Source organism: Hemiscyllium ocellatum, chromosome 16 (genome assembly GCF_020745735.1).
Source record: "Hemiscyllium ocellatum isolate sHemOce1 chromosome 16, sHemOce1.pat.X.cur, whole genome shotgun sequence".
NCBI classification, from domain to species: Eukaryota; Metazoa; Chordata; class Chondrichthyes; order Orectolobiformes; family Hemiscylliidae; genus Hemiscyllium; species Hemiscyllium ocellatum.
The window spans coordinates 72439219-72511307 of record NC_083416.1 but is presented as its reverse complement, the minus strand read 5'-3'; the positions used below and the strand labels follow the sequence as shown (position 1 = coordinate 72511307).

At 43.3% G+C, this 72089-nt stretch overlaps 1 protein-coding gene and 1 long non-coding RNA gene across 2 annotated transcripts; one reads left to right on the top strand and one right to left on the bottom strand.

Annotated features, from left to right (window-relative positions):
* The first annotated feature begins 22609 nt into the window (after nucleotides 1–22609).
* LOC132823271 (heart- and neural crest derivatives-expressed protein 1-like) lies at nucleotides 22610–24913 on the top strand. Its single transcript, XM_060836919.1, has 2 exons — nucleotides 22610–23104; nucleotides 24739–24913. Exons 1-2 carry the CDS (start codon nucleotides 22610–22612, stop codon nucleotides 24835–24837), a joined length of 594 nt encoding a protein of 197 aa, XP_060692902.1. The 3' UTR covers nucleotides 24838–24913.
* A 15807-nt stretch (nucleotides 24914–40720) lies between these two features.
* LOC132823270 (uncharacterized) lies at nucleotides 40721–63731 on the bottom strand. The gene is made up of 3 exons (XR_009645523.1): nucleotides 63672–63731; nucleotides 50890–51050; nucleotides 40721–41181 (listed from the first exon to the last, which is right to left on the bottom strand). It is a non-coding gene; the product is annotated as an uncharacterized LOC132823270 (long non-coding RNA).
* Between the last annotated feature and the right edge of the window lie 8358 nt (nucleotides 63732–72089).

Sequence of the window (72089 nt, the reverse complement as noted above, 5' to 3'; positions counted from 1 at the left end):
TTAGGAAATAAGTTGAACATTTTTTGCTGGCTGTTTTAGGATTTTTCTAAGCTTTATTCTATATCTAGATAGCTTGACTTAAAACATATTTTTAATCATAAACCTTTTCCCTGCTGTTAAAGAAAATCTGCAGCTTCCTGTGACTATCTCTCAGTGACTGACCAGTATATTAATGAACTAATATTAACTAACTAAAAGTATGTTAACTAAATCATGCAGAGCATGGATAGGGTGAATAGCCAAAGTCTTTTTTCCCAGGGTAGAGGAGCCCAAAACTACGGGCTGTAAGTTTAGAGTAAGAGGGGAAAGATTTAAAAGGGATCTGAGGGACAATATTTTCATGCACAGGGTGGTGCTTGTATGGAGCAAGCTGCCAGTGGAGATGGTGGAGGCTAATACAATTACAATATTTAAAAGGCAATTGGATGGGTATATGAATATGAAGGGTTTAGAGGGATATGGGCCAAATGCTGACAAATGGGACTAGGTCAGTTTTGGATGTCTGGTTGGCATGGTCGAGTTGGATTGAAGGGTCTATTTCCTGGCTGTATAAATCTATGACTCTAGGACTCTACAACCAGACACAGCCAAGGAAAAAGATCAAGCTAGATTTCACACTATCTGACCTGTCCAATATTACTACCAGCTGGCATCATAGCATTGGCAAATGTTTGTGAGGCTAAACCAATCTCTTTGTCTCAATTTGTCCCATCTCAGCTCATCTGCTACTGAAAACTTCATTCATGCCTTTGTTACCTTTAGACTTGGTTACTTTGACAATTCTCACTTGGCACCAACTCTCTGTAACTTCTTCTGGCTAAGTCTTAACTTACACCATTAGTTACATTGGCTAATAGTCAATTTTAAAACGTTCATCCTTGTCTTCAGATTTATCCATGATTTTATCTCTCCCTGTAATCACCTGGAGTCCCACAATGCTTCAAACTACCTGTGCTCACTTAATTCTGACCACTTGGCATTCCTCACTTTAACTGCATCTCCACTTGGGGCTGTAATTTCATCTGCCTAGACCCTAGGGTCAGGACTTTCCTGCCTGTACCTCTGCATAGCTCTACCTTATATTCATCCTTTTCAGGTCCTGCTTAAAATCTCTCTCTTGGACCAAGCTTCTGTTTAAATTATTAATTCAAATAATATCTCCACACATGGTTCAGTATCATTTTTCATAAAGCTTTTGTGAAGTACAGCACCTTTAAATATTTTGTATTGATGAAGGTGTAGTACAAATATAAGTTGTCACTCCTGTTTTGGGTGCGTTTCGAGTTGGCTACATTGTTTTGATTCAGTGGGCTTTAATTTTACAATTTTGAGTTGCTTTGAATTTAGTTTGGCTTGAAAGATTGCACTGATTTATTTTCTGCTGGCTTTGGATAGAAATGGCTTGAGATAGATGTAGTTTGGGATTGGGGTCAAGTCAGCTTTCATTGACTGGGTGGTAATACTATACCTATGAGGAAAACTAGGCCATTCAGCCCATCAAGTCTGCTCTGTTATTCCATGAGTTCATGGCTGACCTCATCATCCTCAGTTCCACTTTCTGCCTTTTCTCTATCACCCTTCTTTTTTTATTGTTTACAAATATCTATATTTAAGCCTTGAATCTAGCTTACAACCAAGCCTCAGCAGCCCTATGTGAGACATTCCACAGTTACACTATACTCTAAGAGAAGAAATTCTTCCTCATCTCTGTATTAAATGGGTCAAGCTTTACTTTGAGATTATTCCCTTGGTCTTAGATTCTCCCACAAAAGAAATAAACTCTCAGTATCTATCTTTTCAAGCCCTCTAAGAATCTTATGTTTCAATAAGGTCACCTCTCATTCTTGTAGACACTAATGAGTCCAAGCCCAGCTTACTCAACCACTTCTCAGAATATCCCTCAGTGCCTAGAATCAATCCACTAAACCCTCTCTGAACTGTCCCCAATGACAATATATCTTTCCTTAGATAAAAAGATGAAAACTGCTCATAATATTCCAGCTGTGGTCTAATTACAGGTCGTTCTGCTACAATGCGTTTCATAAATGCAAACTTGCTGCAATGTGATTGACAAATTGGGGACACTGTTTCTGAAGTGCAAACTTTTAAAGCATATGTTGGCTGCAATACAATTACATCGTCAACACGTTAAGCACTGTTTCTAAAGTGCAATTCTTGTGCAAACATGAGGTTGCACAAGAATGCAACCATTGCATTATAGAAGAACTACTGTGGTGCCTTGTAGCCCAATTAGCATATTTTCTCTAATTTTGTGCACCAATGCCATTGAAGTAAAGACTAACTTTCCATTCACCTTCCTCATATCAATTGAAATTTTATGCCAGCTTTTTTGTGACTTGTTGTCTCTGCGCTATAGCTTGATGTGGTCTTTTTGCATAATTTTCAGCTCCTCTGTTCTTTCTATCTGAATGCATAATCTCACATTTTCCTGCACCATATTCCATCTGACAATTTTTGACCACTTACATAACCTGCTTGTATTCCTCTGTGGACTCTTTGTGCCATCTTCACCACATGCCATCCAACACACTTCTATATCATCCACAACTTGGCAATAGTAGCCATGATTTGGAGGTGCCAGTGTAGGACTGGGGTGGACAACGTTAAAAGTCACAAAACATCAGGATATAGTCCAACAGATTTATTTGGAAACACTAGCTGTCAGAGCGCCGCTGGTGTTGTGTGATTTTTAACTTTGGCAATAGTAGATTCACTTCCCTCATCCAAATCACCAATATATGTTGTAAATAATTGTAGCCTCAGCTCCGATCCCTGTGGTACTCCACCAAGTGCATATTGCCAACATGAAAATCCCTCTTTATCTCAAATCTCTGTCTTTGTTAATCAATTCTTTATGAATGCTAATATTCTAGCCATAACCCCATGGGCTCTTATTAAGTAGCCCTATGTGAGTTCATTTATTGAATGCCTTTTTGAAATCTCCTTCCCTTTATCCATCTTGCTTGTCAGCTCTCAAAAAAAATTCCATTAAATGTGTTGAGCACAATCTTTCTTTTATGAAGCCATGCTAACTCTGCTTGATCATACGTGCATGTCTAAATTCACTTCTGTTACATCCTTTATAATGACAGATGTCAAGCTGACTAGCCTATAGCTATCATTTTTTTCTGTCTGCCTCCTTTTTCGAATGAGAGTGTTACATTGGCAGTTGTCCAATCCTCTGTGACTTTTACAGGATTTAAGGAATCTTTGATGATTACTCCCAGTGCACTGACTGAATGTACTACAGTACTTCCTTTAGAATCCCACAATTCAACCCATCAGGTCCAGGAGATGTGTTGGTCTTTATTCTAATTATTTAACCCTATTGTTTATTCTCCAGCGATAGATATTGAACTTGTTTCATAGAATCTATGTGGAAGGAGGCCATTGAGCCCTTCATGTCCACTCTGACTCCTCATAATGCACCCCATCCAGATCTGCCCCTTTACCATATCCATATAACCCTACATTTCCCTTGGCTAATTCACTTAACCTACACATCACAGGACACTATGTGAAATTTAGTTTGGCAAATCTACATAATCTGCACATTGGTGGACTGTGGGAGGAAACTCACACAGACATGGGGAGATTGTGCAAATTCCACACAGTCACCCAAGGCTGGAATTGAGCCCAGGTCCCTGGTACTGTGAGGCAGCAATGTCAACCATTGAGTCACCATATTTCTTCAAGCCTCATATCCTTCTCTCTGCCCTTTGCCTTTTGTTCTTTGATTATTCAGTATTTTTGGATTGCTATTTGTGTCCTCTAGATTGATGCAAAGCTATTTCCCGGTTCCCCATTACCCTGTATTTATTTCTTAAATTCATTCTCTAACGGGCTTATATTCACATTCACCTCCCTTTTCCTTTTTCTATATCTTTATAGAAGCTGACTTTTTAAAAAATATTACTTGTTAGTTTACTCTCATGATTTATTTTCTTCTTTCTTCAGTTCCTTTCTGTTGGTTTTAAAACTTGCATAATCCAGTCTCTTACTCTTAATCATTAATATGTTGATTTTTTTTCCAATTTAGTAATACAAAACATAGAACAATAACAGCACAGCACAGGCCCTTCGGCCCTTGATGCTGTGACAACCTGTGCTAACCTACACTATTCCATTTTCATCCATATGTTTATCTAATGACCATTTAAATGCCTTTAAAATTGGTGAGTCTACTACTTTTGCAGGCAGGGGGTCCACGCCACTACTACTCTCTGAGTAATGAAACTGCCTCTGACATCTGTCCTATATCTATCACCCCTCAATATTAAGCTATGTCCCCTTGTCCTAGCCATCACCATCCAAGGAAAAAGACTCTCACTGTCCACCCTATCTGACCCTCGATTATCTTTTACGACTCAATTAAGTTATCTCTCAAACTTCTTCTCTTGAATGAAAACAGCCTCAAGTCCATCAGTCCTTCCCAATAAGACCTTCCTTCTATACCAGGCAACATCCCAGTAAATCTCCTCTGCACCCTTTCTAAAGCATCTACATACTTCTTATAATGTGGCAACCAGAATTGTTTGCAATGCTCCAAGTGTGGCCGCAACAGAGTTTTGTAGAGCTGCAGCATGACCTCATGGCTCCAAAACTCAGTCCCTCTACCAATAAAAACTAGCACATCATATGCCTTCTTAACCCTATCAGCTTGGGTGGCAGCTTTCTGGGATCTATGTACATGGACACCGAGATCTCTCTGTTCATCTACACTAGTGGCACGGTGGCTCAGTGGTTAGCACTGCTGCCTTACACCACTAGGGTCCCAGGTTCAATTCCAGCCTTGTCTGTGTGGAGTTTGTACAGTCTCCCTGTTTGGGTGTGCTCTGGTTTCCTCCCACAGTCACAAAGATGTACAGGCCAGGTGAGTTGGCCATGCTAAATTGCCCATAGTATTAGGTCAGTTAGTCGGAGGGAAATGGATCTGGGCAAGTTACTCTTTGTTGGGCTGAGGGGCCTGCTTCCACACTGTAAGTAATCTAATCTTACCATGAGCTCAGTATTCTTCATCCCTGCTGTTCCTTCCAAAGTGAATCCTTTTCCACATTAAATTCTATTTGCCACCTCCCAGCCCAGCTCTGCAGCTTATCCATGTCCCTCTGTAACCTACAACATCCTTCTGCACTATCTACAACGCCACTGACCTTAATGCCAAGCTCAAATTTACTAACCTATCCTTCTATGCCCTCATCTAGGTCATTTATAAAAATGACAAACAGAAGTGGCCCCAAAACAGATCTTTGGAGTTCACCATTAATAACTGAACTCTGAGATGAACATTTCCCATCAACCACCATCCTCTGTCTTCTTTCAACGAGTCAATTTCTGATCCAAACTGCTAAATCACCCTCAATCCCATGCCTCTGTATTTTGTGCAATAGCCTACCATGGGGAACCTTATCAAAGGCCTTACTGAAATCCATATACACCCTCATCCACCTGTTTGGTCACCTTCTCAAAGAACTCAATAAGGTTTGTGAGGCACAACCTATCCTTCACAAAACCATGTTGACTATCACTAATCAACATAACCCTTTCTCAATGACTATAAATCCTATCTCTTATCACCTTTTCCAACACTTTACGCACAACTGAAGTAAGGCTCACTAGTCTAAATAACATATTTTACTTCCTTTGTTAACTAGGGTGGTTTATCACCTTTTTGGAACCCTTCTTCCTCACTGGGATATATCTTTGTTGCGAGTCAAAAACTATTTTCTTAAATGTCAGCCTTTGTTCACCAACCAATTTTCTGCTAAACTCTTTTCCCAGTCCATTCCACCAGCACGCGAGTCTTGATAAGATTTGTAGCTCAGGTTGAGGTTCTGGATGTAGGTTTGCTCAATGAGCTGGAACGTTCGTTTGACCTTGCAGCTCAGCAAGCAACCTACACCCAGAACTCAGCACTCACTTGCAATTCCCCTTATTTCAGTTTCATCAAATTATCTCTGACTCAGGTTGATCACTCTCAAAGTGAAAGCTATGTATTACCATTTTATCTATACAGTACTGTTTCCTATTGGAACATGTATTCTGTAAGCATTTATTAGACCTGCCTCAGAATACATCACAGGTTGAAAATAGATTGATCCATGGTTGCATCCACAACATATTATTCTTGGAAATTGTTCTGAATATGGTCAACAAATTCTTCCTTGTGGCCATCTCTGCCAATTTGATTTTCCCAATGTACGCAAAGATTAATGTCACCCATGATTTATGCATTGCTTTTTTACATGACTCCATTATCTCATGATATATTTTTTGTCCTACAGAACAAAACTTTGTTAAAGGAGAGGGGCCATAGACTGCTCCCATTAGGATTTTCTTCCTTTTTTTAACCTTCAGCCATTTGTATTCTACATTTTCCAATCCATGATCATTTTTCACTATTGCACATATACCATCTCATAGGAGCAAAGCTACCCTAGCGCCATTTCCTTCCTCCCTGCATTTTGAAATGAGATATACCTGAATATTGAGTTCCCAGCTTTAACCCTTTGTAAATATGTCTCTACAACAGTTGTAAAATTATGCTCATTAACCTCCATTTATGTAATTAATTTATTTTGTTCCAATTACTATGCACATTTAACAACAACTATTTTTGCCCTTTTACCATTATTCCCACTTTAACCCTATTTGCTGTTTTTGTTTAATGTTTGTACACTCCTTCCCACTCTGGATATCATCTAAACAGCTGCACTGTGATGCTGCCAAATGCTTTTGCTCTGTAAGGGTGCCTATCCCCTCTGCAGACCCTTGCCCCTTTATTTTGGTTAAAGCTTCTTATTTGGCAATGATGTGGATTTAGGTTAGAACCACAGTTTGTTTGATTTGGATTGGATGTAATCTGTAGGGGGATGCATTGAAAGGATTTATTTTACATTCGCCTGGGATGTGTTATTATTCAAGACATATCTGGGCTTTCTATATCCAGCCTCCTGTTTTCATCCCACTCCAAGTGCTCTGTTTTTCTGAAGTTACCATGGAGATTCCAAGTCACAGCAGACAGTCAGCTTGATGAAATTACAACCTCAAATACATTTTGAACAGTGGCTTGTACAATTGCAACACTTAAAGGGCATCTGGATGGGTATATGAATAGGAAGGGTTTGATGGGATATGGGCTAGGTGGGACTAGATTGGGTTGGGATATCTGGTCGGCATGGACCAGTTGGACCGAAGGGTCTGTTTCCCTGATGTACATCTCTATGACTCTCTGACTGTAACTTGCCCTCATTCCTGGGTCCATGGGTTCCTTGGTTTTCATGAGATCCTGTGTTTTAAAAGTCTAAAATGTTTCTCTCTGCACTTATAAGAAAGTGTTTACTTTTAGATATTCCCAGACTCAGATTTTTGCTTCAAATTGTGTCACAATTTTTTTTTAACCATATGTCTACTAATCTTTTTAACTGCTCCAGTGACTATAGCACGTTAGACTGTGGAGCACAATCAGTTATATCGTTTGAGACTGAACGAACCGTTAATTTTTTGGTTGATTTGACTTGGGACTGATGCTCGCTTTCAACGAGTGAGATAGCGACCAACTCTACCGCATTGCTGTTCCTAAGGATTTTTCAGTAAGATTGAAAGTGGGCGCTAATATTCTCGACCCAGTTACGGCCAGCGGAATATTCCAATAGCATTCCAAGGTCAGGCACAGGAGTTTTTTTTCCCGCAAGTGTCGCCGTCGTATCTTATAGCACTTAAAATTCCGCACAAACGATTGCACGTGAAAAAGAAAATCCTGACTCACTGCAAGATGGTCGGTCTATCCCAGAGCGCCCATTGACCAAGATCTATCCGTGCCATCTGACCCTTGGGGCAGCTTCTGCCTACACAGGCGTGGGATGTAGAAGTCGAGAGAGTAGGGAGAGAGAAAGAGAGAGAGATCATCGTCAGCTTCAATTAGTGAGCTTCCCGGCTGCAGTGGGAGAAAGTTATATTCTGTCTCCGGATATTGCTGACTCTGGAAAAGTCCAGGCGCCTCTGAGTGCTCCAGTTCGTGGTAATTCATTCCCCACACCTCTGTTCCAGTCGAAAACTTTCCCAATCGGCAAACGGTCTGATTTCTAAAACTTCAGATGAGCGATTGGGAGCTTGTTTCCTGCAGGCATCTCTCCCAGCGCCGCATGAGGAGGAGCAGGGGACCCGGAGGAAAAGTTACTGACTCCCCGGGGGCTAATCCAGCTCAATCAGACATGACAACACTATCCCAACCCCTCAACTTCCCTCTTGGCCTTGGAGGTGATGCAGAGTAGATTTCCCAATAGGTGAGGGACTAGCCGGGATAACAGGGTTAAATATTGAGGACAGGGTGTATACTGTTAAAGATCACATAAGTTAAAAGTCACACAACATCAGGTTATAGTCCAACTGGTTTATTTGGAAGCAGTAGCTTTCGGAGCGCCGCTCCTACATCAGCTCCGAAAGCTCGTGTTTCCAAATAAACCTGTTGGACTATGACCTGGTGTTATGTGACATTAAACTTGCCCCACTCCAGTCCAACACTGGCTCCTCCAAGTCAGGATGTATACTGTATACCAAAGCATCTAATCCCTCCATGCCGCGCGAATTTCGTTTTTACTGCGCTCGCCTCTCGGACTGGGAATTGAACACAGGACCATGTATTTCTGAAGGGAAGGCCGATACTAAGTGAGCACTTACCCCCTGCATGTGTGTGCCAAAAGCCAGCAGTGCCAGTGTGCAGCGGGCTGTGCTCCTTTATATCCCCCACCGAGGTATGTAAAAGCAAGGTTCAAACCCATGGTGAAATCTGAAAGACAATCTGTTATCATAATTCAACAAATCCACGAGAAAACGTTAATCTGATTTATAATATACATTTTAAACTTTTACACGGTTCCCGTGACAATATCGAAATGCCTCCTCCCCATCAAAATACCTCACTCCCTCATCCAAATACCTACTGTTCCATTCGAAACCCCCACTGCCCTCCGAATTCTCCGCTTCCCCAACCAAATACCCCACTTAGTGATTCAGATAATCCACTATCTCATCCAAATATCGCATCCCATCAGAATACTCCACTCCCAATCAAATACACCCTCCATCTCCAGATATCACATCTCCCCATCCAAATACCTACCTCGTCCAACTAATCCACTTCCCCATTCAAAAAACTCCGTTCCCCATCCAAATACCCCACTCCCTCTCCTACTACTGCGCTGCCCCCCCCCGAAGTTTCCACTTCCCCATTCAAAAAACTCCATTCACCATACAAATATCCCATAACCCACCCCGAAAGGAATGCTCCTCTTCCTCCAAAATACCGCACACCCGTAACTGAATATCCCACTCCTCATCCAAGCATCCTACTTCATCCACCTCTCGGCACATCCCTCCCTCAGGGAAATTAAAACAACATTGTCCCCTAAATCCGGTATGGGGGTTATTGCTTCTGAAGAGAGGTCACTTGACTTGAAACATTAACTCTGATTTATCTCCACAGATGCTGCCAAACCTGCTGAGAATTCCTGGCAGATTTCAGGTTTCCAGCATCCGCAGATCTTTAGGGGTTTTTTTTTGTGTGTGGTGTTTTTGACTCTTGGACAATATTTTAGCACAAGAGTAAATGGTTAGCACAGGTTGGGTGGCAAGGTGGCTCAGTGGTTAGCCTTGCTGCCTTACAGCACCAGACACCCGGGTCGATTCCAGCCTCAGGTGACTGTGTGGGGGATTGCATATTCTCCCCGTGACTGCATGGGTTTGCTCCGGTTTCCTCCCACTGTCCAAAGACGTGCAGTGTAGGTGAATGGGCTATGCTAAATCGCCCATAGCGTTCAGGGGTGTGTAGGTTAGTTGCATATATATTCCCATGGAAAATGGGTCTGGGTGGGATACTCTTTGGAGGATTGGAGTGGCCTTGGGCCGAATGGCCTTTTTTCACCATGTAGGGATTATATTAAATAAAAACAAAGCCTACGGCAGATACTGGAAATCTGAATTTAAAGGAATTCACAGAAAGTGCTGAGGAAGGTCTGGCAGCGTCTGTGAAGAAGCAGAGACATAGTTATACAGCACGGAAACAAACCAAATGGTCCAACCAGTCCACGCAGACAATAATCCCAAACTCAACTAGCCCCATCTGCCTGCTCCTGGCCTACATCCCTCCAAACATTTCGTATTCACGTACTTATCCAAATACCTTTAAATGTTGTAACTGTAGCCAGAGTTCTTGAGGAGAGCCATCCAATTGTACGAAACTGCAGTTCCTCATATCTAGCACCATTCTCATACATCCCTTCCAATCCTTCTTTAAGACCTTGACATCCCAAAGTGTTATACTCAGTTCCATTTCTTCTGGAAGTTCATTCCACGCCAGAACCATCCTGTAGGAAATGCCCATATCTTTAGTAAATTATTCTCTTCTGACCTTAAAAAAATGCCCCCGACTCTTGAAATCCCCCATCCTATGGAAAATATACCTGTCATTCATCTTGTCTATACCCCTCATGATTTTATAAACCTGTATGAGGTCACCCTTCAACTTCCTGCTTCCAGTGAGAAAAGTCCCCAGTTTCCAGCCTCTCCTTATAATTCAAACCCTCCATTCATGGCATTATCCTGGTAAATCTCTTCAGAACCCTCTCCAGCGTTAACATTATCTTTCCCATAACAAGGAGACCAGAACTGGACATAAAACACCAGAAGAGGTCTCACCAACATCTTGTACATCTTCCCAACTCCTCCACTCAAAGGTGCGGTCTGAAATCTTGGGAAATGGAACATTAGTAGTTAATGGGCAGGGCTTCATCCGTGTGCTGAAGAATGGGATTTCCCCCTCTTCATTCAGTCACTGGCGAGTTTCTCACACAAGTGGTTCCATACCTCCCACCTACAACACTTGGGATGATAAAGTAACAGAGCCCTGTAGGAGGCCAGTGAGCCCACCTCCGCATAGTACTCTCCCGGCCTTTCCATAGTATATCACTGTTCGCATTTATAACCCTATAAAAAAAACCCACCCGCGCCTGAAATCGCCCAGGATCTCACAACTAATAAATCTGCAGGACACAAGTGAAATCAGGTACTGAATCGCATTTGCAAGCCCTAATGAATGAGGCGAAGAGATGAACTGTGGCCCCAACCAGTTTCCAGTTTTATAATTGGATCGGAAATCAATATGCAGGAATATTGGCCGCCGAATGCGTGCGTGTCTGACTTGTTTTCAACAAGGAGGGAAAGTCATTTCCTGCCGGCAGTTTGTAGCACGGAGACCTGGTGAGGGGAATGCTGAGGCGCAGACAATGACCAATCAATGTAGCAGCTGAACATTATTTATCTTTCCCTCATAACATTTCCCTTGACTGAAGTTGTTAAAAGGAACTCTGACAACTCTCAGCCCTTAAAGTGATGTCTGGTACGTAGAACCTTTCGATGTCACTGATAATGGCACAAACTGGGGGCCATTCTGCCCGCCACAGCCGTGTCGGCCCTTTGAAAGAACTTTCTATTTCCCGCCTTGCGCCAAGCTTTCTGCTAAGCCTTGCATTACTCCCCCTTTGAGTGTTATTCCAATTCTCTTTGCCAGTCGTTATTGGAGCTGCTTCCGCCGTCCTATCAGGCAGCTCACTCTAGATCGTCATAACTCAGTTACACAAAACATCTTCAATCTGTCACTCTCTATCCTCCTTCCACCACGGGAAACTTCTCCCCTTCCTCTCTCCTCTGTTAACTGGTGAAGAACATCTCGCCAAATCTCCCCTAACCTCTCTGCCCTGAGGAGAGCCATGCAATTGTATGAAACTGCAGTTCCTCATATCTAGTACCATTCTCATACATCCCTTCCAGTCCTTCTCTAAGACCTTGGCATCCCAAAGTGTTATGCTCAGAATTGAACACAATTTGACGTTTTGCAAATGTTGAACGCAAATGCCTTACATTTGTAATCCAGAGCTTTATTACTAAAGCGTAAAAATCACAATTTTAATCTTCTCCCTGACCTTCAAATTCCGTTTTATTCGTTCAGAGAGTGTGGGCGTGACTAACTGGGCCAGTATTTATTGCCCATCCTAATTGCCCTTGAGGTGGTGGTGGTGAGTTGCCTCATGAGCTACTGCAGACCATGTGATGTCAGGACCATCACAGTGAAGGATTAGCGACACGTTTCCCAGTCAGGACGGTGAGTGGCTTGAAGGGGAACTTGCAGGTAACGGTGTTCCCATGTATCTGCTGCCCTTGTCCTTCTAGATGGGAGTGGCCATGGATTTGGAAGGTTCTGTTGAATAGCCTTGTTGAGCTACTGCAGTCCATTTTGTAGGAGTACACATTATTTCCACTGTGTATTGGTGGTGGAGGTAGCGTGTGTTGGTGAATGTCGTCTAAATCTAGTGGTTACTTTGACCTGGATGGGAGCAAGCAGGTAGAGTTTTGTTGGAGGTGGATTGGTAAAAACGGAAAGAACTGAGGTAAATCAGAAACAAAAACAGAAATTGATGGAAAAGCTCAACAAGTCTGGCAGCATCTGTGGAGAGACGTCAGAGTTAACTTTTTGGATGGAGTGGCCACTGCTTTCTCTCCACAGATGATGCCAGACCTGCTGAGCTTTTCCAGCAATTTCTGTTTTTGTTTCTGAAATAGCTTTGTCAGGTCCACCAGACTGGGATGGCAGGACTGACATACCAAGAAAGACTGGATTGACTGGGCTTGTATTCGCTGGAATTTAGAAGAATTTGGGGGGAGGGAATCTCATCCAAACATATAAAATCCCATTGGGACTGAACAGGCTAGATGCAGAAGAATGTTCCCGATGTTGGGAAAGTCCAGAACTAAGGATCACAGTCTAAGCATAAGGGGGTAGCCATTCAGGACTGAGATGAGGAAGAATTTCTTCACTCAGAAAGTTGTGAACATGTGGAATTCTCTCGCACAGAAATCTGACGGGGTCCAGTTCATTACATAATTTCAAAAGGGAGCTGGACTCTTGCGGCTCAGGGGATCAAGGGCATGGGGAGAGGGCGGGAATGCGATACTGAGATTGCATGATTAGCCGTGATCATATTGAATGGTGGGGCAGGCTCAAAGAGCCGAATGGGCTACTCCAGCACCTATTTATGATTTCTACTTTTCTGAATGTAAACTCGAAAGTCACTCTGCTCTCGCTCCCAATAAATTGTATCATGTTTTTATTGTCTACTTATTTCTCTGAACAAAGTGCGTCACCTCACACTTGGTGTTAAACATCATCTGCCACGAGTCTTCTATTTCACCGGCCTTTCTCTATCTTTTGATCGTCTGCTATCTACACATTTTGATTACTTTCATGTCATTTGGAAATGATGCCCTGTGCACAGTAGTCCATGTCTTCAGGTAATATCAAAAGGGACAGGGCACCTAATGCCGTTCCCATGCAGGGTCAAGACTATACACCTGTCATCCAGTCTCACGCTCCGCCCTAATTCTGAAATCGCGCTGCTACCATCACTTAGCTTCCATGGACTTTCATTTTGTGAACATGTCTGTCAGCTTGGCAAGGACTGGCCACTTTCTCGATCGCTGTCTGTTGAATAAATGCAACCCCGCTCTCTCCGTAATGGGGGAATATTGTCGATTCATATGCATCCTGGAACCAATCTTATTCCAGGGGAGATCAGTTTTTCCAGTCTCCTTTTTCGCTATAACTTCTCCCGATCTTGGCTATACAGTATTTCTATATCAACATATTATTATCGATATCTGTATCATTCTTTTATGAAAAAGTAAATGCATCAAATTGACAATATAGAATAATTATGGACCAAATCTGCTCCAACACTAAATTGGTGGTTCATATCTTTAAGAAACTCGTCACTTTAAAATTAAATTCGAGATAAAATTATACGGTAATAAGATGGATTACATGCATAAAGTGATGTTTGGCGGACAGCTTATCTTTCGCAAATATTTATGAAAAAGATGTTTCCTTTCATACTTATAAAATTCCAAGAATAGCAGGGTTCTGCCTGGGTAGGGACTCGATAAGGGGTTCAAGTGTGCAGCAGAAACCTTCGAAGGGATTGTGGGGATTGAGTGACTTTACAAGCCTACCAGAATGAAATAAAACGCCAGCTCCGATCCTCTGGAAAGTCTGCTCTGATCCTCGGAACACATTAATTAAGCTTTGTGAGTTTAGATTCCAATTCCCCCTTTGTATTAGAAAGCAACAGGGTTTCAGTTAGAGATCACCCTTAATCATTCTTGCTCAGAGCAGTTATAACACATCTCTAAAGCAGATGGGACTTGAACCTGGGTCAGAGGTAGGTATACTACCATACTATCATAACACCACACAAGCCCCCAAGTGAACCACTTAGAATATGCCCAAATAGGTCGTGGTATCCCTAAGGATGTTGATCGCGGAGGATTCTGTGAATATCAAGGGGCCAGTCAGATTGTCCCTTACTGATGATGGTCATTGCCTGGAATTTGTTTGGTGTGTGTTACTTGCCACTCATCAGCCCAAACCTGGATACTGTCCTGAGCTTGTTGCATTTGAACATGGATGTTTCACTATCTGAGGAGTTGCAAATGGTGCTCAACATTATGCAATCATCAGTGAACACCCCCACTTCTGACCTGAGGATGGAAAGAAGGTCATTGATGAAGCAGCTGAAGAAGGTTCAGCTGCTACCCTGAGGAACACCTGCAGAGATGTCCTGGAGCTGAGATTACTGACCCCCAAAACAATGACCCCAACCAGAGGAGTGTTTACCCCCAATACCCAATGATTCCAGTTTTGCTAGGACACCTTGATGCCACATTTTGTTGAATGTAACTTTGATGTCAAGAGCTGTCACTCTCACCTCACCTCTGGAACTCAGCTCTTCTGCCCATGTTTGAACCAAAACTGTAATGAGATCAGGAGCTGAATGTCCCTGGTAGAGCCCAAAATGGACATTGCTTAGCAGGTTATTACTGAGTAGGTACTGTTTGATAGCACTGTTGATGACACCTTCCATCACTTTGTTGATGACCAAGAGTAGACTGACTGGGTCATAATTTGCTGAATTGGATTTGTCCTACTTTTTGTTTACAGGACACAGCTGGGCAATTGTCCACATAGCTGGAGAGATGGCGGTGTTTTAACTGTACTGGAAGACCTTGGTAGGGGAGCAGCAAATTCTGGATCATATGTTTTTTTGTAATATTGCCAGACTGTGGCTCAGTGGTTAGCACTGCTGCCTCACAACCCAAGGGTCCCAGGTTCGATTCCAGCCTCGGGTGACTGTCTGTGTGGAGTTTGCACATTCTCCCTGTGTTTGTGTGGGTTTCCTCCCACAGTTCAAAGATGTGCAGGTCAGGTGAATTGGCCATGGTAAATTGTCCATAGGGCAATTTCAGGGGGAAATGGGTCTGGGTGGGTTATTCTTCGGAGGGTCGGTATGAACTGATTGGGCCGAAGGGCCTGTTTCCACACTGTAGGGAATTTTATAAATTTAAAAAAAAATTGTCTGGGCCCATAGCCTTTACACTACCCAGCGCCTTGAACAGTTTCATTTTTGATATAGCTTGGAGTGAACCAAATTGGCTGAAGACTGATATCCATGATGCTGGAGACTACTGCAGTCAAATGCAGTCTTGATGGTTTCGACCTTTGTAAAGTCATCAAAGATGCTAGGAGGCAATACCAAACTAAGCTTGAGACCCAGACTAACCACACAGACACCCTTCATTTGAAGCAAGGCCTACATGACATAATGGGCTACAGAACAAAGTCAAACAGAATCACAGACAACAATATATCTGATAGGCTCAATGCATTCTATGATCACTTTGAACAGAAGGTCAGTGAAACGATGTCACTTAACCCAACAGCCTTGGATGCACCTATACCACTGGTCACTGCCATAGGCATTAGATCACTCTTCTTGAGAGTGTACCCATGGAAAGCAACTGGCCCTGATGGAGTCCCTGGCCACGCACTCAGATCCTGTGTAGACCAGCTGATGGGGATATTCACAAACATTCTTCAATCTCTCCTTACTGCTGTCTGAAGTCACCACCTGCTTTCAAAAGACCACCACCATCCTGTTACCAAAGAAAACTCATGCAGCGTGTTGCAATTACTACCACCTGATGGCTCTGACCATTATTATTATGAAGTACTTCAAGGGGTTAGTCATTGTTCACATCAACTCCAGCCTACCAAACTGCCTTGACCCTATGCAATTCATTTATATGTGCAACAGGTCCATGGCTGATGTAATTTCCCTGGCCCTACACTCATCCCTGGAACATTTGGATTACAAGGATACCTACATCAGGCTCCAACTTATTGACTACAACTCTTCCTTCAACACTACAGCTACCTGAAGGAGGAGCAGTGGTCCAAAAGCAAGTACTTCCAAATAAAGCTGTTGGCCTATAACCTGGTGTTGTGTAATTTTAACTTTGACGATAATTCTAAACAAGCCATCTCAAAACTCCAAGACCTAGGTTTCAGCACCCCCCTCGGTAACTGATACCCATAAACTACAATCAGTAAGAATAAGTGACAACACCTCCCCCACCATAATCATCAATAGTTGTGCCCCACAAAATGGTGTACTCAGCCCTGTATTATACTCCTTATGTACTCACAACTGTGTGGCCAAATCCCATGCCAACTCCATTCACAAGTTCTTTGACGGCACCACAATTGTAGGTCAGATCTTAAACAATGACGAGACAGAGAGACAGAATATAGGAAAGAGACTGAGTGCTTAGCAGCATGGCGTAAGGACATAATCTTTCCATCAAGGTCAGTAAAATGGAAGAGATTGTCATTGACTTTAGGAAGCAGATTGGCGGCCCTGTCTTCATCAATGGTGCTGAAGTGGAGATGGTTGACAACATTACGTTTTTGGGAGTGACAATCACCCACAATCTGTCCTGGTCCACCCACATCGATGTGACAGTCAAGAAAGGACAACAATGTTGCCACTTCCTCAGGAGGCTAAGGAAATGTAACATGTACACAAAGACTCTTAGCAATTTTTTTTATAGATTCACCATTAAAAGTATCTTATCTGAGTGTATCACAGCTGCTCTTCCCAAGACTATAAGAAACTACACAGTGAACACAGCCCAGTCCATCACGCAAACCATCCTTTCATCCATTGACTTGACCTATACTTCCTCCTGTCTTGGGAAAGCAACCAACATAATCAAAGACCCCTCCCATCCTGGTGATTCTCTTTCCTGCCCTCTCCTCACACGCAGAAGCTATAAACATTTGAATACACATACAAACAGATTAAATAAATCTTCCACCTGTTTCAGACTTTTGAACTGACCTCTCAAATGTTAGTGTTGATCTCTCTCTCTGCACCTTTTCTGCATAATACTGTATTCTGCACTTTGTTCAGTTACTCTGATGCTCTTTGTCTGGTGTGATCTGCCTGTATAGCATGCAAAGCAACACTTTTCACTATATCTTGGTGTGTGTGAAAACAATAAATCAATCTCAAATGCAAACTCAGTCACTCTAGCCTTGCCACTGGAGTTCAGCTGTTTTGGCTATGTTTGAACCAAGGTTGTAATGATGTCAGGGGCTGAGTGGCACTGGTTGAGCCCAAACTGAGCATCATTGAGCAAGGTATTGCAGAACAAGTGCAGCTTTGATAGCACTGTTGAATATGAGAAAGGAAGGATGCTGGAGAGTCAGCGTCGTAAAGTGTAGCACTGGAAAAATACAGCAGGCCAGACAGTATCTGAGGAGCAGGATAGTCAATGTTTCTGGCATAAGCCCTTTGCCATCACATTCCTAATGAAGGGCTTATGCCCGAAATGTTGTTCTCCTGCTCCTTGGATGCTGCCTGACCTGCTGTGCTTTTCCAGCAGCACACTTTTCAGCTCTGTTGAATACAGCCTCCATCATGTTACTGATAATCAAGATAGACTGATGGGGCAGTAATTGGTCAGGTGAATTTGATCTACATAATGTGTGTAGGATACACCTGGGCTCAATTGGCTGGATGACTGGCTTGTAATGCAAAGTCAAACATTAACAATTTGGGTTCAACTCCGATGGTGACTGAGCCATGAATGACTCGCCTTCTCAACCTCTTCCCCTTATCTGAGGTGTGGGAACCCTCAGGTTAAACATCCTCTAGTTGCTTCTTTCCAATCGGAAAACATCCCTACTGTCTATATGGTTCATCATGGACTAAGCTCCTCAAATACCAGGGTGATGAAGGTGACGCAGAACTTTTTTTCCCCTTTTTATATGTAGGTAAAACATTTTAATTAAACTTAGTTAACCAGATCAAAAATAAAGGTAAGCCAAATCAAAGTTGTCACAAACTCAAACAACTTTTTTTTGAGTTAACAACAATGGAGTACAATTACTATTAATACTATGGATTACTGTTTTTTGTAAAAAAAACACAATACACTTTCAAACCCGGGGAGCTAAGTTTACAAAATAGAAGAAGTCAGGTTTCTAATTTCGTCAGAAAGGCAAATGTAAATGCAGTTGTGAATGCAACGAGTTCAATAACTTCCATCCTTCCAGCACTACAGTAATAAAAGTTCTCATTTGGCACAACATCAGGGTCGAAGGGCCTGTACTGTGCTGTATGTTCGATATTACAGTTTTTAACACTCCATTGGGCTGTGAGAATGAAAAGTCCTGAGTCTTGTTTCAGCTCTCAGTGAATTGTTAAAAATTGCTTTACATTGGCCAGTTTCTGAGCTTGGGGGATATTAAGGGTTGGAGAGAAAGAGAAGCTGTAGCTTCAAGTGTAGCGCTGTTGCCTTTTACAAACTGAACTCTATTAGTAATCTTTAACTTCCAATATATCATTGTGCAGATATGAGTAAAATAAGCAATGCAAATGCTTTGACACCTCACTGAGTTTGATTCATTCTTGACTGAAATGGTAATTCTTATGCAGGTGATCCGAGCTTGTCAAATGATCACAGCAGCCATTTTAGGTCAGCAGTGTCCTTTGTTAAAGCACTTTAGTCCATGGAATTCTCAGATTTTAAAGTTAAATGCGTAAAGTCAAATACCGTTACTCTATTTTGCTACAACTGTAGTAAATTCATATTTGTTTTTGAGCGTAGCTTTTTATTTGTCATTTCTATCACATACAGCTGATACAGTAAAAACGAGACAGCGTTCCTTCAGGGCTGAGAGTGCTACATGGACAGCACAAGCTACACATTCATACATGGCATAAAGTGCATAAGAAGTGCAAAATATGTAAGCTACAGTGTAACAGAAGAATGATAAATAATAGACATTTTTCTAGCAGCAATTTGAAGTCATGAAAAGAATTCCAGATGGGAAAGAGTCCAATCATACTGTGTTAAGGAGCCTGACAGCTTGGGGGAACAAACTGTTGCAGTCTGCCCTTGAGAGGCTGAATGGTCCAGTATCTTCTGCCAGATGCCAGGAGGGAGAAGAGTTTGAGTGAGGAGTGTGTGCTGTTAGCCTTTTGGATGCAGTGTGTGGTGTAAATGTCTCTATTGGAGGGAAGAGAGACCCCGATGATCTTCTCAGCGATCTGTTGTAGGGACTTACGATCCGAGATGGGGCAATTCCCGAATCAGGCAGTAATGCAGCAGCTCAGGGTACTCTCATGTTCCAGAAAAGTAATATGGTACATTTGGGTACTATACAAATGTAAGTTCTTATTGCCACTTATCAACCCAAGCCTAAATGTTGTTGGGGTCTCAATTCACTATCTGAGGACAGAGATGAATACTGCATCACCACTTTTGATGGAGGGATAGTTATTGATGACATGGCTGGGGATGTATAAACCTCAGATACAGATTGTAGAAATTTCTACAGTTATGTTCTGAGGCTGAGATAATCACCTTCCAACAACTACATCCATCTTCCTTTCATTAGGTACGCCAGTGGAAATTTTCATCACAGGTTGCAGTGAACAGGCCAGTGCATATGTCGGCAGCAAGGAAGTCTCCAAAGGGCCGTAACCTTTATTCCCAAACCATAGCACCATTATGGCTGTGAGGTTAGGGCGACTCAATACTCAAACATCGAATATAGGAGCAGGAGTAGGCCATTTGGCCCTTTGAGCCTACTTTGCTATTCAACATGATCATGACTAATCATCTCAGTAATCTGTTCCCACTTTCTCCCCATATCCTTTGATCCTTTCCTTTTTCAATGTTTTGGCCTCAATAGGTTTTCTGGGGCAGAGAATTTTACAAGCTCACCACTGTGTCTGTGAAGAAATGTCTCCTGTATCTATCCTTAAAAGGCCTACCCCTTAGGTGACTGTGACCCCTAGTTGTGGACTTCCCCATCATCAAGAACAGCCTTTCTGAATTTAATCTTCTTAATTGGAATAAATGGGAGGAAAATATGCCAATGACCTCGGCTCTAGCACCTTGTTGTACTCCCATGCAATGGTCAGGGGAGAAAAGGGAGAGATAGTCATGGAGAGGTTGGCACAACCTCAATTCTGCCCCATCTAATGCAAGAGAATATCTGGCATAATTTCTAATCTTTTTTCTTTCTCCAGCACTGTTTTGGAATTTGCTGTCATCCAGTTAGTTCCTATTTTTAACAATTAGAGTGGAAAACCTGATGAAATGTTCATTCTCAAACTGCTTTTGTAACATAGACACCTGCCACCTGGCTCAGTGATCCTGCTGTGCTAAAGACCACTAACTTTTGAGAATTATATGCAATGTCAACTATTTTACATATCAAACATCATCTCATGGTACAACTCCCACATTCTCTTTAAAGGCCAAGGCTAATATAAGAACTGAGCATCTCTGCCATTTCTTTGTTAATTTGATTAAGAGGCCTTTGATCTTATTGCAATTTCCATCATTCTATGATACTAGAAATATACTGCACCAGATTAAATGCAATAATAGTAATGATAGGCTATAAAAGTGAAATGCTGTATTTAAATGTTTTCTTTATTAATCTGAATATCCCCATAAATATTTCTGCCTCTTTTCTTGTTCAATACATTTCTCAAAACTACTCAATGATCAAATATTTAGATACTTGAGACTCATCCTGTATCTAAGTCAGGGATATTGTGGTTTCAAGTCCCACTGCAGGGCCTGAGAACAAAATCCATGCTGATATTCCAGTGGGAATGCTGCACAATTGCTGAATAATTACTGAGGGAACTCTGCACTGTAGGAGGTCAGAACTGGAGGAGCAGACGTTCAGTATTGAGGTAGTGCAGCATTGTCAGGAGGTCAGCATTGAGGAAATACTGCCTCATTGCAGGAGGAATACCGAGGCAATGTGCAGCGCCAGACGGTAGATATTGAGTGAGTGCTGCTCTACCTTTTCAGATAAAACATTAAGTTGGACTCTTGTCCCTCCTGGTAGCAGGATGGAGAAGATCATATGATACTATGTTGAAAAACAAGACAGGTGTCTGGAGAGTTCTGGTCAATATTTACCCTCAATCAACATCATGCTTCTATGATGTGGCATAAAACATGTATTTTGTTCTGTAACAATCACTGAACCATTGCCAAAATGTAGTGAGCACCTTACTGCAATAATGGAACAGAACAGTGAAGTTGGTGTTTGAATTATAGAAGGAACATAACTATAGCATTAGAATATAGTATAGACACCATATTAACTACCTTACAATGATTAGATTGCTCAGGGCTGGGTCATTGAAAATATTCACAACAAAGTTAAATAGATTTTTGATGGAATGGGGGTGTGGTGGAGATAAGACAGTAGAGTTAAGACCACAATCAAATCTGCCAAGATCATACTGTATAGCAGACCAGTTTTGAGAGGCTGAAGGGCCTATTCCCGTTCCTATCCCTGTGTTCCTGCAGATAAGTGATCTTTATGCATGCGCATCAATAGCACCAGGAGTACAGAAGACACCATTCGGCCCATCAGGTCTGCATCAACAAAACTACTCTAGATCTATACCAGCCTCACTTTCCTGCCCTCGGCCCATATTATATTCTAACATCTCAAGTGCTCATCCAAATACTACTTTAAAGGTTGCCAGTGCACTCTAGACCCCTACCAGGCGGCGTGTGGAACCTTGCCGAGTTCTGCATTAATTTTGCATGTTCCTGTTGGGTTTATACATCTATTGGTAATCATTCACAATGGAAGGGGAGATGATTGAAGTTAGAATAAGATGATTTATTACTCAGAACTTCAATTCCTTTAGGTGTTGCTGTTTAATATAGCTGTCATTACCTGCTCTCTCTCGACCCGCGTGTGTCTGAACGATTTGAAACCCTATCCAACTGTCTAAAGGGAGAATTCGAGTCTCCTCCCCCGCTCGCCCGTGATCCTATTGGCTTCGTTCCGACAATACATTTTATAAAGCTGGGGCACTGACAGAATGAGAAGGGTTAAGTGCGTCGGCGGTTCTAAGGGGAGCAGGAGCAATAGGTTGTACTTTGGCCAATGTGAGATTCGAATGTCAGGCTGTCATCCCAGGGAAATTGGGAAGAGTTGGGGGAAAACGCTCCTGGAAAAGGAGGGAGGGGGATGTAAACTTCCCCTCGAGGAGATGAGGTTCCCTCGGGTCAGGTAAAAGCAGTTTGAAGAGCTGCAGTTTGGTTGAAAATTGCTCTTATCCCGAAGTGAATCGAGTTGAGGATCATGAGCCTGGTGGGGAGTTTCCAACATCCCGCTTTAATGCACGAAGCGTTTCCATTCGGCCCCAACAATCGCTGTCACCAGGATCATCCTTTCTTCCAGAGCTGGGTGCTCAACCAGGCGGAGATGTCTCCCGAATACTCCACACAGCCCTCCTACAGCACCGAGATTGGGATTAACGGGATGGGTGCGGAGCCGGGCCGCTTTGAAGGGGTCCCGGAGCGGGCGGCGGCGAGGCGCCGAGCGGTCTCGGTCCCGAAGAAGGAGAGACGCCGGACCGAGAGCATCAACAGCGCGTTCGCCGAGCTCCGCGAGTGCATTCCCAATGTACCGGCGGACACCAAACTGTCGAAAATCAAAACTCTGCGGCTGGCCACCAGTTATATCGCCTATCTGATGGACACCCTGTCCAAGGACAGTCAGGTCGGGGAGGCGGAGGCTTTCAAAGCAGACTTGAAGAAAACGGACAGCAAGGAAACGAAACGCAAAAGGGAAACGGTAAGAACACACTTTACAAAGTGGAGAGAGTGTGTAAACAATGAAAAATCCACCCAGAGTCTGGGATATTGACTCTTAAGCAGTGGACGCTTGAGATACTTTTGTCTTTGAAAAAAAAACGAACTTTTTTGCATCACATACGCACTTTTAAGCTAAAATCACAAATAAAAGGTGTCGATGTTGGAACCTTAAACCCAGTGTTTTGTTTGTACCCACTGTCTGTCTCGCTTCCCCAAGAAGGGAGCTACAGTCTGGGGTAAATTTAACATCTAAACGCAAACAGTAAAGATCCGAAATTGGGGTGCAGGAAGCAGGAATCAGTCCTGATCAAATACCTGGAATATTTGGCGGATAGCTCAATAATTGCTAAACAAAAGGAACACTTCGAATGAAATCGGGACTAATTTCTCTCCTGTTAACTAACACTCCCAATTGAACAAACCGTATTCACCAAAAACGTCCAGTCTGGCATTGTCCTGGTTCAAAACTCTATTCTAAACTGATTTGTTGATCTCCCACGAAAACAAAAGTACAACGTGTTGAATCTATTGGAGGTGTAGGCAACGTTACAGCTAAGCTAAATTTTAATTAACCTCCCCCCAGTCGAGACAAAACAACCGAATTGACTATGCACTGTTTGGTATCTTGATCTGAATATGTGCTCTTCATTTCGAAATTGAAATCAACAACCATTAGATTTGGGTCTCGAAATTGTGGATTATTTGGGGGGGGGGGGTTTCGAATTTTAATGTTTTCAGGTACAATCCCATCCGTTGTTCTATTTTCGTTGCAACTAACACAAACGGTCAGGAACGCCAGCAAACCGGGATTGAGTTCCTGAACAGGACTATTCATGCAATTCATTAAAAATGTAAAACTATAGAGCAATAGGAAACAGTAGGAAATGTCCAGGTAAAGAGTCCTGTATGTTTAATTCCAGGCTGGCTGATAAGATGATTGCAACTTTCCAAAACGAATTTTGTGATTAGATCTTCACGAGGTGTTCTATTTATTACATTTTCCGACCCGGTGTGATCTAATTTCAAACACAAGTAGACCAAGAATTCCGTTTGTATTTTTATCTGCTGCAGTTTTAAATTAACGCTGAACCGAACCTTGCTTTGTGGAGCGCCTCCACCCTCCGCCTCCTTACACGGAGACATGGCCTGTGAGGCAGTCGCAGAGAGAGAAGGTATTTTCGATGTAGTTAACGAGAGAGGTCAGGGATTTTACGACACCGAGAAGACCGTTCGGCCCAATACATCAATACTACAGCTCGCTTCATTTAACCCCATCATTACAGCGCAAAATTAACGGAAAGCGGATGCTGAACATTTGAAACAAAATGATAAATTGCTGGAGGAACTCAACAGGTCTAGCCAGCACCATCGGAAAGAAAGCAAAGTTAACATTTCGAGTCCATTGACTCTTCTTCAGAATTGCTTGCTCCAGGCCTAGGAGCTTCTCCAGCAATTTCTGTTTTTTTTGTTCTATCAATATAGCCTTCTGTTACTCCTCCTTCAAATGTGTGATTTTAGAGAACAGAATCGATTGCATATATCTGTGTGTGTGTGTTTCCACCTCCGGGGCTCCTGTGCCCATCGACATTAAACCTTATGCTCTATTTGAACCAGAATGAACCTGTAAACGGCTCGAGCAGAAGCAGCGACAAGAAGGTGAAAGGACGGACGGGTTGGCCGCAGCAAGTCTGGGCTCTCGAGCTGAACCAGTGACTGCAGTGAACTTGCAAATTTGCACAGTTTTTGTTCCAATTTGAAGGCGGCAAAGTGGTTCCAGGATTGACCCTCCAACTGAGCAGCAAACCAGCAGAGAAGCACAAGTGCAATTTTAAATCTGTTTAACTCCAGGACAATTCAAATGGGGGGGGGGGGTGGGGGAAATTATCTATATTTGCAGCTAATTTTTCAATCAGTGTAAATCCTTTAGTAAAAAAAAGGGCCAAATTGTGCCTGGACAGATGTGCCTAGACGGGTCAGGTATTCTGTCCAGTGCCAACAATTCTCGCTCCCCCTCGATTTGCCTAACCCACTATTAAACGCCTTAAATGTGCCAGGGTCTTATTTTACTCCGAGTGAATTTCGCTGAAACGTTTACAGAAGGTCACACCAGCGAAGCGCGATTCCAGATTCTGTGATTTCTTGTCCGCGGCCGTTTCACACTTCTGCCCTCGTTAATGTGCGATTGTAAATTGTATTTAAAAAAAATAAATAATTTTCTATTTACAATTTTATTCGGTTGCATTTGTGGATACGAACATTGCAAGAGCCGCCGTCCAGTGGCAAGGGCGCGGTGCCTTGTAGCCAGTCTCGGGTATGTCGAGGTGCATACACCGCGAGGAGCGCTCACCCCGTTTTGTAGGAGATCGGATATTTCCAGGAACCAAAGGGACACTCGGGTGAGTGAGTAGCAAAGGGCAAAGCAGTGACCCACAGCTACTGGAACCCAACTCCCCACGCCGACAAATTGCTGATGGGGAAACTTTGAGCTTAAAACATTCGGGTTCTTCCTATCGTTATAGCCAACACCAGTGTGGACTCACAGAATGGTTACTGTACAGAAGGAGATTCGGCCCGTCAGTAACAGGCAGTTAGTCTCATTCCATTTTATCATGGTTCATGTCAGATTTTGACAGATCCTGCTAACTAAAAAAAAGTCTTTCTTCCTTGCACTTTTCTCTGCCATTAGCACCTTTTTTTTAGTTTTCTGCCCGAAATCCTGAAGAATTATCAAATCCTTCAATGTTTGAAGGTAATGCTTACGGAGGGTCTAACGTTTACAGGTGTATTATGATCCCAATAATAGTTGCTGACTGAGATTGTAATGGTGATTGACAGTTATAATATACAACGTAATTACAACAATAATTATTACTTTGGATTATACTGTTTACTGAGCTGTAGAATGTATTAGGACTATAATAATTATTAGCTTGGTTTGTAATATTTACTGAGAGTTCTAATGTGCATTGTGTTTACAACAAAAAAATCCTGACGAATTAATAATTATTTGGAGAGTTATGCAACGCGATAACAACAATAATTATTGCCTTGGGTTGTAATATTTACTGTTGGAATATTTACTGAGTTGTAGTATCCATTGTGATTACAATAAGTTACTCCCTTGGGTTGTAATATTTACTGAGAGTTGCAATAGACGTTGTGTTTACAACAATAATTCTTGACAAATTGTAATATTTGTGATATGTTTTGTGCTTACAACAATAGCTACTAATTCGGGGTGTAATAGTGGCCGAGAGAGTTCCAAATTAGTATTGTGATTACAGCAATAGTTCTCATCTCTGGTTGAAGAAGTTATTCTGTATGGTGTGGGATGGAAATTTCTTTCACTGTCATCGGTACAGTAAACAAACACACAATGTTGTCAGAAATAATCTGAATGACCAAACTGTTGGGAGGTCCGAGTGGGGAAGCTCCGGGCGATGAAAGAAAGGATTATGAAAGCGCCTGGCTGCTCCCCCCCCTCCCACTCCAAAACCATCCTCGTCGGTTTCACGCTTCTGGCGTTGATAAACCAACAAGATAGGGACATGGACACGGACGGAGACCACTCGGCCCATTTATAAACATTCAAACACATGTTAGGGGAAGAGTCAGAAACACGAAAATAAACCACTTTTCAACAAAATTTCATCCACGGGATACAACTCCCATTGTAATACAAAACTTGGAAGTTTTCAGTGTCAACTGTTTACATGCGGTTGTTTTTATTTCAAATCCATCCCCCCACCGATTAGTGATAAATCAGCCCTTGTTAAATCCTCCTCCCCACTTTCTGTTGGTGGTAATTAATGCTGTCTCCAACCATCGCTGCAGTTTGATTTCAGAGTGAACACCGCAGTCTGGAAAGGCGGTCAGCTGAATCTTCCAATCCGTCCAGGCTCTGTCAATCGGGCAGTAGTAATTTCAAACTGCGAAAAAATACACGACTCTCAGTGCAGCCCTGGCCCAGGTCAAAATCAAATCGCCCGAGTGTCCTCTTGGTTTTCATAGCAAAAAAAAATCGGGGATTAAAATTTATTCAATGAGACCCTCCCCCATATCTCTCGCTTCAAATGAAAGCTTGGAGACTCAACCATTGGTGAATCAGATCCGTCAGAATCTGTTCAAAACCCGAAATCCGAGGAAGCTCTTCATTTCATAACTGTAGCTCGACGACTAATACGCCGAAAATTACAATGAAAAGAACGAACTTTTACAGTTGTCTTAGGTCCCTGTGCTGAGACCCTGCAACAAGGCGAGATGGAGGGTTCTGGCCTTCGACGTGGCGTTCGTTATTTCGGACAGAAATTCGTTCTCCTGAAATGGGGTTAAAATACGAAGGAGCTTTGTGGCTTTCAGAAGTTCTGCTGCAAGACTCGGGAAATTGGCGCACCGATCCCGGTGACTGACAGGACACGAATTAAGAGACAGAGGGAACCTTTCTGTTTTACAATAAACAGACGGCTGCATTTAAGAAACGTCTTCCGTGGAGTGAAAGCGTCCCGCCACTTCACAGGAACATTTGTTGAAGGAGATCATGCGGATTTGCGTTATGCAGATAACTTCACCTGGCGACACCAGCAGCTCCAGTCCATCACATGGGGACTCTATCCTGAAGCCCATTAAAATCACTACATTTCATCTTCACTGAAGGAGTACCCCACCACCCTTGAATAAATTCTTCATTTATCCAGGGGACAAGTTTCGACCAAGCATACCTTTAATGTGACCCCAGCCATCCCTCCATCCAATCATCACCCCTTTGAGAATTTCCACATTTTCACTGTCCTGGTTTTAAGATGTAGACAAGGAACATTTAAAGTCTGTGAGCAGTGCTCGCTAGGGCCAGGCTGACCCCTAATTCCCCTAGAGGGGGCGGTGGTGAGTTGCCTTGAGTCCACGTGCTGTGTGGATATACCCTCATGTTGTGTGGGTGCTTTGGTTTCAGCTGTTCTGTCAACCCAATGGAATGCTCTTATCATTTTAAACACCTCAATCTGATCACATCCCCTACCCCCTTTCAAACTCTAAAGAATATAAATTATGTAGCCTTCCTTCATAACTTAACCCTCTAAATCCAATCTCATTCCAGTGAATTTGTGTTCAAGCTCCTTACAAGGTTAGAATTCTTCCTGGCATGGTGGACAGGAAACAGTTGTTTTGGAACGTCTATACAACTCAAGCATGACTGTCTTCCCTTTAATATCACGCACTTCCATGAGAGCAAGTCCAACATTCCATTAACATTTTCATACCTGTGCACCAACTCTTAGTGATTGCTGCACTTGAACATTCAAACCATTGTTCCTCCTCAGTTCCTTGTTTCCCAGCAATAAGACTGAGATTCAATTTTATCTTCTGACGTACAATCACAGTCTTGAAAAGTTAACTCTGATTTTTTTTATCTCTCCATTGATGCAGACTTCCTTCAGAATGAGCAAAGCCATCCTCAGTGTTGCTGACTACAACTGTTGCTTTGCTAATCTTGTAAATATGTGGCCACTGTTTCTTTGATAGATGATATTACAGTGTCCCAACACTGAATCTGCTGCATAAAAAAAATTAAAAGAACTGTGGATGCTCAAAATCAGAAACAAAATCGAAATGTTTGGAAAAGCTCAGCAGGACTGGCAGCATCTATGGAGAGAAATCAGTTAATGTTTCAGGTTCTGAGGAAGAGTCACTTGACCTGAAAAATTAACTCTGATTTCTCTTACAGATGCTGCCGGACCTGCTGAACTTTTCCCGTGAGCCTGCTGCAGATCGGTCTGCATAGTTAGCCGATGTCCCTTTGTAACACACTGTTTCTACTTGTGCTCTTTGATATCATACATGTCTTCCTCCAAATCATTGATATAAATGCAAAAAGATCCTAGTACAAATCCCTGGGAAACAACGCTTCCCAGATCTCATCAGAATTTATTTGCTTTCCTCCAAATGACGTCACATACTTCTGAACTAATTACTAATTAGATTAGATTAGATTAGATTCCTACAGTGTGGAAACAGGCCCTTTGACCCAACCAGTCCACACCGACCCTCTGAAGAATAACCTACCCAGACCCATTTTCCCTCCGACTAATGCACCTAACACTATGGGCAATTTGGCATGGCCAATTCACCTGACCTGCACATCTTTGGACTCTCTATCACAAAATTACCACCAATTCCACACACCTTCACTTGTTCAAACAATGCCTTTTGCAGAACTCATTATAAAACAACATGTACTGTTGTTTTATAATGAGTTCCTTGTATGCCATGCCAATAATGTTCTCAAAATGTTCCACTCAGGCTAACTGGTTGTGATAAAAATCAATTGAGAAAGTTGCATTTAAAAGATTAGCAATAGAAAAGTTACCCAGTCTAGCTGGAATGTGTCCAAGGTCACTGACAAAACAAGGGTGGAAACATCAGAGGCTCTGGAAACAATCTTCCAATCCAATGTTACCCCCTTGTTGAAAAAAGGTGAGAGAGGTAAAACAGGCAAGTGAGCTGAATGTGATTGGTTGGGTTTGGGTGGTGGGTGCATTTTGTGGTCTCTAAGTTAATTGTCATTTGAAAAAGTATGGGTTCATAAATGAAAGCCAGCAGTGATTCCTTAAAAAAAGAAAAATTGTGTTTGACCAACTTGATTTAACAGCAAAAGTGAATGAGGATAATTTAGTGGTGTTCAGCATATGGACTTTGAAAAAGTCTGAGAAAACATTGCCAAATAGATTTGTTAGAAAAGTTCTAACTCATGGCATCAAAGGAACACTGGCAGCGTTATTTACAAGATTGGCAAATTGACAGTTGTAGACAGCAATGCTGAGGATGGTTTTGATCATACTGAAGCATGTGTGCATTGCTGCATGTCAGATGTTGGGACTGCTGCTCTAATGGATAAATACTAATAACCTGGATTTAAGTAAATAGGGTATAGTTTCAAAAATTGCAGATGATACAAAACTCAAATGTCGCAAGTGAATAGATAGATTAAAACAAACAGCAGAAAATAAAAAGGCTGGTGAAATGAATGGTCATATGGGAGATTAAATGAATGCAGAGAACTGTGGTTCATAAGAGTAAAGAAAAGAAGCAATGGAAACTAAATTGCATAATTGTAAATTATATGCAGGAACAGAAAGATCCTGGGTCTGTACACATTTTTTTTAAGCTGGCAGGTCAAATGGAGAAGGCTGTTATAAAAACTTAATTAGACCAAGGAATAAGAAATAGCAACTGAATTGACCAAGTGGCCCCTCAGACCTAGTCCACAATTTAATAAAATCATGGCTGCCCCTGTAAATCAGATACATCTTTATGCACATATTCTATTATTCCTGGAACATTCAAGAATTTGTCTGGTACTGACTTAAATGCATCAACATTTACTACTCTCTACAGTAGAAATTTCCAAATGTTTACATCCTTGTATGCTCACATCTTGAAAAAGACTCCAGGTGCAATGAACAAGAAAAGGCTGTCTACTTCATCCAGCTGGTTTCTTAGGGTATCTGTTACATTACTTTTGTTAATATTTAGTGAATACTGCTCTGCATAACCAATCACTTTTCTTACAAGCCCTAGAAAGAGAAGGTTATCAATCAATGGGTGAGGTAGATCTCCCACCAAGACATTGTTTAGTAAAGACAAGTTTGCAACTATCTTCCTGTGCATAATACCCAACCATTGGCATGAGGCAAACAATTAATAATGTTAAATCTGTAGTTGAAAGAGTGTTGTGAGATGCAGGGGTTTTGTTTCATGAGGCAAAGCCTCCAGTAATCGCGAAAATGGGAACTATTCTGCTCCACTTAAACTCCTGTTGAACTGAATACTAGTGCAATAGCTAAAGCTTGAAACAAGTTGAGTGGTGGAATGGGGAACATGTGGGAAAGTGCAGAAAGAGATAAATGATAAAGCAGTCAGAAAAATATTGTGTGTGTATAACAATAACAATTCTGCTGAAAATGTACAGAATGTGTTAGGAAAGGACACAGAACTTAATAAAGTTATTCAGCCATTCATAACAAAGGCAGAATCTGTTTTCTTAGGTTGCAAATAATAAGATGCATATTGGGAAACCAGTGCACGTAGTGTATTTGGGTTCTTCAGAAATAATTGATAAGGACTCACACAAGAGGTCATTACACAAAATGAAAGTTCTTGCAACAAGCTGCCATTGGGATCAGTTAGCTTAGCTGGATGGGTTTGTGATATGGAGGGACACCAATGACACAAGTTGAAGTCCTACACTGGTTGAAGTTACCTTGAAGGTACCACTTCTCAAACTTGCCCAAAGGTTAATATGCAGATACAGCAAGCAATTTGGAAAGTAAATGGTATCCCTTAATTACAAAGCAGTTAGAGTACAAAAATAAAAAAAGAGCATTGCAATTACATGACTGCATGAGACCACATCAGAAAAGCATTTTATCGTTTTAGTCTCCTTACCAAAGAAAGGTCATATTTGTTTTACAGAAACTGTTTTAAAATTTCACAAGATCGACTTGTGAATAAGGGTGTTGTCCTTAGTGGAAAGATTGAGTATCTTGAAACCGAGAACATAGAAGAATGAGAGATGGTCTCATGAAAACATTAAATTCTTAATGCCTTTACAGGATTGATGCTGAGAGAAGTCTAGAACTAGAGGTCACAGTCTCAGATTAAGGGATCTTTCATTTAGGACTGAGATAAGGGTAAATTTCTACACTCAAAGGGTTGTAAATCTTTGCAATTATCTATGACAGAGGCTCAAAGGCCATCACAGGATTTGGGATTGGACAGAAAAGTGGAGTTAGGGTATGAATACCACAGTCAATTGTGAGTCAGGACATAGAGCTGAATAGCCTAATCTTGCTCCTATGTCTTATGGTTTTTTTAAACTTAAAAGTTAACTATCTAGTTGTTAAGTGAGTTTGACAGTGATCCCATTAACCATGGTTTTGGTTTAGTGTAACCATATCTTGTACTAAGTCTCTACTTTGTTGAGTTTTATCAATGGTTAAAATATTACTCATTGTCTATAAGTTTCTGTTCTTTAATACAAATGTAGCCACCAATTACACACCAAAATAAAACCTAAGAAACACTGAGAAGATTTCAGTTTTAAAATCAACAGTACAAATGTTTTTTAATAGTCCTTAAATATAGCTCATCCATAGATTGCCTGTTTTCAAAAATATGTATTCATTTGGAATGACCTCCCTTTTATCAAACCTTGCTGACTCATCCTTACCATTACATAGCTGTTAATACTAAGCTTACCATTATATGTTTCATTATGCGTTCTAAAACAATGCCATAAGAAATCTTTGTCTGTAGGTTCCTGGAAAAAACAACCTATCCTATTTTAAAAACTGATATTATACTAAATTAGCTAATTTCCACTTTTGGGCACCACTCTAAGTTATAATTGAGCATTGGGTGAAAGAGTTGCATTTATATAGTGCCCTTTCTTATTTTAGATTGTTCCATAGTAGCTTACAGCGAATGAATTACATGTGAAATGTACTCATATTCCAGTGTTAAAGATGTGACTGCTGCTTTGAGGCAGCAAGTCTGCACATTTATTAATTCCCCTGTTCTCCTTCCAAATAAGATCCACGGAATCCTTTGCACTCATCACTTGAAAGAGGAAATGGGGCTTTTGTTTACTGTCTAACCCAAAACAGAGAAATTTCTCTGACAATGCGACACTTCCTCAGTACTACACCGGATTATCAGTGTAGTACTTGTTTGCTCAAGCCCTCAAGTGGAGTTTACATACACAGCCTTCTAACCAGAAATAAGAATGCTACCAACTAAATCCTAGCTCACCAATTTTTAGAAAGTGGAATAAGGTGATGGCAGGCCAACTTAACTGGTTCACAGAAGATTGACCCGGGAGAATATTGTGGAGACCCATGTGAAAGCTGGCAGAACAGGTCATGATGGATTGGCATGGTTAGGTAGCCCATAACAGGACTTTTGCTTTCAGTTCTGATGTGGGCTGAAACAGTGTGGAAGGTAGACATGGATTTTGGGGATGAGAACAACTCATTCAAGAAAATGGAAAAACAAAGATGAAGGTGTGTTAGTAGTTTGCAAGCAAATAAAGGGAATTTGGACTAGGCATTACAATGACAGTATGTTTTGAAGGGGAGGTTAACAGTACCCATGGAGAAAAAGAGAGAGCACAGTTCAACAGTATAAAATGACCTGGCCAGGGCAAGGAAGTGGGATAGTTAGCAGAATAGGGTCCAGGGAGTGGGAAGTATATAGAGATGTACGGCACAGAAAAGGACCCTGTGGTCCATGCCATCCAGATACCCTAAATTAATCCAAACTCCACCTCGGACAACTGTCTGAGTGGAGTTTGCACATTCTCCCCGTGTCTGCGTGGGTTTCCTCTGGGTGCTCCGGTTTCCTCCCACAACCTAAAGATGTGCAGGCTAGGTGAATTGGCCATGCTAAATTGCCCATAGTGCTGGGTGAAGGGGTAAATGTAGGGGAATGGGTCTGGGTGGGTTGCTCTTCAGAGGGTTGGTGTGGACTTGCTAGGCCTAAGGGCCTGTTTCCATACTGTAAGTAATCTAATCTAATCTAATCATTTGCCAGCACTTGGCCCATATCCCTCTAAACCCTTCCTATTCATATACTTTTCCTGGTGCCTTTTAAATGTTGTAATTGTACTGGCCTCCACCACATCCTCTGGCAGCTCATTCCATACATGCATCATCCTCTGTGTGAAAAATTTGCCCCTTAGGCCCCTTTTAAGTCATTCCCCTCTCACCTTAAATCTATGCCTATAGTTTTTGACTCTCCTACCCTGGGAAAAAGCCCTTGTCTTTTCTATCATCAACAATGTAGAAAGGGCATGTGGGAGATAAGAGAGAAAGTTTTGAAAGGTACAAGTTCAGAATTAGAGCATAAGGGAACCTTTGAAGGGAGAGAAATGGTAGATGAAACTCGCAGGATTGTCTCAATCTTCATGAAAGACTTGCACTTAGATAATACAATTCACAACCCAACACCCAAATGCTTCATAGCCAATTAACTGCTTTTGGAATGTAATCCCTTGCCGTACAAGAAGTAGGACCACCAACTTTGAAACAGCAAGCTCCAACAAACTGTATTGTTACAGCAACTAGATAATCTGTTCTTACGTGTTGGTTTGGGGATAAATGTTGAACAAGCTACCAGGGAAACCTCCCTGGTCTTCTTCCAAATCGAACTATGGGTAGAGTATAGAGTCAGACAGCACAGAAACAGAAATTGTTGGAAAAGCTCAGCAGATCTGAGCTTCAGAACACTGTTCAGTGGAAGGATCACTTGACCCAAAATGTTAACTCTGATTTCTCTCCATTGATGCTCCGAAACCTGTTGAGCTTTTCCAGCAACTTCTGTTTTGTCTCTGATTTATAGGATCTGCAATTCTTAAGCAGACCCTCCAACCAGTCCATGCTGACCATAATCCTAAATGAAACTAGTCTTACCTGCCTGCACTTGGCTAATATCCCTCCAAACATTTCTTATTCACTCATCTAAATGTCTTTTAACTGTTATAACTGTAGCCATGTCCATCACTTCCTTTGGTATTTTATTCCACACATGAACCTCCGTCTGTGTCAAAAAAAGGCCTCTAATGTCTTTTTAAAATCTTTTGAATTAACAGTCAATTCAAAAGACAACATCTCCAGTGGTGCCACACTCTCGCAGCCTGGATTTATGCATTCCAAGCCCTAGTGTGACTTGAACCAGAAACATTGAGGCTCAGAGGTGAGAACAATCCAACTGAACCACAGTGAACTGGATGGAAAGGACAACATAGGGGGCAGGGAAGAAGGCTTGAAGAAGATGGTTTTACAATGGAGAAGATGGCTATGAGTCATTGGTCTGGGGGTAAGATTCTCATGTTGGGGTTTGTACAGTTCAGGCATGTGAGAGGTCCCAGGTTCAGAACCCAGATCAGCTCTGATTGCTTGCCTTCAGTTCAAGCTGTGGCACAGTGACATTGTTGCCTCACTGTGCTAGGAACCCAGGTTCAATTTCAGCTTTAGGTGACTGTCTGTGTGGAGTTTGCATATTCTCCCCATGTCTGCATGAGCTTCCTCTGGGTGCTCTGGTTTCGTCCCACAGTCCAAAAATGTGCAGTTTAGGTTATCGGGTTAAGGTTAGGGTATCGGTTATGCTAAATTGCCCATAGTGTCCAAAGATGTGCAGGTTAGGAGAATTAGTCTAGGCAATTGCAGAGTTATGGGGATAGGAGTAGGATGCTCTTCTGAGTATAGGTGCAGACTCAACGGGCCGAATGGTCTCAATCTGCACTGTAGGGATTCTATGATTCTGAGGTAAATTGGGCTCATGTATGGAATAGTGAAGAATTTCAGCAGAAGAGACACTCGATATGAATTTGATGGTGGGGCGTTTAGGGGAGTTGGGATTGTCATGTAAGGTATAAAGGTGAACCACTCTGAACCTAGCCTCACTATCCCTGTTCACCATTGACCGGAGATTCAACGTGTAGCGTTAATACAAAAAAAAATTCAATATAAAGCTCCGTAATCTTATAGTATGAATAAAATAAAAACAAAATCGTTAAAATCAAACATACGATAAGGTGATAAACTTTTTCAAAAATGTAATTTTACCAATATAACATGAACTGCTTCTAACACGAGTTTTATTTGTGGATTCACATTAACCATTTTAAAGCACATCTAAATCCCCCAATCCTTAAATGTCTAATCAACAACTCCTTACCTCTGCTTCCCGCCTCACTGTGACTGCAGTTGGAAAGTCTAATTAGAAGCAACTTGTTTGTCCACTCAGCGATTGTAAGTGGTGGTTTGACTTGAACTCCTGATAAGGAGACAGCAATTGTGAAAGCAACTATTGACGAGGCAGCGCCGTGGATTCCCATATTGCTGCCGGCTGCTTTTTGTAATATCACCAGTTTGTTTATCTACCATCGAGGAGTCGCCCTCTTATCAGGGAGACAAAGGGTTAATGTGGCCGGCCTGGTAGACAGCACGGAGCCAAACAAAATACCGATTTGACAGTAAAACGACAGCGGGCAGCAATAGATAAATTGATGGAATAAGCAGTAGTTGGCCGCTGATTGCAGTGTTTGGTGTAAATATTATTGTGGGCATCCTTGCAAGTGTCATATGTAATTCGGTTATTTAACTGTCCAATGTTTAATAATGGAGAGCGGGTGTGACTGATTTGCAGCACATAGGTCGTGCCTTAATTTCACAGAAACTGCAACGACTAACAACAAAAACAAAATCTATGACCTTATTAGCGAGTGGATGTAGTCCCGAAGCACACTGTGGTTTTGCTCTGGTTATTTCAAAGCTTTATTGAATCCAGAAAGCTGGAAGCAGGAATATTCGGGGTCTTCAAGTAGTTACACCAGTGCAGTCCCATAGCACCATTGAGCACAGGCAGACCAAAGACATACCGTCAACTGAAAAGATTGACGTGGCTGTTGAAACTGGGGAGTGTCCCATCACGCACATACCATCATCATTCACTCATTATGTGTCTCGTTTTGGCTCATTGACACAGCCTAATTTTTGGTTTTATGTTCAAGAGTTCGATGGACACACCTTTCGATCCAATCCCGAGGCATTGTCGTCCTGTCTGTGCTGTTATTTTCTGATAATATGTTAAACTGAGACCAGTTACTGCTTCTCTGGTTTTGAAAAAAAAACTTTTGTTTCAAATACCTGTTCAATTTACATTAACATACAATATTCTTAACCAGTCCCTGTTTCATTCCAGTCATTAATCAATTTTCTTAACTACTCTTTCATTCACTTTGATAATTCCATCAGTAGAACAGGAAATATTTTTCCCCTATTGGGACTTAGAATTTCAAAAAAAAATCCCACGTCTCTTCAACCTTCTCTACTCCTAACTTGCAACATTCCCAGTATCCTAAATGTCAACTCCTACCAAAGTTATAGTAATAGCTATTGTTGAGTCTACAGTATCAGCTCCATGTGGATTTTAATGACCTTTCCAAATGGAGTCTAAACTTGTACTCATGGTCCAACCAATTATATATATTCATAATTATTAGTAATTCTTCATTTTGTCATTCTAAGTTCCCATTTACATATGTCTAAAATATGAAAAGTAGACCCCTTGAATCCTCCATTTCCGCTGAATAAGATCATGACTGATTTGTTTTTGTTTCAAATTCCACATTCCCATCTACGTCAGTAACCAACCCTGGATTTCCCAGCTGAATTCATATCTGTCCTTAAACAAAATCAATTAAAAGCCCTCCAACACCATCCTTCCAAAGCCACACACCAGAGAAACAAAACAAGTTCCCCATCTCTTTGAAGAAAACGTCAACTATTTCAGGAGTGGCCACAAGAGGAAACATCCTTTCCGTGTTCACCTGTCAAAACCATTCAAAGATCATATGTATTTCAACCAAGTCATGTCTCATTCTCAAACTTCAGTGGAAACAAGCCCAGCTTGGGCGGCACGGTGGCAGAGTGGTTAGCACTCTGGGTTCAATTCCCGACTCAGGCGACTGACTGTGTGGAGTTTGCACGTTCTCCCCGTGTCTGCATGGGTTTCTTCCGGGTGCTCCGGTTTCCTCCCACAGTCACAAAGATGTGCGGGTCAGGTGAATTGGCCATGCTAAATTGCCCGTAGCCTTAGGTAAGGGGTAAATGTAGGGGTATGGGTGGGTTGCGCTTCGGCGGGTCGGTGTGGACTTGTTGGGCTGAAGGGCCTGTTTCCACACTGTAAGTAATCTAATCTAATCTACTATCTGTCTAAATAAGGCAGACACTGTACTGTATTGTATAAATGCTGTGGCTACAAAAGGTCAGAATCTCAGCATCTCACATTGATAACATCACCTCTGCCTCCCAAAGCCTAACCATCATATACAAGGCACAAGTAGGAGTGTAATGAAATATTTCCTACTTTTCTGAATAAGTGCAGCTCCAACAGCACTCAAGAATTTCACAACCTCCAGGAGAAAGGAACCTGCTTAATTGGCACCACATCCACAAACATCCATTACTTCCAACCCCTGATACACAGTACAGTAGTGCATATTATCTATAAGAGGCACTTCAGAACCTTAACGAAGACCTTCCAAATCCATGATCTCTACTATCTAGACCGGCAACAATATTTGAGATTGGGATCTCACCACTGCCCTGTATAACTGAAGTACAAAATCAGATGTCAAAAATGTGTGGCGCTGGAAAAGCACAACCAGTCAGGCAGAATCCGAGGAGCAGGACAGTCGACGTTTTGAGCATAAGCTCTTCATCTGGAATGTGCTTATGCTCGGAAATGTCGACTCTCCTGCTCCTTAGATACTGCCTGCGCTTTTCCAACACCACACTTTTTGACTCTGATCTCCAGCATCTGCAGTCCTCACATTCTCCTGGCAAGAAATCTTGTCTCTTGTGTTCAAGTCCAATTCAGGAGACCAAATAGCAGTTGGCTTTCTTTTTACGTTATCTAACTGCCCTCAGGAAATTGAACATTTGAACCACGAGCTTTGTGATTGTGACTGAAAGGTTTGGATGGTTCATCAGCGCTGATGCCAAGCGAGCTGTTAAGATCCCAGCCATGCAACTCAGGGTCCTGAATGCACAAATACCAGAATTTGTGTCTTGTTTTTGCACATAGACAGAGAACCATTAGCAGCAGTGCACACCCTTGCCTCTTGAATCAAGAGGAAAAGTCAAAAGTCAAGAGTTTTTGAGATGAATATTACGAGATGCTATCTTTTCAAACATAAACTGAAATGAAATAACATTTAATTAAAAATCTCATTTGGTGGCTTATTTAATTTCCAAATTGTCAGTGCTCTTTACAAAATCCATACCTAAAAATTCAGAAACTTTCAAAAAAATCTAATGTTATCAGCATATTGCTTCATATTTCCATTTTACATAAGAGGATCAAAGCTGTTATCAATATTTCAGGTGTGGTCTGACCAGTATCGTTTTAGTAAGATCACTTTATTTATATATTCAATTCCCTTTGAAATCAAGGCCAACAGTCCACTACCTTTCCCTATCATCTGTTGATCATGGATGTTAATTCTTTATGATTCATGCATAGGGAGCCCCAAATCCTTTGTACTTCAATTTTCCTCAGTCTTTCCCCATATGAATAATATTCAACTGTTCTATTCTTTCTGTCAAAGTATATAACCTCATATTTTCCCATATTATGTTTCATTGGCTAGTTTTTGAGCACTTGCTTAACTTGTCTATATCTGTAGGATCTTTCTGCCATTCTTATTATTTGCCTTCCCCACTCTTTTTGTGTTATCAACAAACATGGTGATAGTACGTTCACTTCCAAGTTGTTAATACATATTGTAAAAAACATGTGGCCCCAGGACGGATCCCCATGGCATACCGGTAGTTAGAGGTTACCGAAGGAGTTGGAGCATGTTGTGATGAGGAAACAAACAGCAGCATACAGAATTGCCGGGTGCAGGGCTACATAAATCCTGCACTCACTTGGCACACCACTCTACAGCTCTGGAACAAAACAGTTCCACAACTTACAGTTCATTCCTTTGACTGACACCTGGCGCTCATCTACAAACCTCACGTTTTACACTTTCTCACAAGACATAAGGCTACTTGCTGGGTATCAGGTGTGCTCATGAAACTGAAATGCTAATGCTGTTTCTCTCCACAGATGCTATGTAACCTGCTGGGATTTTCCTGCAATTTCTTTGTCCTATTTATAATTCAACTGACTTAACCTGCGTACTCCAGCCACACTGCAGCCAGAGGATTCCATTGCCATGATATTTTATGAGTCAGGCTCCTTCTGGGATTAATTTGCATCTATTGCAATGGGAAATAAGGAAATGGCAGAAACACTAAACAAATTCTCTTGACCTGATTGTTAACTTTGTGCAAGAGTTTAGGTGTAATCAAGTTAAAATCTCACCCTTTGTAGCTGTCTTAATGGTTATTATTATTATTATCATGAGTGCTTTGCCTGTAGGCACTTCCTTATCTTTTTTACCTAAAGATGCTTCAGCCTGGACCATTTCTTTCAGTGGTAGTTTGCCATCCTTTCACTCTCAGAGGCAAGGAATCAGTTCCCAAGTCTACCTCAGCCAGAATGGGAATGGGTTATTCTGAATCACACACTGGCCAGCTAGGCGACTGAGCTAAACTTGTTTCAATCAATGGTAGAAGACACGAAAGCATTCTGGAAAAATTGGGAAATCAAAATCCTACAGGAATGAGAATTTTAAAGCGATTACTTTTAGTAAAAAGTAGTACTCAAGAAATTGATGGAATGAAAAACCAACAAACCCCTGATTGATGGCCTACATCCAATGAACTTAAAGAGGTGGCTACAGAAAGAGTGGATGTCTTTTTTTTGTTCCAGACTCTACATTGATTTCTGCAAATTGAAAGGTAATAACCATAATTTCAGTGTTTGGGAAAGGACAGAGAGAGGAAACAGGGAACTATGGAGTAGTTAGCATGAAATTGTTCATCAGAAAAGTCCTATAACATATTATGGGTGATATGGTGGCAGAACAATATGATTAAACATTGCTCACGCAAACTGTACAGCAAGTCTGTCTTTTTGAGGTGTTACTGGTATAACAGATAATACATGTAGTACATTTAGATGTTCAAAAGGCACTTGATAAGGAAATGCAGATGCCAGTTCACACTAGTGAGGTCACACACAAGTTCTGTTGCAGTGACTCAGGTAAGTCCTTCAATGGGGCAGCCTCCAGATGAAGTCCAATGAATAGGCACAATGAAATGCTTGCTACATTGGTGGGCCTGGCATAAGTCCGGAGTGCAACGTCAAGAAGGATGGACGGGGTTTTGCATTAACTTTGCTCTAAGCTTTGTGCAGAACTTTGAGCCCTTTCTGTCCTCCAATGGAAATGATGGCACACATTGAGCCAAGCAGGATGCAGCTTCTGATGGTCAATGTCCCCACTGCCATTACAGTACGAGCATAAATCCAATCTGCTGGAGTCAAAACTGAGGCTTGGGTCGCACAAGGTATCCAAATTCAGACTGTTGTCACTAGAGCTGCTCCTACCTGTGCTCAAAGAGAATTACAGGGTGTTACAGCAGGTCAGTGATCTGCCCTTTGGTGGCTTATGAGGTTTGCTGAGTGGCCACCCTGGGACAGATGGTAGTAGCTACATGGAACATCAATGCCTTCTGTTCTCCATTCTAGAGTAACACCATTTCTCTCAACAATTGCCATTCCGCCTGTGCCTTTGTCGCAGTCACCTCCTCCTACTGCCCCCTTGACCACAACTTCACTTCCCATCAACAAACCATCACCTCCCAGACCATCCACAACCTCATCACCTCTTGGGATCTCCCATCCACAGCCTCCAACCTCATAGTCTGAGAACCCCACACCACCTGATTCTACCTCTTACTGCTCTTATTCCACCGAACTCATCTCTGCATACCTTGACACCGTCCTGTCCCCTTTAGTCCAGGAACTCCCCACCTATATTTGGTTCACCAGCCACGCCCTTCATCTCCTCTAAATCTTTCATTTCCCCGGCTCCCTTTGCCTTATCTTCACCATGGACATCCAGTACTTGCACACATCTATCCAACACGACAAAGGCCTCCAAGCCCTCCGTTTCTTCCTCTCATGCTGTCCCAACCAGTACGGTTTGACTCACATCCTCATCCACCTGGCCGAACCGGTCCTCAACCTCGATAACTTCTCCTTCCAATCCTCTCACGTCCTCCAAACCAAAGAGGTAGCCATGGGCACCTGCATGGGCCCTAGCTATGCTGCCTCTTTGTTGGGTACATGGAAAATCCGTCTTCTGCAGCTACACTGCCACTATCCGCAACCTTTTCCGCCACAGCATCGATGACAGTATTGGTGCTACCTCGTGCTCCCATGAGGAGGTTGAACAGTTCATCAACTTCACAAACACCTTTCACTCCTATGCCAAATTCACCTGGACCATCTCGGAGGGGCTCCCCTTCCTGGACGTCTCCATCTCTATGTCTGGCACCGACTAATCACAGTCATCTACTACAAAGCCCACCGACTCTCACAGCTACCTGGACTAGACATCCTCCCGCCACGTCTCCTGTAAAAATGCCATCCCTTATTCCCAATTCCTCTGCCTATGCAGCATCCGTTCCCATGATGACCAGCTCCACCACAGAACCTCACAGATGACCTCCTTCTTCAAAGACAGCAATTTCCCTTCCCACGTGGTTGACAATGCCCTCCAGCGTATCTCCTCCACTTTCTGCACTTCTGTTCTTGAACTCCACCCCTCCCAACACAACAAGACAGAACCCCCCAGTCCTCACCTTCCTCCCCACCAACCTTTGTATACATCACATCATCCTCCGGCACTTCTGCCACTTACAAACAGACCCCATCACTAGGGATGTATTTCCCTCCTCACCCCTATCAGCATTCCGGAGAGACCATTCCCTCCATGATTCCCTTGTCAGATCCATGCCTTCCACCAGCCCACACCCATTCCCGGCACCTTTCCCTGACATCTGTCCCATTCCTCCCTCCTCACCTCCATCCAAGGCCCCAAAGGATCCTTCCACATCCGACAGAAATATACCTGTACTTCCACGTTTACTATATCCGTTGTATCCGATGTGGTCTCCTCCACATTGGGGAGACAGGACGCCAACTTGTGGATCATTTCAGGGAGGATCTCTGAGACACCTGCACCAACCAACCCCGCAGCCCTGTGGCTGAACACTTTAACTCCCTGTCCTACTCCACCAAGGACATGCAGGTACTGGGTCTCCTTCATCAGCAAACCCAAATCACGCGATGCCTGGAGGAAAAACGCTTCATCTTCCACCTTGGAACCCAGCACCTACACGGGATTAATATGAGTTCACCAGTTTCCTCGTATTCCCTCCCCCCACTTTCTCCCAACTCGGCACCGCCCTCTTGACCTGTCCATCATCCTTTCTGTCCATCCGCTCCACCCTCCTCTCCGACCTATCACCTTCTCCCCCACCTTTCTCTACCCATTGCATTCTCAGCTACCTTTCACCCACCTCCACCCCCTTCCCATTTATCTCTCAGCCATCCTGTCCTACGAGCCTCATTCCTGATGAAGGGCTTATGCCCGAAACGTCGACTCTCATGCTCCTCGGATGCTGCTGTGCTTTTCCAGCACCACACTCTCGACTGTGCCTTTGTTATTGGCTAGCAGTCATCCACATGATGATATTAAACCATGACTGGAATAAAACTGGGATTTTTAGGCCAAAAGCCTCTCACAGCTTTCCTCGTATTAGGTGAAGGGGTAAATGTAAGGGAATGGGTCTGGGTGGGTTGCGCTTCGGCGGGTTGGTGTGGACTTGCTGGGCCGAAGGGCCTGTTTCCACACTGTAAGTAATCTAATCTAATCTAAGGCAATCTACAGCCTTTGCATAAGGTGGTATATCCTTACAGCCATCTTCCACTCACCACATTGCAGCCTATTGGGCTACTGTTGTCTCAGAACACTAGAAAAAGCAAAGATACAATTTATTAAAATTAGGGCAAGGATTGAATTGCATTATGGTTAGAAGTTGGGCACAATAGGTTAGGCTTGAGTTTGCGATTAAAGGTTAAGGTTGTGAGTTAAGGCATGGGGTTAGGGTTGGGTTAGAATTAGGTATGCATTTGCACAATCTGAATTGGGGGTGGGATTAGAGGATTGGTGTCTTGGGCAGGTTTGGTATTGGGGTGAGGGATTAGGTGTATGGATTTGGATTAGAAGCTAAGTATTGAGGTTTAGATTCAGCTAAGACTATCAGAATCATACAGTTAATCTAAGGTATTCATAGAATCCCTACAGAATCATAGAATCTCGACAGTGTGGAAACAGGCCCTTCGGCCCAATATAACCATGCTCCGAAGAGTAACCCACCCAGACCCATTCTCCCATCCTATCACTCTACATATACCCCTGACTAATGCGCCCCATCTCCACATCCTTGGACACTATGAGCAATTTAGCTTGGCCAATTCACCTAACCTGCACTCTTTTGGACTGTGGGAAGAAACTGAAGCATCTGGAGATAACACACACACACACGGGGAGAATGTGCAATCTCCACACAGACAGTCACCTGAGGCTGGAATCGAGCCCAGATCCCTGGCGTAGTGAGGCAGCAGCGCTAACCACTGAGCCACCATATTAGTGTTACTGTTAATGTTTAGGATAGGAATTAGGATTATAATGAGGCACAGTCTAATAATAGGATCGAGTTAGGATTAATGTCTATTTAGGACAGGATTATTCTCAGTCAAAATGTGTGGCATTGGAAAAGCACAGCAGGTTAGGCAGCATTCGAGGAGCAGGTGAGTTGACGTTTCGGGCATAAGCCCTTCATCAGGATTATTCTTCTCGGCAGGTGATTATCTCTCAAACTTACTTGTGCTCATAGATGTTGGCAAAAGCCCTCCTGAAGTCCTCTCATTGACATTCATTCTACAGAATTGAAGTTGATAAGATGTTGTTATGAGATTTTTTACTGGTTACTATAAACCTACTATGAAGCTCTTCAGTTCATTTTCTTTCTGGGAATGATTCTGTCAGAGTAGGTTCACTGTTTGCAGAGACGGGGAAAAGTCTTGTAAAAAAAAAGCTGACTCCTGTGTATGTCATTAGTGGAGGATTTTGACGACTTCTCCTTCGAGGTCAGCCAGTGCTCAGAGTTCACTCAGGAGTGACCCTTCTGTCTGGGTTATAGGGTTTTCGACTGCTTCTCTTGCAATACAGCAGTGCCACCCAGTGGTTCTGTTGGGTACCTGCAGGTGCCCTCTGAAGGCTTTTCCAGTCTGTACACTAGGTGGCAGTGGACACAATTTACCGACTTCTTAAAATCATACAATCTTGACAGTGTGGACACAGGTCCTTTGGCCCAACAAGTCCACATGAAACCTTTGAAGAGTAACTCAACTATTCCCCTACATTTACCCCTGACTAATGCACCCAACCTACACATCCCCGAACATTATGGACAATTTAGCATGGCCAATTCACCTCACCTACACATCTTTGGATTGTTGGAGAAAGCCGAGCACCAGTAGGACACCCACGCAGACACAGAGAATATGCAATCTTCACACAGACAGTCGCCTGAGGGTGGAATTGAACCTTGGTCCCTTGCGCTGTCTCACAGCTATCTGATGTATCTACGATGCTGATGCATTCAGTTTTAAAAAAAGAACTTTTAATTTTTGCATTTCCACTTCAGGTATGTCTCAGAATTTACAGGACTAAGACAGGTATCTGATGAGGAAGAACTCTTCCTATTCATATACCCATCCAGATGTCTTTTAAATGTTGCAATTGTACTAGCCTCCACCACTTCCTCCGGCAGCTCATTCCATGCATGCACCACCCTCTGCATGAAAAAGTTGCCCTTAGGTCTCTTTTATATCTTTCCCCTCTCACTCTAAACCTATGTCCTCTCGTTCTGGATTCCCCCACCCCAGGGAAGAGACTTTGTTGATTTATCCTATTCATGCCCCTCATGATTTTACAAACCTCTATAAGGTCACCCCTCAGCCTCCGACACACCAGGGAAAACAGTCCTGGCCTATTCAATATCTCTCTATAGCCCAAATCCTCCAACCCTGGCAACATCCTTGTAAATCTTTTCTGAAACGTTTCAAGTTTCACAACATCCTTACGATAGGAAGGAAACCAGAATTGCACGCAATATTCCAACAGTGGCCTAACAATGTCCTGTACAAACGCAACATGACCTCCCAACTATTGTATTCAATACTCTGACCAATAAAGGAAAGCATACCAAATGCCTTCTTCACTATCCTATTTACCTGCAGGGGACTTTATAAAACAAAGTATGACATTGATATGTAAAGGGCATATTACAGTAGATGGCTAAAGGTTTAGTCAAACCTGTAGGCCAAAAGATGTTAAAGAGAAAAGAGGGACAAAGATGAGGAGCAAATTTCAGAGGAAAGTTTAGGGGAAAGTTGAGTGCTTGTGAAGGCCTGATCTCCAATGGTGTAGCAATTAAAATTAGCAATACTCAAGAAAGCAGAATTGGAAGAGTGCAGGTATTCCATTGAACTGTAGGGCTAGATAACACTTGTCAGTATACTTTGATACAAGTGACAGTAATAAATCAAATTAAAGTAAAGAGTATAGATACAGATGGGTGAGGCCATGAAAGAATTTTAAACACAAAGCAATTCTTCATCAGAAGCCACTGGAGGTCAATTAGACAGGGATGATGAGCGAACAGCATTTGGGATGCGTTAGGACACAGACTCCAGATATTTAGATGGCCTCAGGTTTATGAAAGTTTAAAGGTTGTAATAGTGTATTTCAGGGATGGCAATGGCCTAGTGATATTATCACTGACCTATTAATCCAGAGACACTGAATTCCATCATAGCAGATTGGTGGAATTTGAATTCAATAAATATCTGCAATTAAGAGTCTAATGACTATGTGGCTCAGTGGTTAGCACTGCTGCCTCACAGCACCAGTGACCCAGGTTTGATTCCAGCTTTGGGCGACTGTCTGTGTGGACTTTGCACATTCTCCCCGTGTTTGCGTGGGTTTCCTGTTTCCTCCCACAATCCAAAGATGTGCAGGTTGAGTGAATTGACCATGTTAAATGTCCCACAGTGTTCAGGGATGTGTAGGTTAGGTGCATTATTCAGGAGGAAATCTAGAGTAATAGGGTAGAGGAATTGCTCTTTGGAGGGTCAGTGTGGACTCGTTGTGTCAAATGGCCTGTTTCCATACTGTAGGGATTCTATGAAACCATTGCTGATTGTCAGAAAAACCCATCTGATTCATGAATGCCCTTAAGTAAGTTAACTGCTATCCTTACTTGGTCTGGCCTGATGTTACTCCAGACCCACAGCAATGTGATTGACTCTTGACTGCCCTCTGGGCAAGTAGGGAAGGGTAATAAATAATGGCCAAGCCAGAGATGCCCTCATTCTATGAATGAATAATAAAAAAAACTACCATTGGTCCAATAAGCAGTAACAAAGTGAAAGATGGGCTGAAACAGGGGTGGAGTTGTGCAATGCTATGGGGATGGGTGTAGGAGGTCTCTGAATTGGCCTGAGTATGTTTTTTAAAAGTGGGCAATGAATTTGGTGGCTGGGGAACGAAGTTTGCAGTTGGTACCAAGAACCATGGTTTTGAGTTTCCTCAATGATTAATTGGAGGAAATTCCATGGATGTCAGTTAAGCTGCTTGATAATTTAATGAAAGTGGAAGATTGGAAAGGGATGGTGGTAGAGTAGAGCTCATCAGTGTACACAGAAATACTGTTGCTGTGCTTTTGGATAATGATGCTGAAATAACAGCAGTTAAACTTGTGGAGTGTGGTCATTGCTGTTTGGCAGCTTTACCCCAGCAGCTCTGAACTGTGAAAATGATAATAATCGTGCTACTTCCAACGGCTCTGACAGCTTTCTGGTTTTTGAAATCTTTTCAGCATGGCTGAGCAGAAAGACCATCTTTGATTAATTGTTTTTGCATGTTTTAAACAGTTTGGCACGTTCAACAGCATCAAAATTACTTTTGGTGCTAGTCGTCTCAATCATGCAATATTACACAATTGTTTGGATTCCTTCATGCTTAGTGCATCAAAAGACAATTGTTTAATATATAGTATTTTTATTGAGTGTTAATTTGGGTGTGTTAGTGAACATTTTGCTGAATTGTAGTTATTTTGTTCAGGTGTCCAAATTACCATCCAATTATTTGCCTCCCTACGAGAGAAACAAGGACTTTTGTTGTTGTAATTACAAACCTGTCATTGCACAATTGAAACATTACTGACATTCTGTCGTTTTGTGGAATACAGATGATGGCTCCAAATGTACATCAAAAGATAGCAGATAAGGTATAGCCAATGTCAAAATGATCAGAAATGCAGAGTGATCAAGGAAGCAAAATTTTATTCCTTCAACAGAATAAAAAATGACTGACATAGAGTCATAGAGATGTACAGCATGGAAACCAACAGACCTCTTGGTCCAACCTGTCCATGCCGACCAGATATCCCAACCCAACCTAGTCCCACCTGCCAGCACCCGGCCCATATCCCTCCAAACCTTCCTATTCATATACCCATCCAAATGCCTTTTAAATGTTGTAATTGTACTAGCCTCCACCACTTCTTCTGGCAGCTCATTCTATGCATATACCACCCTCTTTTATATCTTTCCCCTCTCACCCTAAACCTATGCCTTCTAGTTCTGGACTCCCCGAACCCAGGGAAAAGACTTTGTCTATTTATCCTATGCATGCCTCTCATAATTTTGTAAACCTCTATACGGTCACCCCTCAGCTTCCGACGTTCCAAGGAAAACAGTTCCAGCCTGTTCAGCTTCTCCCTGTAGCTCAAATCCGTCAACCCTGGCAACATCCTTGCAAAGTTTTAAGTGGATGGACAGGAGAAAATGAAGCAATATGCATCTTCATATGAGGTGCAGTGTCACACATTGGCAGTACTCCTGCATCAAAAGGGCAGCATGGTGGCTCAGTGGTTAGCACTGCTGCCTCACAGCACCAGGGTCCCAGATTTGATTCCAGCCTTGGGTGACTGTCTGTGTAGAGTTTGCACATTCTCCCTGTGTCTGTGTGGGTTTCCTCCGGGTGCTCTGGTTTCCTCCCACAATTCAAAGATGTGCAGGTCAGGTGAATTGGCCATACTAAATTGCCCATAGTGTTCTGGGATATGTAGGTTAGGTGCATTAGTCAGGGGTAAACGTAGAGGAATGGATTTGGATGGGATACTCTTCAGAGGGTCAATGTGGACTTGTTGGGCCAAAGGGCCTGTTTCCACACTGTAGGGATTCCCCTGGGTGCTCCGGTTTTCTCCCACAGTCCAAAGATGTGCAAGTCAGGTGAATTGGCCATGCTAAACTGCCCATAGTGTTAGGTGCATTAGTCAGAGGTAAATGGGTCTGTGTGGATTACTCTTCGGAGGGTTGGTGGACTTGTTGGGCCAAAGGGCCAACTGTAGGGAATCTAATCTAATCTAATAACACTGGCAGCAAGAAAAAAAAACAAATGCACATCAGAGTTCAGAGTCAACCAAGCTGGTTGAGGAATGGTGCCTTTGCTCTGCTCATTAATTGCGATGGCACAGTGGCTCACTGGATAGCACTGCTACCTCACAGCACCAGGGACTCGGGTTTGATTCCAGCCTCGGGCAACTGTCTATGTGGAGTTTGCACATTCTCCCCGTGTCTGCATGGGTTTCCTCCGGGTGCTCTAGATTCCAACCACAATCCAAAGATGTGCAGTTTCGGTGAATTGGCCATGCTAAATTGCCCATAGTGTTCTGGGATGTGTAGGTTGGGTGCATTAGTCAGAGGTAAATGTAGAGGAATGGGTTTGGATGGGATACTCTTCAGAGGGTCAATGTGGACTTGTTGGGCCAAAGGGCCTGTTTCCACACTGTAGGGATTCTAATTCAAGCAAAAGGTAAAGTTCACAAGATGATCAAGTTTTCCATATTAAACTCACACATCATGGTGGTAATTCAAGGCAATCAGAAACTTTTACAGCCATTCATATCATATGTGCTGAAAAGGCATGATGGCACACTTTAAAAACTAAAATTGACAAAGCCATATATTACCATCACATATCCTGAAGGACCTGTACCTCAGCAAGCAGTGCTCCATGGTCACAGCCTACGAGAGACCATCTCAGAGCATCTAACAGATCCCATGCTTTGGCAGAATTATACAATAGTGCCATTGTGCAAGCTCACCTTGCCTCCCAATGAAGGGCTTATGCCCAAAACATTGATTCTCTTGCTCCTTGGATGCTGCCTGACCTGCTGTGCTTTTCCAGCACCACTCTAATCTTGGCTCTTTGCCACAAAAGTGGTACAGGCAGGGTCACTGAATAGTTGACAGATAATGTTGAATAGATTTGTGTGATGCAGGAGAGCAAATGATATTGGGATAGATAGGGGGAATTGTAAACCCAAACAGATCAGCCACGATCTTATTGAATTGCAAAGCAAGCTGTAGAGACTAAATTGTCCACTTTCCCTTTTTGTAAAAATGTCTCATACTCCATCTTACCCCTGGATTACTTAATCATGACACGCCATGAGAAGCATGCTTTTCTGCTGTAATCAAATTGCTTAATATTTGCACAGATTAGTGTGGTGCTGGAAAAGGATGCAACGGTGCCTACCTTGAAGACGTTCTCCTCCTCTCTCTACAAGGATTTCAGTGAGTCCGTCTCTTACTGCAACCCCCAGGTCATCTCCTTTGTTTACCACTGTAATCTCGACACTGATCTCCAGCATCTGCAGTCCTCACTTTCGCCTACTTAATATTAGCCCAGACATTTCTGTGCTTGTGAATGTAATAATTATGTACAATACCCAGCCATGAAGAATGTCAGTTATGCTTTTCACTTCTAAGTTATCCATGGCTTCATTTCCTTTGTTACAAGAGACAATAAAGGCATTGTTGCATTAGGTAAAACTCCTGCTGGAGGCAAACTCACATTAGGCGCAAATAAAAAGAATTTTAGTCCATAAAAATTAAATAACATGAGTACTCCCCACTTCATATTGACTCATTAATGCTGTTTTGCTTTAATATTGTTACTAATGTAAATGTATTAATTTAATATTGAATTATTGATATTTAAACATTAATTGAATATTTAAAAGTCCTGCTGTGTGTGTACATGCACATGTGACTTCTTCCATTCCCACTCTCAGTCCTGTTGTTCATCTTGCTTCCACACTGTATTCTCACCTTTAAAGTCCCCAATGTCAATTGCTAACTCCACATTAGCTGCTGTTCCTCTTCTGGGTAAAAACTATGACTGCAGATGCTGGAAACCAGAGTCTAGATCGTCTTCTGGGTCTTAGTTTCTCACTCCTGTTCTGAATACACATTGAAGGCCTGGGTTCCACCTAGAGGCAGAGATTGACAAAGCAGGTAGTCATGAGAAACAAAAACAGAAAATGCTGGAGAATCTCAGCAGGTCTGGCAGTATCTGCAGCAAGAAAGCACAGAGTTAATGTTTTGAATCCAATTCTCTTGAGTTATGACAAAGAGTCATGAGAGTCAAAATTTTAACTCTGCTTTTCTCTCCACAGATGCTGCCAGACCTGCTCAGTTTCTCCAGAACCTTCTACTTTGAATTTGTAATGACAACATTCATAGCAGTTTGATCTATTTTAAAAATCACACAACACCAGGTTATAGTCCAACAGGTTTAAATTGGAAGCACACTAGGTGTCAACCACCTGATGAAGGAGCGGCGCTCTGAAAGCTAGTGTGCTTCCAATCAAACCTGTTGGATTATAACCTGGTGTTGTGAGATTTTTGACTTTGTACACCCCAGTCCAACAGCGGCATCTCCAAATCATGATCTATTTTAGGTAGTTATGAGACTTCAGCTGCTACCTGCGCAACCTCACCACTAGGTGGAGCCTGGTCAAGCGACAGCGTTAAAGATGGAAAGTGGAGAATCTCAGCAGGTCTGGTATTCTCTGTGGAGTGGTTGTACCACAATCCAAGTTTGTCCAGCCTCTCCTTATAGCTAGCATACTCCAATCCAGGCAATGCCCTGGTTAACCTCAACATTGTAAAACATTAACTCTGTTTTCTCTCCACAGATGTTGCCTCTGTGTTTCTCTAACAAATTCTACTTTTGATAAAGAATTTCATATCTGTTACCCAGACTTTGGTTCATGTTAATTTCTCAGTTCTTGAGATTTTCAGAATGATCTAACTGAATTATTCTCCCCACTGATTCAGCCAAACCATATCCTGCTTGTAATGCTTTACAAAAGCCCAATATCATCTGAAGGGGTTTTAAAAACTTATCTGTTCATGGGATGTGGGTGTCACTAGCTTGACCAGTATTTATTTCCCATCCCTAACTGCTCCAGAGAAAACGATGTTGAGATACCGACTTGAACCCTTATTATCCTTGATGGCAGAGACATCGCCAGGGTTGGGGTATTGGGGTGAAGCCCAATGATTGTAAAGGAACAGCAATATATTTACACATCAGAATGGTATGTAACTTTGAGGAGAAGTTTCAGGGGGTGGTGATCCCTTGTACCTGCTGCACTTGTAAATCTTGTGGGTTTGGAAAGATGCTGACTAAGGAGCCTTGGTAAATTTCAGCATTGCATCTTGTAGATGGTGGATACTGCTGCCGAACATTGTAGGGGAGACAGGAGTGAATATTGCAAGTGGTGGATGGTCGTAAAAAACTCCGCTGCTTTGTTCTGGATGGCATTGAGCTTCTTGAGTGTTATTGGAGCTGCATCCATCCAGGCATGTGTGATTGCTCTATCACACCCATGACTTGTAGGTCGTGGACATGCATTGGGGAGACACTCACCAGAGAATCTCAGCCTCTAACTTGTTCTTGTCATCATGTTCATTATAAGACTACTGCAGTTCAGTTTCTGGTCAACTGTGAATCTCAGATTACTGAGAGGATTCAAGACAGTAGTGCCAATGAATGTCAAAGGCGATGATTAAATTTTTCCATTCATTGGTTGTGGGTACCTCTGACGAGGTCAGCATTTATTGCCATCTCCAATTAGCCAGAGGAAGCTTAACTCTCAACATTGCTGTGGGTCACATGTGGGCCAGTAAAATTCCTTCTCTAAAGGCGATTAGTGAACCAGGTGGGTTTTTCCAAAAATCAGCAGTAGTTTCATGATTAAAATCTTAATTCTATATATTTATTGAATTCAAATTCTATCATCTACCATGGTAGGATTCAAACCCAGTTTCTGGGGCATTACCTGGGTTATCTAGTGATAATACCATTCAGCTAATGCCACTCTGAGAAAGCTTCATCTTTCAGATGGTCATTACCTGGCACACGTGTGGCGTGAATATTTGTTGTCACTTGTCAGCTCAAGCTTGGATATAATCCAGGTCTTGCTGCATATGGACTTGGGCTACTTCAGTACCTGAAGAGGAGTCATGACTGGTACTGAAACATCAAAACCAGAAGCAGGAGTTGGCCATTCAACCCTTTCAGCCTGCTTGACCATTCCATATGATCATGGCTGATCCTCTATCAAACGCCATGTTCCATTTTCTCTTCATACCTCTTGACATCTTTAACATCTGAAGAAAACTATCCCTTTGTTGAATATATATCTAGAGACACTTCGTCTGAGCGAACAATTTTTCCTTCATCTTGGTCCTAAATATCCTGAGACTGTGTCCCTTGGTTCCAGATTGCATAACAGAAAGAAATGGTCTGTCCAGCACTGTTACAATTCAGTCAGATGCTCTCTCACTCTTCTAAACTCTAGTGAGTACTGGCCCTGTATAATAGCTGTAAGATATCCCTACTTCTGAACTCAAACCCTCTGGCAATGAAAGCCAATGTATCATTTGCCTTCCTAATTGCTGTCAGAACCTGTCTATCTACTTTCTTTCATTGGTGTGAAGAACACCCAGATGCTTTTGTACAACCACATTTCCCAAAATGCCACCATTTAAAATGTATTGTCTTAAGTATTTCACATCAAAATGCATTTCTAATCTCTGGGCCAGGAGATCTGCTTCAGGGGTGTGTATTAACAACTCTGAACAGGTTGTTTCACATTTAGCCCCATGTTGTATTCCATTTCCTATACATTTTTTCCACTCACTCAACTTGTCCAAATCACCTTGAAGATTCCTTTCATTGTCCCATCATCTCACAACCCCACAGGTTTTGTGTCATCAGCGGACTTGGAAATGTTACATTTGGTTCCTTCATCCAAGATGTTTATAGATATTGTGAAGAGCTGGTGACCCACTAGCCACTGCTGTTCAGAAAAAAAGACCATTTATTCACACTTACTGTTTCCTGTCTGAGAATGTTTCTCAATAGATGGCAATATATCAGCACCTATTCATAAATAATAGACAATAGGTGCAAGAGTAGGCCATTCAGCCCTTTGACCCAGCACCACCATTCATATGATCATGGCTGATCATCCACAATCGGTATCCTGTTCCTACCTTATCCCCATTATCCTTGATTCCACTATCTTTAAGAACTCTATCCATCTCTTTTTTGAAAGTATCCAGAGACTTGGCCTCCACTGCCTTCTGGGGCAGAGCATTCCATATATCCACCACTCTCTGGGTGAACAAGTTTCTCCTGCCTCCAGAGTTCCAATTCTTTAATAATCTTATACGTCTCAATCAGATCCACTCTCATCCTTCTAAATTCAAATGTATATAAGCCCAGTCGCTCTCATCTTTCAACATATGATAGTCCCGCCCTTCCAGGAATTGACCTCCTGAACCTAGATTGCACTCCCTCAATAGCCAGAATGTCCTTCCTCAAATTTGGAGACCGAAACTGCACACAATACTCCAGGTGCAGTCTCACCAAGGCCCCTGTACAGCTGCAGAAGGACTTCCTTGCTCCGTTACTCAGTTCCTCTTGTTATGAAGGCCAGCATGCCATTAGCTTTCTTCACTGCCTGCTGTACCTGCATGCTTGACTGATGTACAAGAACACCTAGATCTCGTTGTACTTCCCCTTTACCTAACTTGACTCCATTTCGATAGTAATCTGCCTTCCTGTTCTTGCCGCCAAAGTGGATAACTACACATTTATCAACATTAAACTGCATCTGCCATGCATCCATCTACTCATCTAGTCTGTCCAAGTCACCCTGTATTCTCACAACATCCTCTTCACATTTCACCCTGCCACCCCAACAAATTTGCTAATATTACCTTTAAGGCCTTCATCTATATCATTGATGTATATTGTAAACAGCTGCGGTCCCAGCACCAAACCTTGTGGTATCCCACTGGTCACTGCCTGCCATTCCGAAAGGGACCCATTTATCACTACTCTTTGCTTCCTGTCAGCCAGCCAATTTTCAATCCAAGTCAGTATTTTGCCCCCAATACCATGTGCCTTAATTTTGCTCACTAATCTCCTATGTGGGACTTTATTAAAGGCTTTCTGAAAGTCCAGGTACGTTATGTCCACTGGCTCTCCCTTGTTCATCTTCATAGTTATATCCTCAAAACATTCCAGAAGATTAGTCAAGCACGATTTCCCCATGCTGGCTCTAACCTATCCTGTTACTGTTATCCAAATGAATTGTAATTTCATCTTTTATAATTGACTCCAGTACTGACATCAGGCTAACCAGTCTATAATTCCCTGTTTTGACTCAACCTCACTTCTTGAAAAGTGGGACAACATTAACTATCCTCCAATCCACAGGAACTGTTCCTGAATCAATAGAACATTGGAAAATGATTACTAATGTGTCCACGTTTTCTAGAGTCACCTCCTTAGGTACCCTGGGGTGCAGACCATCAGGTCCTAGGGACTTATCAGCCTTCAGACCTAACAGTCTATCCAACACCATTTCCTGCCTAATATAAATTCCCTTCAGTTCAGCCATTACCCTAGGTTCTTCAGCCACTATTACAACTGGGAGATTGGAACTGTCTTCACTAGGGAAGACACAAGCAAAGTATCTATTCAACTCTTCTGCCATTTCCTTGATCCCCATAATAAATTCACCTGTTTCTGTCTTTGAGAGCCCAATTTTAGTCTTAACCATTTTTTTTTTTCTTTTCACATACCTAAAAAAAGCTTTTATTATCCTCCTTTATATTTTTGGTTAGTTTGCCTTCGTACCTAACGTTTTTCTCTGGATATTGCCTTTTTAGTTATCCTCTGTTGCTCTGTAAAAGTTTCCCAGTCCTCTGGCTTCCAGCTTATCTTTGCTATGTTATATTTCTTCTCTTTTATCTTTATACAGTCCTTAACTTCTCTCGTCAGCCACGGCCGCCCCTGCCTCCCCTGAGGATCTTTCTTCCTCTTTGGAATGAATTGATCCTGCATCTTCTGCAGTATATCCAGAAATACCTGCTATTGTTGATCCACTGCCATCCCTGTCAGGGTATTGAACCATTGAACTTTGGTCAGCTCCTTCCTCATAGCTCCATACTTGCCTTTGTTCAACTGCAATACTGGCTCTTCCGATTGTCCCTTCTCCCTCTCAAATTGCAGATTAAAGCTTATCATATTATGATCACTGCCTCCTAATGGTTCCTTTACTTCGAGGTCCCTGATCAGATCCAGTCTGTTGCACAGCACCAGATCCAGAATTGCCTTCTCCCTGGTAGGCTCCAGCACCAGCTGTTCTAAGAATCCATTTCAGAGGCACTCCACAAACTCCCTTTCTTGGGGACCAATACCATCTTGATTCTCCCAGTCTACCTGCATGTTGAAATCCCCCATAACAACTGTAATAATACCTTTGTGACAGACCAATTTCAACTCCTTATTCAACTTACACCCTATATCCAGACCACTGTTTGGGGGCCTGTAGATAACTCCCATTAGGGTCTTTCTACCCTTGGAATTTCTCAGCTCTATTCTGATTGAGGTTTACAAAATCATGAAGGGTATATACAGGATGGATAGAGACAAATGCTTTCCCAGAGTGAAGGATTCAATAACTAGGGGTCACGTTTTCAAGGTGAGAGGTGGAAGGTTTAAGGGGGATACATGCGGCAAGTACTTCACACAGAGGGTGGTGGGCGTTTGAAACGCATCACCAGCAGAGGTAGTAGGGGCAGGCACGGTAGATTCATTTAAGATGCATCTGAACAGGTGCATTAGTAAGTGGGGAGCAGAGGGATACAGATGCTTAGGAATTGGGCAACAGGTTTAGACAATAGATTTGAATTGGCTCAGACTTGGAGGGCTGAAGAGCCTGTTCTTGGGTTGTAAATTTTCTTTGTTCTTTATTCTTTATCCATACTGACTCTACATCTCCTGATTCTATGGATGTAGGTTTGCTCGCTGAGCTGGAAGGTTCATTTCCAGGCGTTTTGCTACCCTACTGGGTAACATCTTCAGTAGGCCTCAGGCGAAGCATTGCTCATAATTCCTGCTTTCTATTTATATGTTTGGGTTGGCGATGTCATTTCCTGTGGTGATGTCATTTCCTGTGGTGAAGTCACTTCCTGTTCTTTTTTCAGGGGTGGTCAATGGGGTCTAACTCGATGTATTTGTTGATAGTGTTCTAGTTGGAATGCCATGCTTCTAGGAATTCTCGTGCGTGTCCTTGTTTAGCTTGTCCTAGGATGAATGTGTTGTCCAGTCGAAGTGGTGTCCTTCCTTATCTGTATGTAAGGATACTAGTGAGTGAAAAAAAGAACAGGAAGTGACTTCACCACAGGAAATGCCATTACCAACCCAAAGAAACCAAAACATATAAATAGAAAGCAGGAATTATGAGCAGTACTTTGCCTGAGGCCCACTGAAGATGTTATCTAGTAGGATGATGAAACATCTGGAAACGAACCTTCCAGCTCAGTGAGCAAATCTACATCCAGAACCTCAATCTGAGCTACAAATCTTCTCAAAACTTGTTCCTGATTCCATGTCCTCCTCGCAAGGGACTGAATATCATTCCCAACCAACAGGGCCATCCCACCCCCTCTGTCCGTCAGTCTGTCATTTTGATAGCAAGTACAAGCCCTGTCCACTTGAAACCACGTCTCAGTTATCCACATAACATCGTACCTGCCAACCTCCAACTGAGCCTCAAGCTCATTCACCATATTTCTTATGCTTCGTGCATTCATATATAATACTCTTAACTTGTTACTCCCCTCACCCTTCTTATCAATCCCTATTTCACTTGTATGATCCCTTGAGTTTTCTACTCCATTGATTCTGTTGCCTTTCTTAACTTTTCTTATTCTCACTTTCCCTTTAACTTCCTCCTTACATTTCCAGTTTGTCCCCTCCCCCCAGTTTAAAAACACCTGTGCTGCATTGGTTAACCTGCCTGCCAGAATGCTGGTCCCTCATCTATTAAGGTGCAACCCATCCCTCTTGTATAATTTATCCTTACCACAAAACATATCCCAGTGATCCAAGAATTTAAACCTTTGCTTCCTGCACCAGTTCCTCAGCCACACATTCAAGTCCATTATGTTCCTATTCCTGCCCTCTCCAGTCCAAGGAACTGGAAGCAAGGCAGAGATAGCCATCCTGGAAGTCCTGATTTTTAGCCTTCTTCTGAATTCTCTGAAGTCCCACTATAGAGTATCCCTCCTCTTCTTCCTGACGTCATTTGTGCTAATATGCACCACCACTTCTGGCTCTTCACCTTCACCCTTGAGGATTCCTTGCACTCTGTCGGTAACATCCTGGATCCTGGCACCAGGAAGGCAACACACCATACCCAAAACCCACCTGTTGCCGCAGAAACCCCTTTCAGTCTCTCTGACTATGGAGTCCCCTATTACCATGACTCTGCATGATGCCTGACTCTTCGGCTCTGCCTCCGCACCAGTTTTTGATTGACAGACTCGGACTGGCAGTGTCGCCTGACTTGACAGTTTCCAAGAGATTCAACCTATTCATGAGAGGTACTTCCCCCGGGGTAGTACTTGAATCATCTATTCCTTCCTCATCGTCATTTTCCTTCTTCTCTCTTCTGTTATCCTCGGTGTAATGACCCTGCTGAAGGTCCTGTCCAGAAAATTCTCATTCTCTCGGATGAACCTGAGCTCATCTAGTTCTTTCCTCAGTGCTGCAATTTGCTCCTTCAGAAGCTATAGGAGCCAGAGACACCATCAGTGTCCATGACCTCCCACGTCATGCACATAGCACACTGAATCAGCTTGGCAGTCATGTCTTCATCTTCTTCAACTGTCCATGCGCTTTGGTACTGACCACTGACCACTTATGAGGAACCTCATCGAAAGTCTTCTGAAAATCCAAATACACTCCATCTTCTCGTTCTTCCTTATCTATTCTACTGTTTTAGTTATCTCCAAAAAAAAACTCCAGTTAAGTGTGATTTGCCATTCATAATCCCGTTCTGGCTTTGGCCCGTCTCCTTAATGCTTTCCAAGTGCTATGTTATCTCATCTTATTATAACAGACACTAGCATTTTCCCCAATACTGACACTAGGCCAACTGGTCTGTAGGTGTCTAGGTTTTCCCTCCCACCCTTTTTAAAGAGTATGGTTTCATTTGCCTCCAATCTGTAAGAACGTCTCTGGGGTCAACTATAGAATTTTAGATAGTAATATGCATCCAATATTTCCACAACCACTTTCTATACATCCCTGGGATTTACATTACCAGGCCGTAGTGATTTGTCAGCCTTTAACTCCATTCATTTCCCCAACACTATTTTCTTACTAATATTACTTCCCTTCAATTCTGTCCTCTCTGGAGGTCCTTACTTCTCTAACATTTCTGGGAGATTATTTGTATCCACTTTGGTGAAGACAGAATCAACATATATGTTCAATTCTCAGCCATTTCTTTGTTCTTCATTATAATTTCCCAGGCTTCTTATAAGAGATCTACATTTGTCTTTACTAATCTTTTTCTCTTCTCATATTCATAGAAGCTTTTATTGTCTGTTCCTATGTTTCCTGTAATTTAACTCTATTCCCCCCTTCTTCTTGTTATGAAGGTGCAGAAGTGTACTGTACCTTTAAGAAAGTTAAAAGCTAGCAGAACTACCCGACAGCACCAAGTGTTCTGAACAAGATACAATATAAACTTTTGGTCAAGCAGTTAGTGTAGTGGAGACAAAAACAAAATTGAACTAGTTCAATCAGTTTAAATTACATCCCAAAAAATACCAAACTCCAATCAAGTTTGAGTTTAGTATATTGACACAATGACACAATCCGATGCTTTGGGGGTATATGACCAGGAAAACGTGAACAGTTGAGAGAGAACTGCCAAGCCACCAGCATGTAGAGACTGCTCAGAAAATTAACGGTATCTTTATTGATCAGTGACCTGTGAAACAGAAAGTCCTAAGAAAAGAATCTACAGAGAAAGATACTAAGAGAAGATTCATCCGCTGGCTGGTTTTGATATTTGAATTTTGGTAAATCTTAAATGAATATTTTGCATCAGAAAAGGATATGGAAAATATAGACTGTAGGCAAATAAATGGTGAAATCTTGCAAAATATCCAGATTACAGAGGAGGAAGTGCTGGATGTCTTGAAATGGTTAAAGGTGGATAAATCCCCAGGACCTGATCAGGTGTACCCGAGAACTCCGTGGGAAGCTAGAGAAGTGATTGCTGGCCCTGTTGCTGAGATATTTGGATCATTGATAGTCACAGGTGAGGTGCCGGAAGACTGGAGGTTTGCAAACGTGGTGCCACTGTTTAAGAAGGGCGGTAAAGACAAGCCAGGGAACTATAGACTGGTGAGCCTGACCTCAGTGGTGGGCAAGTTGTTGGAGGGAATCCTGAGAGACATGATGTACATGTATTTGGAAAGGCAAGGACTGATTAAGGATAGTCAACATGGCTTTATGCGTAGGAAATCATGTTTCACAAACTTGATTGAGTTTTTTGAAGAAATGTCAAAGAAGATAGATGAGGGCAGAGCAGTAGATGTGATCTATATGGACTTCAGTAAGGCGTTTGTCAAGGTTCCCCATGGGAGACTGATTAGCAAGGTTAGATCTCACGGAGTACAGGGAGAACTAGCCATTTGGATACAGAACTGGCTCAAAGGTAGAAGACAGAGGGTGGTGGTGGAGGGTTGTTTTTCAGACTGGAGGCCTGTGACCAGTGGAGTGCCACAAGGATCGGTGCTGGGTCCTCTACTTGTTGTCATTTACATAAACGATTTAGATGCGAGCATAAGAGGCATAGTTAGTAAGCTTGCAGATGACACCAAAATTGGAGGTGTAGTGGACAGTGAGGAGGGTTACCATAAATTACAACAGGATCTGGACCAGATGGGCCAATGGGATGAGAAGTGGCAGATGGAATTTAATTCAGATAAATGTGAGGTGTTGCATATTGGGAAAGCAAATCTTAGCAGGACTTATACAATTAATGGTAAGATCCTAGGGAGCTTGCTGAACAAAGAGACCTAGGAGTGCAGGTTCTTAGCTCCTTGAAAGTGGAGTCGCAGGTAGATAGGATAGTGAAGAAAACATTTGTTATGCTTTCCTTTATTGGTCAGAGTATTGAGTACAGGAGTTGGGAGGTCATGTTGTGACTGTACAGGACATTGGTTAGGCCACCGTTGGAATATTGCGTGCAATTCTGATCTCCTTCCTATTGGAAAGATGTTGTGAAACTTGAAAGGGTTCAGAAAAGATGTTGCCAGGGTTGGAGGATCTGAGCTACAGGGTGAGGCTGAACAGGCTAGTGCTGTTTTCCCTGGAGCGTCGGAGGCTGAGGGGTGACCTTATAGAGGTTTACAAAATTATGAGGGGCATGGATAGGATAAATAGACAAAGTCTTTTCCCTGGGATCGGGCAGTCCAAAACCAGGGGGCAGAGGTTTAGGGTGAGAGGGGAAAGATATAAAAGAGACCTAAGGGGCAAGGTTTTCATGCAGTGGGTGGTATGTGTATGGAATGAGCTGCCAGAGGATGTGGTGGAGGCTGGTACAATTGCAACATTTAAGAGGCATTTGGATCGGTATGAATAGGAAGGGTTTGGAGGGATATGGGCCGGGTGCTGGCAGGTGGGACTAGTTTGGTTGGGATATCTGGTCGGCGTGGACAGGTTGGACCGAAGAGAGTGTTTCCATGCTGTACATCTCTATGACTCTATGACTCTAATTGTGGTTTTGTAGGACTAGTATTATCGAAGGGAAAATAAAGATAGGAGTTGTAGTAGTTGTTAGTTAATTATTCGCTGTTATACATTAAGGAATATGGTTGTTACCTTTTACTTTAACTAGTTCTTCGCCGCCGAATTTTAACAGATAATTAAGCAGGGGAAGGGGGGGGGGGTTTACTCCATGTCATAACAGTTTGGAGGCTCATCTGGGATTTGTATGTTTTATTGGGCTTTTGAATAGTTTGGGTCTTGGATTTGTGGTTTGAATTGGTTTAGACAGATTTGAATGGATTTGGGGTGTGAAAAATCCCAGCAGTTTTAAACACTTGCAGGTTAGTGTCCTAGATCTTTAAATAAAACATAGGTGAGTGTGGGAAAAGATCTGCCGCCCTGCCTACCCATGGCATGGCCACACAGAACACAGAAAATCAAGCCTGTCCAAACCATACAAGAAACACCCAGAATGCCTCAGCATCGACCAAACAGGCTGACAAAGGAAACCAGACATGACCATTGTCACTCGCAGACCAGGGAATACACTTCCCAAGACAAACTGACAATACACTTCCTGAACCCAATAAACACAGCTGTCCCAAAGCCCTTAGGGTAGACTCGTATCCCAGTGATACCAGAGCCACACAAAGGACAGGTTAGATGGAGAGGCATCAGAATACCTCGCTCACAGGAGAAAAACAATGGAAACACCTTACTGCCAAGAAGGTGGACATTCTCACCTACCGGTGAAGAGAGCTGGAATCTCCTGGTCCCATTAATAACTGATTGATACTGCCAGGATGCTTCAATGTATCTAGATTCAGGACATTCTTCTGATAACTGCTTTGTGATAATTACCATTGTAATTAGATTACTTGATTATCAAGGCAATTGTACTTTCCCTACTTTTAATTCGCATCATTGTACAGTATTCCTATAAAAACTGGCTTGATTCTCAGCTCAGGTAAGAGAACCCTTGATCTACCTGTACAGACTTTCAGTTCCGTGTCAACCTCGTCAATTTCCCTTCCAGCCATATGGGTTGTAAAAAACAGCTTGTCCATTTCAACCGATCTGACTTGTGTGGTCTCTGTTCAATTGGGCTCAATTTTCCGACAGTTTAGCGTTAGTCGGCAGACCCCTTTCTCTGAACAAGGTAAGCAAACCTGACATTTTAAATTTAGCCCAGTCCGGACCTGCTGGCTCGCCCTGTCCCAGCGGGTCAGACCTATAGCGAAAGGTCTAATCCAACTACTGCGGCAGTTGAGCAGCCACGGATTTGGCCTGTTAAGGTAGATCGGTAAGCTACTAAATCAGTCAACTAAATTTTAACCAATTCGATAGGCGCCTGATCGACTCGAGCCTGGGCTTGTGGGGAAAGATGAATGGGCAATGGAAGTCTGGCAAGATAGGAGAGATTGCTGATTAAAGTTTTCGCTTCAATCCTAGGAAATCCACAGATTGTGGGAAATTGACAGGGGCCCTAATGTTTTCTTTGTCTGTCTTGTGTTTGTCCTGCTTTTGTCTCATCTGTTTGTCCTGTTCGTTTCTGTGTTTGTCAATGCTGCAGTCTCTTGTCTGTTCCCAGCTCAAAGCAGAGGTCAATGAGGTTGTGGGACCCCAAACTCTGAGGAGAAGAACCGTCCCGGGGCCAAGTCTAACTTGTCCTGCTAAGGCAGTGCTCCATGGACACCGACTCTCTCAAGGAAGTAACAATCGCCACGGTAACCACTCACGCTCAGAGAGTAAGGTAGGGAATACCCTGTTTATCCAGGTCACTAGCCAATATTGTTTGGGAAAGTAGATACGCCGACCCTTCGTGGCATAAGTTTAGATAAGTTCAGGGAAGTGGTCAGCCCCAACCCTCCCCAACTTATAATCACGGAGTCACGAAAACTTTTTTTACAAAGGACCTCTCCCAGACACTTTTCCCTCAGTTTCCCACACTTACCTTGGTGCTGAGGAACTTGGGGGGTAGGATGAGGTGGTTGTTACTGGTTTCCCAGCTGCACAGAGCAGCAGAGAGAGAGAGAGAGAGAGCAGAGACCGGCAGGCAGCCTATCACAATTCATGCTAGTACTCAGTGGGACCCCAGTGCCCAGATGCACTTAATCACTGAAATTGGAGAAACCCTGACTCTTTATGTTTGGGCTTGCATACACATTTGCTTGCTGGTGATTGAATGTCTGTTTCAATCCCTGCAGCTCAAAATTCAGAGATGACTTGATTTAATTTGCATTTGGTGATCTATGATAGTTTTTCTTTTAAGGAACCATCTGTGCTTATGAAATGAAAGTTCTGCACAAGTTTTATTAATACGGTATTAAGACTCCCACTCGTCTTATACACCATGACTGTCCTATTAACACTCTCTAACTAGTGAAAAAATTGACTAAGGTAGATCAAAGCGTTTGCACTATAATTAAATTGGTATCAGACTTTACAATGCTTCTCTATCAGAGTTTTCGGAAGCATGTTTATTTAAAAATGATACAATCAGGTTCAATGAAATGGAATAATACAGTGTAAGTAACATTTCAGCATCCTAGACTGAGGTACAGATTGATTCTGCATGAAAATAAGCATTAACTTTATATGGCTTAATCAAAATACAAAAGAAAATGGTAAAGACGGTTCTAAATCTCCCAAACCACCAATATTGCTTTCAGAAAATTATGTTGGCATAATTAAATTTTGTTTCAGGATCCACATAATTTTAAGTCTGCTGCATCCCCTCAGGGATTACAGAGTACCCTTGGTGAGCTACCACCTGACACTGTCAACTTCGGCATAGGACCCGTCACAGTCCCCAGTACTGCAATAATTTCTGTTTCATGCCCAATGGCCCTCCTGTGTCGGCAGACATTGTCCAAGTTGAATGCTAGCATCCACTGCTCCCCTCAGGGCCTCACGCTGGAAATCCTGAATACATACTACTCCATGGTGCGGGCAGCCATTTCTCTCAGCCCTGGAATGTCTTACCCAGCCAGCTCCTGCTGCGCCTGGTCATGTTCGCACGCACTTAGAGTCCCCGCAGTTGAACCAGGGTTGGGCTTTCTCTTTAATAATTGTACTTCTCTACTTTGCACCCCTTAGTCAGGCACCTGGTAAAGGTTGCCCAACTTGGGCAGGATGAGTTTTGTGGGCGCTATGCTCCTGCAACACTCCAGACTACTCTTACCACGCAAACCCCAGGCACTGCCCCCTCCTATGAAAACTCCCTGCTACTATCTGACCTTCCAGCATCACGGGCACAGCAGCCCAACCATGCAGGCCAAGTGATGTCTGCACCACCACACAGGCAGGGAGCCATCCTGCCGTCCATATGGCAATAGCCACTGTCACCAGCAGCAGTAGAAGGGATCAAGCTGGTGATTGGCTCCCTCTTACAACACAAAGTCCTGGTTCTTATGACCCGTCCCTGTATTTCACCCATCCTACCCATCCCAAAACCTGGCAGGCCAGGAAAGTGGCATTTTGTCCAGGATCTGAGGCTGTCAATGTAATTGTGAATCCCTGCTCCCCAGTGGTCCCGGATACTAACACCATACTCACCAAAATCTCTGCTTCCGCCACCTGTTTTTCTGTGGCCAACCTCTGCCTAGGCTTTTTTCTCTATTAAATTGTTCCCTGAGTGCCAGTACAATTTAATTTTTCCTTACGGCGGCTGCCTGTACACATGGACTCGGCTTCCCCAGGGTTACATGGAGAGCCTCACAGTCTATGCTGCTGCAGTACACTGCACCGTCTCCACCCTACACCTACCATGCCACAGCACCCTCCTCCAATATGCGGACAATTTGTTACTGGCCTCCACCTCTGCTGATCATGCATGCAGGACATGCTGCATTGCTCTGCTGTCTAGCAGAAGATGGACACAGGGTTCCAATGGGGAAACTGCAATTCTGCCAATACAAAGTACAGTACATAGGATACAAACTCTCACATGGGTTTAGGACACTATCCAAAGGATGAGTCGCGGCCATTACTCAGCTTCCCCGCCACCCACAAGAACTCAGGTGCAGGCTTTCCTGGAATGGTGAATTATTACAGGCACTGGATCCCAGACCATTGACAAACCCCTACGGAAGGCATCTTCATCTAAGCAGCCAGCTAAAGTGCACTGGGCATGAAAGATGGAACAGGCATTCACTGAATTAAAAATAGCGACTAGTCTCTTCTCCTGCCCTGAAGGTCCCAGACTACACTCAGCCTTCTACCTCTATGTCAATGAATCCAAAAGATTTGCATCCGACATCCTAACACAGCTGCATGGGAATCTCCGGCGCCCTGTTGCTTTTCACTGTTGTAAGGGGAATGCTGGCATGTTTGAGAGCTGTGGTAACAGCTGCGGTAACAGTAGAAAAGGCCACCCCCATCGCGCTGGATCACCCATGCGCTGTTTTGGTTTCTCATTTGGTCTCCCTGCTGCTAACTTCAGCAGCAACCCCAGGTTTCACTGCCGACTGGAGAACTGGCTATGAAGTCACTTTCCTGTCCAAAGCCATCCTATCTGAAAATGTGTTGCTGGTTAAAGCACAGCAGGTCAGGCAGCATCCAAGGAATAGGAAATTCGACGTTTCGGTCCAGAGCCCTTCATCTCCAGCATCTGCAGACCTCACTTTTTACTCAAAGCCACCCTATCCCTACATCGTGCCCCTGCCTTGAACCCCGCCGACCTGCTTCCACTCACTCAGAACGCCATTGCGGACAACCATGACTGTTTAGACCTCACTTAGCAGGTCATCACCCTATGCCCTGACCTCTCTGAAATACTTTTACACAACCCAGATGTCATTCTCTTCACGGATGGGAAAAAGTGAGGACTGCAGATGTTGGAGATCAGAGCTGAAAATGTGTTGCTGGAAAAGCACAGCAGGTCAGGCAGCATCCAAAGAGCAGGAGAATCGACGTTTCGGCCATAAGCCCTTCTTCAGGAATGAGGAGGGCATGCCAAGCAGGCTAAGGTAAAAGGTAGGGATGAGGGACTTGGGGGAGGGGCGTTGGGAATGCGATAGGTGGAAGGAGGTTAAGGTGAGGGTGATAGGCCAGAGAGGGGGTGGGGGCGGAGAGGTCAGGAAGAAGATTGCAGGTTAGGAAGGCAGTACTGAGTTTGAGGGATTTGACTGAGACAAGGTGGGGAGAGGGGAAATGAGGAAACTGGAGAAATCTGAGTTCATCCCTTGTGGTTGGAGAGTTCCTAGCGGAAGATGAGGCGCTCTTCTTCCAGCCATCGTGTTGCTATGGTCTGGCGATGGAGGTTCATCTTAAGCAGCTACACTGGCACCACCCCCCACCTTTTCCTCCGGTACATCAATGACTGTATCGACGCTGCCTCGTGCTCCCACGAGGAGGTTAAACAGTTCATTCACTTTACGAACATCTTCCATCCTGACCTCAAGTTCACCTGGACCGTCTCAGACTCCTCCCTCCCCTTCCTAGACCTCTCCATTTCTTTTTCAGATGACCGACTCAACACGGACATTTACTATAAACTGACCGACTCCCACAGCTACCTAGACTACACCTCCTCCCACCCTGGCCCCTGTAAAAACGCCATCCCGTATTCCCAATTCCTTCGTCTCCGCCGCATCTGCTCCCAGAAGGACCAGTTCCAATCCCGTACAACTCAGATGTTCTCCTTCTTCAAAGACCGCAATTTCCCCCCAGACGTGATCGACGATGCCCTCCACCGCATCTCCTCCACTTCCCGATCCTCCACCCTAGAGCCCTGCCCCTCCAATCGCCACCAGGACAGAACCCCACTGGTCCTCACCTACCACCCCACCAACCTCCATATACATCGTATCATCCATTGTCATTTCCGCCACCTCCAAACGGACCCCACCACCAGAGATCTATTTCCCTCTCCTCCCCTACCAGCATTCCAGAAAGACCACTCCCTCCGTGACTCCCTCGTCAGGTCCACACCACCCCACCAACCCAACCTCCACTCCCGGCACCTTCCCCTGCAACCTTGCAAAACTTGCACCCACACCTCCTCCCTTACTTCTCTCCAGGGCCCCAAGGGATCCTTCCATATCCACCACAAATACACCTGCACCTCCACACACATCATTTACTGTATCCGCTGCACCCGATGTGGCCTCCTGTATATTGGGGAGACAGGCCGGCTACTTGTGGAACATTTCAGAGAACACCTCTGGGACACCCGGACCAACCAACCCAACCATCCCGTGACTCAACACTTCAACTCCCCCTCCCACTCCACCAAGGACAGAGTGGGTAGAACCCTCCAACCACAAGGGATGAACTCAGATTACTCCAGTTTCCTCATTTCCCCTCCCCCCACCTTGCCTCAGTCAAATCCCTCGAACTCAGCACCACCCTCCTAACCTACAATCTTCTTCCTGACCTCTCCGCCTCCACCCCCACTCCGGCCTATCACCCTCACCTTGACCTCCTTCCACCTATCGCATTTCCAACGCCCCTCCCCCAAGTCCCTCCTCCCTACCTTTTATCTTAGCTTGCTGGACACAGTTTCCTCATTCCTGAAGAAGGGCTCATGCACGAAACGTCGATTCTCCTGCTCTTTGGATGCTGCCTGACCTGCTGCGCTTTTCCAGCAACACATTTTCAGCTCTTCACGGATGGGTCCTTCTTCAGTCTATCAGGCCACTGCATACTGGCAGGGTATGCTGTGTGCACCCCTTTCACAATCCTGGGATCAGCTGTGCTACCAGATGGCACATCTGCACAGGCTGCTGAGCTGTTCACACTCACTGGGGCTTGCATCATTGCAAAGGGTCACACAGCCAACATTTGCACTGACTCCAGGTATACCTTTGGAGTCATTCATGACTTTGGCACACTCTGGAAACAGGCAGGGTTCATCACTTCAGCAGGGAGGTCACTGCAACATGCTGTCACGTGATCCTGGTTTGCACCGGGATTCGCTGACGTTTCCCAAGATCTGCTGTCACAGGGCCTCATTTGCCTACAAACTAATGCCAGGCATGACCACTTACCGGTTTCTAAGGGGCCTTTCAGCCACTCGCAGATTGACTTTTCTCACATGCCCCAAAAAACAGGGTTACATCCTTGTCATCATTGACATGTTCTCTAAATGGGTGGAAGCATTCCCCACAAAAAAATGGATGATGCATGGACAGTGGTAGAATGCCCCCTAAGGGATGTCATCTCCAGATTCGGGTTCTCTGGTAGCATAAAGACGGACAGGGGGACTCAGTTCACTGCCAGGCTCTCGACTGGTATTAGCGAGGCTCTAGGAATACCATGGCAACACCACATCCCCTACCAACCCCAGTCATCAGGCATGGTCAAACTGACTAAGATCAACTAAGAGTCAGGACTGACCTGGTCAGATGCCTTGCCACTACCTCTTTACACTATACGCGGCCAGGCAAACTGTGCGACTGGGCTCACCCATTTTGAGGTGCTCATGCTTTATGCCCCCAAAGCTCTTAACGGACACAGCCCTTCTCCTGACACAAGAGGCTCTGCTGAATTACGTGCAAGTCCTCAGCAGAAGCATTTATGTAAAGCACGACCAAATCAGAACTGTGATGCCCACACCCCAACAAGTGCCAATTCATCCGTTCCAACCCGGGGACTATATCATGATAAGATCACTGGAAAAGGACTCTCTCTCTCCTCGGTGGGAAGGCCCATACCTGATCCCGCTGATGACCAGAACAGCTGTAAAAGTGGAAGGATGGCCCAAACGGACACATGCCACCCGCTGCAAGAGAGCTCCACCACTCGGAATGCTGAAGATGGATCCAGCTGACAGTGCAGCCATCGCCGCCATCGCCATCATCACCCTCAGCTTGACCTGTCAGACCATCACACTGTGGCTTGCCGGTAAACAGGGACAAGGGGTGAGACATTTAATAATCTGCTAGGACTTGGGGGCCAACACTTTCCTGAGAATAGCCCATGGGTATGCTCAGCAATTTAACCAGACCCGCTGCTAGGTCTGCACGAGGGTCCCCGTCCACTCTCACGGGGGCATTCCCTTAGCCTTAAACATCGCTGAGTGGTGGCTGGAACCAAAAAGGTTTCCACTCAAAATGTCACCAGCAATGATCAACTATGGGGTAACAGCCCGGCAAGCTGGAGATCTGCAGGGTACCATCGGCCTACAACCTCATTAACCCCCAGCCCCTGCCATTGATGATACCACCAAACAGGGGGCACCTGCAGGATCCATCTGTTGAAAGAGCACACAGCCATCTGGATGGGAGGTTGGCTGGTGCCAGTGTACTGACTCCCTGCTCCTAACCCCTGCAGCATGTTGATCTGCTGCAGAAGGCAGCATTTTAAAGCTACAGGTCCTCAACAGGACCACCCAGAATATCACATTCCTCGCCATCTGAACAGGGACCCAGACCTGCCATCTCCGGACCTACAATGGCACCTATTTTATCTGGCCACAAAGCCGTCCCCTGGCTACCTGCGTTTGCACATGGAAGCCCACAAACTCGCCACCACACGAGAAGAGGTGGCGAATTCCACAGCTGAGGCACTTGCTCAGCTGAATGTGGAGGCTGTTGCCATTTGCACTGTAGCCCTGCAAAATAGGATGGCCTTAAACTACTTGCTCACTGCAAAAGGGGGCACATGCACCCTCACTGGTGCTGACTGCTGCACCTACATTCCGGACCCCAGCAAAAACATCACGGACCTGGCTCTGCATATCCAGCAGACAGCTTCTGTCCTGATGAGCAGAGCTCCCCCTGGGATTATGGGATTGGGCAGCCTCCTGGCTGGGCTCATGGGGCACAGTCCTGCTATAGGGACTGATAGCCTTCATTGCCAGGATTGTGGTGTTAGCCATGGCCATCCGACTGTGCTGTTCATGCCTGTGTGCAATACTACTGCCCTCTGCCCCCCTCACCACTCAGCTAGTACAGATCCACTGAGGGAACAAAACTGCCCCGAGACAACCTCTACTGAGTTGGACACAGACACCGAGGGCTATCTGTCCGATGCTGAACTGCCCCCCCACCCGACATTCCCCCTGGATCTGGCTACATTGCCCCCTTCTCATCCCTCCGTCCAAACACATATAAGAAACATCCAGAATGCCTCAGCATTGATCAAACAGGCAAACAAAGGAAACCAGACATGACCATTGTCACTCGTAGACCAGGGAATACACTTTCCAAGACAAACTGACAGTAAGCTTCCTGGAACCGATAAACACAGCTGTCCCAAAGCCCTAAGGGCAGTCTCATACTACAGTGATACCAAAGCAACACAGGTCATATGGAGAGGCACCAGAATACCTCACTCACAGGAGAGAAACAATGGAAACACTTTATTGCCAAGAAAAGGGATAGTCTCACCCTTCCGCAAAGAGAGTTGGGATGTCCTGATTCCATTAACAACTGATTGATGCTGCCAGGATGCTTCATTGTATCTAGATTCATGTCAGTGTTCTGATAACTGCTTTGCGATTATTATAATTGTAATTAGATTACTTGATTATCAAGACCATTGTACTTTCCCTATTTTTAAGTTGCATCATTGTACATTATTCCTATAAAAACTGGCTTGATTCTCAGCTCAGGGAAGAGAATCCTTGATCTACCTGTACAGACTTTCAGTTCTGTGTCAGCCTCATCAATTTCTTTTCCAGCGGTATTAGTTGTAATAAAAAGCTTTTCAATTTCACCCAATCTGGCTTGTGTGATCTCTGTACAATTCAGCTCAATTCTCTGACAGTGAGACATTTTAAAACATTTCAGTGACTTGTGGTTGATTAAATTAAAAGTGAGAGAATTGACTCTTAAAATTGCTAAAGAGGTTCTGTGATTTGAAGATGATTTAGAAATTTGTCAAGAAAGTTTAGAAGGAAAGAAAAAGGCCATACTTTTAGAATTAGCAAAAAAGGTTAGATTTGGGTTTAACCAAAGACAAAAGTAAAACTGAAATTGTAAAGGAATTTTTCAAAATTTAGTTGTATCAGAGAAACAGACAAGTGTGGTAGAGGTAGAAAAATATAAATTACAATTGAGGAGAAAGAAGTTAAAAGATAAACAAAGAGAGAGAAAGAGAAAGAGAGAGAAGAGAGTGACAGAGAAAGAGAAAGAGAAGAGAGAGACAGAGAGGACAAAGAGAGAGAGAGAAGGTTCTTAGCTGAGCAAAGAGAGAGAGAGTTGAAAGAGAAAGAGAAAGAGACAGAGAAGAAAGGGAGGGACAAAAAGAGAGAATTCGAAGTTAAGAATTTGAGAATTAGTTAGCAAAATCAAATTAACACAATGGAGATTAAAAGAGAAGATAGCGATCTATACAAATATGTCAAAACTCTGCCACATTTTGATGAGAAAAATGTTGAAGCCTTCTTTGTTTCATTTGAAAAAATGGCCACGTGGTGGAGTGG

Bases quoted from the DNA above. Each gene is read 5' to 3' on its own strand.
- LOC132823271 (XM_060836919.1), top strand. From the start codon at position 22,610: ATGAGCCTGGTGGGGAGTTTCCAACATCCCGCTTTAATGCACGAAGCG. The intron at 23,105-24,738 runs GTAAGAACACAC...TATTTGAACCAG, and splicing joins CGAAACGCAAAAGGGAAACG to AATGAACCTGTAAACGGCTC.